At 37.7% G+C, this 72089-nt stretch overlaps 1 pseudogene; it reads right to left on the reverse strand.

Annotated features, from left to right (window-relative positions):
- Nucleotides 1-21083: 21083 nt before the first annotated feature.
- Nucleotides 21084-21832, reverse strand: LOC149204835 (26S proteasome non-ATPase regulatory subunit 8 homolog A pseudogene; annotated as a pseudogene).
- Between the last annotated feature and the right edge of the window lie 50257 nt (nucleotides 21833-72089).

Consider the following 72089-nt stretch of genomic DNA (forward strand, 5'->3'; position numbering starts at 1 on the left):
ACCTGGTTGTGTCCTTTGATTGGAACCAACTAGGCAGACCCCGGTTGCCGGCCAGTATACCATTCAGAATCATAGTCCAAATATACAGAATGGTAATGGCTGGCACTATCATTGATGAAGGGGCATCTGTGAGTATCCTTTCCTTTGTTGCTTGGAAAGCACTGGGTTCCCCGGCGCTTTTGCCTGAGATAAGAAATCTCTCGGGTTTCGATAAAGGAACCAGTCGACCATTAGGGATCCTCCCCAATGTACCCATAACATTGAAAGGGAAGGCCGTTCAAATGAACGTGATGGTCGTCCAAGGACCCTTGGATTATAACCTACTCCTTAGACGAGACTATATATATTGCATGGGAGCAATAGTCTCCTCACTCTTTAGAGTAATGTGTTTTCCACATGAAGGAAGAATGGTCAAGCTCGTAGACCAACTTTCATTTCTGGGATCACGCATCGCAAATAGTCACATACCAACCCTGAATGGTCTATTCAATCAAGAAATGTCTCCACCGCCAGTCCTTCTTCCCGATGAGTGCGAGTGATTTGGAAAGATGGGACTGGAACCCAGGGGGCATGCATCCTGGTCTGCTTTGGGCAGAGAAAACCTTAGGTATAAGGTAGAATTTCCGCGAGAGAATATGACTAGTCCGTACCCCGTCCATGGTTGGAAGAGGGGTTGTTCTGGAATAGGATTCTTTTGTCAAAGTTACGTGTTTGGCACCAGTCATTCACCCTTGTCTATTTCGGTAGATATTGCCGAGGAATTGTTTTGTTTGAAAGATTAACGAGACAATCTTTGGGTAACCTGAAAGAGGTTCCTCTCCCGGTGAAACGAAAGTTTCGATGGCAGAAAAGTAGAGGTAACCTTGAGACTCTATTTTATACCTGGGGGCATGCAAACCTTTTGGAGTGCAAGCAAGGGGCGACTATTTATTTTTTAAATTTTTAGGTCCTCCCTTTAAACCTGTAGGTCTAACCCTTTAAACTCGTAGGATTAGCCGTTTCCAAACTTGCATAAAGAAAGGAGCGGAGCAAAGCTTAGTGAGATGAAGCTCCATAAAAAATAGAGATCTCACAGGGGACATTTCTTATCTTATGACTGGTAAATCGAGCAGTTTTAGCATAAAGTTCATGCTCGTTAAAAAATAAACGCAAAATCCGAGCAGTTTTAACGCGGTCTTCATGCTCGTTAAAAAATAAATATAAGCAGTGAGCAATGTTTCCTCCAGACTTTAAGCTCATTTTTAAATAAAAAATGAACCTATCCCGGTAAATAACCACTGTGATCGTAAATTTATCAGCCATAAAAGCCTTGGTCGTGTTTGCACCTGCCACCTCCACTTTCATTTGGCCGATCGTTCACCTCCATATGATTGTTTACCCATTTTGAGGAACAACTGCGAAGAGTGATTTCACCTAGCCATCCTTGTGACACTGTCGTGATTGGAAAATTCCAACCTGTACCTGGAATCAGTTGCTATCCCTGTTTATCACTCGTTCCTCAAAAGACGAGTCTTCTTTAAGCTCTTTTCAACTGACTCGTAAAATATGAAAAGTTTGCCGAGTTTTTGCCTTCCAGCTCGTTAAAAGGACCGGAAGAGCTATCCCTCCTCTAGATTTTAATCTTTTTGGACCTGAGGGATTATTGCACAAAAAGGTCGAGCGCTTGTTTTATTCGGCTCGTTAAAGTTATCGAAAACTCATCCCTTCTGTATTGTTTTACACTTTTTCGGACTTGAGGGATTAGATGACGAAAAAGGAATTTTGGAGTTAACTTTATGTACCTTTTCAGACTCTCTAAAAATGAAAAGGACCGAGTTTTCCTTGTCGTTAGACGCGTTAAAATGATTAAATAGCGACAAACTTGTCTTTAGACAAGAACGAGTTTCCCTATCGCTAGGCTCGTTAAAACATAGCGATAGGCTTGCCCGAAGGACAGGTTATAGAACAAGCATATGTTATCCTCCTCAAGCTTGACAAAAATAAAGAGGTACTGGTCAGAAATGACTGGGGAAAAATTGGGAGAACCTCAAAGCTTTAATGGTAGCAAAGTCACTCTTGAACATGACACTTTTCCTCCGTACCACATCGGGTTGGGTTGTTTCATTCACCGGTCTCATCACCATGGTCTCGCCAAACCATCCACATTTGGGGTAATGCTATCGATCCATCGCATCAGTGTCGTTATATGTTCAAGAGATGTTGTTCAGAAAGAGTCAACCGTGTCCCATCCACTGCCATACATTATCCTTCATCCATTCATGACCGCCACCCTGAATCATATGTCACAAATTGTTTTCACCTCCATTAAAATCATTAGCTCTGTTCCGTGTCACTGATGTGGGATTCATTAAGGCCCTCCTTTGACGGATCGCTTGTTGTCAACTTCAGCTCATTATCCAAGAAGTTGATCTAGGAACAACCTCCTCAGTACTTTGAAGCTTGCCCCTAGTTCAACTTGCAAGTTACTTAAAATCCCGTATGGAGTGTATGATCGTCCATCAAATGCTTTTAACGTCGTTGACGATCTCGACAAGGGTGGTGAGCCTAAATTCTTCCAGCAACTCATCGACATAATACACGTAGATGCCCCCTCATCAATAATTGTTCGATGAACAGTTTTGTTGAGGGATTTCACTTGAATAAGGAAAGCTAGTTGAGCTGGTAACTGAGGGTCATATCCTTTATGATCAAAGGCCACAAGATTGGAATCCCTTGGGCCAATCCCACCTATTGCTGATAATAAAGCTTTTTCTTGGGAGAGGTAATTTTGCGGTACCTCAAGCGTTGACATAGCGGACGGCGATTGGGCCAGGTCCTCTACTATATTATAATTCTGTGCTACTTTGGCACGAGGATTAAATGTCGATTTGTGTAGTCCTCCCTTTGGCGAATTTATCATTGGTTCAGGAATGATGGGTGGCACAACTTCGGTCAAAGTTGTTGTCGAACTACTAGGTTGTTCATTAGCCTTGTTGTTCGACAGCTTTGGATTCCTGTAATCCTTATTCCTCGTCAAAGCATCATTTTGCTGCTTTGATACAGACAACATAAGCACTTGGGATCGGGAAGAATTTTGATTAGCAACCAGTTCGGTTCTCGGGTTTGGAAACGGATCAGTCAACACAGCTGAGGTTTTCGAACTCTTAAAGAATCTTTTAAGCTCAGCTTTGTATGGACAATCTGTTGTCCCGTAGGGGGTTTACTTTTTCTCCCTTTATTTTTCTTCTTGCCCCCTGGTTGCTTCAGTTGTTTGCCCTTGTCGTCCGACACGACACTTACTTCCGAGGCAAGAAGTTCCTCATTTGCATTTTGACCGGAAATCGTACGGGCCTTTTTAGATATAGCCTTTGTCGATTTCATGTCTGTTGCGCCAATCACACCATCGCCGGCATGAGAGTCACTATTTGATTTAGGAGGAGGAGGAATTGAAAATTCCGGTCTAGGGGCATCAGGTATTTTATCATAGAGCGTGCCGGACTGAGTATATACTAAGTCTAGATATTGTGCACGAGCAATAACTTGCTCCTCTGTTACGACTCCCCCCTTGGCCACATCTTTCGTTATGGCAGGAAGTAACGACTTTATAAACCATTCAGCTAACAGCTGATCTGGAACGTAAGTCTTTACCATCCTGCGACGACAACGCCACTCATGTATATGATCAGATATATGTGTGGCCGGCGTCTGCTTGAAGTTGGTTAAGATTTCCATTCCAGTTTCATACCTTATCGGTAATTGAAAATGGGTTAAGAAAGTAGTGGCTGGGGAACTAAAATTGTCGAAAGAGGCTCTAGGTAATTCAATATACCATTTAGCCGCTGGACCTGTCAATGTCCTCTGAAAAAGGCGAAGCCTTATCGAATCATCGTTCAGGGTGTTCGACGAGCACCACAGATGAAAAGTCATCACGTGATTCGACGGGTCTTCACCTGGATTTCCATTGAATTTAGGAATGTCCGATGGAAGTTTATGCGGAATCGCTGGCCACCAAGGGGCATAAGCAATTGGATCATTCGTCAGCCGGTTTAGATCTGGTAATTCTAGAGTTGCTACAAAGGGCAACTGTTGATTCAGGTTAGGCGGAGCATACCCAGGATAAGATGGAATCGCCTGAGCAGTGGGTCTTTGTATACCAGCATAATGTATTTGATGCTGGCAACTTTGACAAGTTTGATGGGCATAACCGTTATATGGTTGCCCATTACTTGCAAAGACTTGTTGCTCGGGTCCTTGATATGATTGCTGGAATTGCGGTTGTTGAGTTTGAACCAGCTCTAGTTGTTGGACCATTTGCTGTTGTCCAATACTGGATGATTGACCAAGATGAGGAGTCATAGTACTTGTTTGAGCTTGAGTCGCTCCAGATAAGGAGGCACTAACCGGAGGTTGTGATTGAGTTGTCGAGACAAGAGGCTGTTGTATGGCAACCTGAGAAACTTGGGGTTGACATACAACATGTAGCGCTTGTACTTGCGACGCAATCAACATACCAGGTATAGTGGCAACATTCGACACAGGGTGGATTGGTTGCATTGAATATGCAACCCTTGGTTGCTGAGGCAGTATTGGTACCCATCCGCTGGATGTAATTCCAGTTTGACCTGAACTTTGTTGTAAACTCCCATATGGTTGTTCTTCGGGGGGGAACAATGAAAAAGCATACTGCCCTCCATATGGTGGAAATCCAGTGCTTAAAGGGTAGATTTGCCTTTGAAGACACATTGGATCAAGTTGTTCAGTTTCAACATAAGAAATACCAGATGATAATCCGGATGAAGAAATAGGAACTAACCATGTCGTCGAAACAGTCTCTGATTGGACTCCAGCTTGTTGTTGACAATTTGCTGGGACAGATGGTATACCAGCGAACATCGTTGGAGTAGCAGCAGGAGGCTTTGCCGCTGCTGTGTCGGATGACACAGTCCTGGATGTCGACGGTTGCTCAGACATATTTAGTCTATCCAAAAGATTTCCTAGCGATTCTACAAGAACTTTGTGATGAAGATAGACAAACTTCGAAGATCAACGCAGGAATAAAGGGTGATTGTTCCGTTTAAAATAAATTGTTAACGACGCTTTAGACACAACTTACTTTTTCAGTTTTAAAGAGTCGAGAAAAAGCTAAAGATGACTCTAGTCTCCTTCGATGTTTTAACGAGCCAGAAGTGACAAATGCTCGGATGGACTTTTTCTGTTATAGAGTCTGAAAAAGGCCAAAAGAAACTGCTCTGGAGTTCTAGGCAGAGGGTGTGCCAAACTTTTCGCAAAACCACAGAATACGTTTTACGGTACGGGTGGTCGATCTTCGTGAATGCTGTGTTCACTGCATTGCAATCAGTAGGGCGGCTGACACGGCTTCCTAGGGATAAAGGCTTTGTTCCTATAGGGGTCTCCCAATATATACGTGACGGTACGTGGGAGCACAAGTCCGTATTGATACTTATCGCTTCACCGTGGAGGAATCACCCAACCACTCAAAGCTAAGATATCACGTTTAACGACGCCGGAACACGTCTCTAGCTTAGACCTCTATGTGTTTGCGTTATGTTTCAAAGCGTTGTTATGTAAATTCAATTTATTTTAAGTTGATCTTGTTTAGCAGTTTTCCTTTATGGATCACCACGAGATGTATGGTACAACTTCCTAAATGCAGTCTAAGATGATAAGAAAGCTTTTCAATCTTTCAACTTATGAAAATCTTAACTACTGAGGGAAAAGAAAGACATCATCTTTTCACACAGATCATAGAGCACACACTAATGCACTTTTTCCTAAATCAACATGCAAACTATCAAAATGCACATGCACAATGCAGGTATTTCTTTTCTCTTTCTTAATGTTGGTGTACTACAAAAAGAAAGCTGTTGTATAACTTTGAATTCAATTTCAAGTGAAAGCAAACAAGCTTTTGTCCAAAATCAAAAGACACCTTAAGATTTACTTGTTTCAACACTAGAAATACATAAATTCAAACCATATGACGAAAGCAAAAGCTCAATCAGCTATGAACAGCAAACAAACTAACTCTTAAGATCATAACGACACTTATCACAGGTCTAGATCTAAGAGGCCACAGCAAGACTAGTTCACTTTCGTTATGGGAAACTATAAATGATGCAAGAAATACACAAAGAACAAATATAGTTTCTTTATACAACCGAGGCGGAATAGTGGTAAAGAAAGGTGGTTTCAAATAGGTACATTGACTGATAATCAGGCTGCAAAAACAGGGATGAAAACAGGGCAATAGAAAGCAGAGAACCCCAGTTGCACAAGGCCACACTGGTTCAACGCAGGTAGAACACTGTCAGTTTGACATTCAGCGCAGGTAGCCCCTTCGGGACCTGCGATGAAATGCAGACTGCCTTCACAGTGCCTGCAATGAAGAGAGAAACTCTCGTTTCTCTTGGTTTCCGGGTTACAGATTGCTCAAAAATAAACAGTTTTTGGCCAAATCAAAGCTACCAATCAAGTACACACTAAAGGATGAAAAGGAGGATGAAAAGCTATCACTAAGAGCTGTTCAGAGTCCTTGTGAATCAGCTCTTCAAATCATAAACATGCCCAGAAACCGAGCTAGAGTAGCTGCCCTCTACTTTGCATTTGAAAGATTCAAATACAGTTCGATTCGGTACTTCCTGTGTTTAGGAAATGAATAGCAAAAACACAAACAACCAACAAGATACGATCCCCAGCGGAGTCGCCAATTTGTTGTTGGGAAAAGTATCCAATACGGAATGACCCTATCCCACTCTAAGGGTGATAGTTCCTTAGCAACAATCAAAGCAAAGCTATCTGAGATTACTTCTTTATGAGATGTAAAAGAGGGGAGAAAGAGATCCACTAACCGATGTCTTTCGCTAATGATTGATCCAATCTTCTCTCTTTGCTGCTTGCCCTCAGTTCCTTGCTCTTTCACTGGCCCAGCTACACCAAGATCCTACAAAATGGCAAGAGAGGGAAACTACAAGAAGCATACACTCATAATTGATTCAAGGATTATAATAAATCAAATACACAAGTATAACAATACAATTGAGACACATGCATATAGAAGAACCTCAAATGCTTTATTAATGGAAGAAGTAAGGTTCAGGAAGTGATACAACCATAAGAGGCCCAATCCAGCATCACCTTCCCAGCAGAAAGAAATCTCCTCTTCACCTCCTTCAAAGCAAATCACCCAATAGTTCTAAACTCAAACCAACAACAATTCTTTACATTCACCAGATTCCAGCCTCCCTAGACCTCATGAGAGAGATCTATATATAGGAGTTTTGGAGAAAGGATGAGTCAGCTTGAGGCTGGCATGAAGCTGACTAGTGTCCTTTCTCACTTCAGTTATTCTTCAGTTCTTGAGTCCACTTGGAGGTTCTTGCTTCAACTTGGAGATCTAGAACCTCTTACTCATCACCAGTCGAATTCCCTGATCCAAGTGTCATTTTGGAAGCTTCCTGGGCATTGACACCTTGAGGAATGACTGTGCCACATGTCCAAACTTGCCCAGCGCAGGTAGCCTTATTTGCAGTTGACATTCAACGCAGGTAGACAGTGGAGCAGTTGACATTCAGCGCAGATGCTCAGTGGAGCAGTTGACATGATCCAAAATTGCCTTGTTTTTGAGTGTTTTCAGGTGGAGAACTTTTATTCAGTGCTGTGGTTTGCTGACCTTGTTCCTCTAGGGGTAGGAACAACATGTTTAGGGACTTTGGATCCCTTAGATTATGGACATTTCATGCTTCATGCTGTAAGGCACAAAAATGTCTATAACATCTTACTTTTCAAATTTGACTTCCAGAAGGCTTCCAAAATATGCTTGTAAAATGGCACTATGCTTATAGCCAAATGCACTATGCTTATACCTGTAGCTGTCTTTTTCACTTTTTGTTTGTTAGATCTTGGTTTTATGAAGTAATTTCGATATTTTAAAGACTTGATGATGTAATTATTGAATTAATTAGCATGGTATGATGTTTTTGTTCTTAATTAAGCCTCATAAAGTTGGCAAAATGCAAATCAAAGTCTAAAAGAAGAGTTTGTGTTTAACCTTCTTACTCTCACTTGTTGGTTGAGAGATTCTTGGGAACTATTCCACCACTTACGAATTCGACCCCTAAAGGTGGGGAAATGGTTTTTTTGAATCTATATATATGATTTCTCATTCAGTGAGAAGTGTTGGACCTTTGTGGAGAGACTTGTATGCTATGTTTTCATATAGCTAATCAAGGAGCAGTTGCAGCTATTTTTGAGCAATACTTGTTTAGTGAGCTGTGGTGTTATGTTCCTTTCATATCAATTTCTTAATGATGAAATAATCTCTCTTTACATGCTTTTATTTCTTCTTATGGTTTTCCTTACAGTCATATAGGCAGAATTCTTAGATTCAAAGCTTTGTTTATGTGGAAAATCATGCTTTTGTTTCTCTTCTTCTAATATGAATGAATTCATGCTAATACATGATCATTATGATTTATTAAACTCAGAGACCTATACTACATTGGCTAAATCTTAAGTTCACCGCAACACATTATTACTAGCTTCTCTTTATGCATATTACTGCACACTTAATACCTTGACATAATTGCCTACTCTCATCCTTAGTCTAGCAAACCTAAAAACCCTAAATTTCCGAATACTCGAACAAGACTTATACATCTAGTCTAAAATCCACTTCTTCTCAATTATTCATTGACAAATCCTTAGACAGATCCTTCTCTGGTTCAATAGGGCTAGCTCTTGAACTAAAAGTGGTTGGAGGTTACCTCTTTCGATTTCCTCCTCAGCCTAGGACATTGTAGGGGATAAAATTTTTGGCCTCATTGTCGGGGAAACAAGTGAAATATCTTCCCTGGGAAAGAATGACAAAGATCAGACCTGATTGCAAATGGTGAACAGTGATTAGACACATAACGGTTGTGCATTTTTCACTTGGCGACTTCACATAGTTCAAACTGATTTAAGGACTCCCCTGGTGAAGAATCCAAAGGTTATGTGTTTTTTTTATTACTTGGTGACTCCATTGTCAAAGGAAACTAGATTACAGAACATTTATGTTGAATCCAATCAACTAGATTTGAATACTGGATGATCAAACTTGCCAGCAGGAATATGGAAGGATCATACACAAAATTCAGGTACTCAAAATGGAATTGTATTCAAGATGTAATTTACTTTCTTGTAAAATAATTCTTCTCCTTTCCTGAAACCATCCTGAATTATTCTAGAGTTTTTTGTATGAAAAAGAAGATCAAAGTCCTGTATTTGATTATGCCTATTTGAAGAGTGTAAATACCTAATTTCCTTATGATGTTGATCAAGATCATGATCTCTTACTTGAAACTTGTGCATATTCGTTTCGAGTTGATGAAACTAAAGAGACTAAAACTGATCCTACAACTAGTGTACATAGCCTTACACCTTCTACAGTCCTATATATATATATATATAAGCCTCTGATTTTACCTCCTACATTCCATGATTTTCCTGAAACTCATTACCTGTATCTGCCAAGGTTTGATGGTGATTGTAACAGCATTACTGCTGAGAGACATATGTAGAATTTTGAGACTTTCCTCAACCTTTTTGAAGTTGATGAAGACGATGTCAGTATTAGGTTATTTTCTCTTTCATTGCAAGGCAAAGTCAAGAGTTGGTTCAAAATCCCGCATGTTGTGAGCATCTTAGATTTCCCGTAGTTCATCAAAGTTTTCCTTGACAAGTGGGTGTTCAAAGAGAACCCTTTCTTGATTCTAGAAGAGTATCACCAACTAAAAAGACAGCCAAGGGATACAGTACAATAGTTTTCTTCCAAATTTAACCAAGTCTATAGTTTGATGCCTGCTAATACAAGACCTCCTCATGGCTTAGCTCTCTTGCATTATCCAAAAGCCTTTGATCCAAAAAGGGAGTTTTAGCTAAGAGAAAGGAGCCTTGCAACACTTGAAAAGATGCGGAATAGTGCAGTAGATGTAGAGGCTAATATGTTGATCAAAAGGGCAGAGTTGAAGGAAGAAGAGAGGGAAAACATAAATGTAGAGCACTCGAAATCATTAGAGGTAAAGCTTGACATTTTGGTAAGTCCAGTGTAAGATATGATGCAGAAACTCATCACAAGGAATGACTATGATGTTCAGGACCATGGCTCGTTGATTGAAGAAAAGCAAGTGGGTGATCCAAAATATTTTCTTTCTTATCCCAGATGTCATAGATCTGATAATGATTGTTTTATAGATTAGCTTGCAGAGGAGAGATCTATTGGTCTCACATGTATGCTTGATGATATTCTTTATATTGATGATTTGCCTAAGTTTTATCAGTATTATGATGATTATGATCTCCAAACAGAAGCAAATCTTGCAAACCAATCAACAGTTGATTTGTGGGAGGAGGAAGTTTAGATTTATCAGCTCGAATACAATGATCAACCAATGCATATCACTTATGGTAGTGAGGAGGAAAGTGTACAAAACTTTGATGTAAGTGAAGGATCTTTGGCTATTTCTTTTGTTTCATTTCAATTCATCAGAGACAACTTTTATCCAATTAGAAATTAGTAGTCATTAAGTTTTGATGTTGACAATGAAGAGGGAAATGAAATCCTTGATCAAGACTTCTCAGATCTAGATTTGCAGCCCCCGTATGCCATTGAATGTCAGGTTGCAGATGAATACTTGGAAAATTAGATATTTTATCAAATGATGCAGGAAAATTATTTACCATTATGCTTTGAAACATTTCAATTTTTGAAGGGAAATTTTCATAGTATATATGCAATTAAGAATGAGCAGCTTATTAAAATTATGAGGTCTCATTGGAACCAATATGTAATAGGTGTTTTAGATGATATTTGTAGTCAAAGTTTTTCTCCTTGAGCTGGAAATGAGCTTCAAAAAAGAGGTGATAAAAATGTGATTGGGCAGCTGGCTTCATTGTTTTGTTCAGTAGGTGTCTCAGTACAAACCTCATCCAAAAATTTGTAGTCATATCAAGAAGGTAACGATAAAGATGAAAGTTCACGTTCATGTTACGAAGACTGCTTAGAGCAGAGCAATAATATACTATATGGGATGGAAATCAATATGTATTCCTAAAAAAATCTCTTGTGGCATTCTTGAGGTCAGCTAGAGGGCTCATACTTTGCAATTTCATTAAGATTCAATATGTTTACAAGTTTTCATGGGTGTTGTCTCTCAACAGTTCTCTCTTCATGCTCATAAGGAAGCACCTATGAAGAATTCAACTAGTAGATAAAATGCTTACATGGTTGCATTAACTATTCCATTTCACTTGATCAGGTGATGTATGGATCAGTTAGAGTAGGTGTGATGAATACGCTCAAATATAAGCATATTTTTCACTAGTATCTTCAAGTAAAGTTTGCAGTTAGTCTACAGTTCAGTTTGTCAATCGATTTGCAATATTGGGTTTGGTGTTTTGAATGGTTTTTGACTCCATGCACAATGGATAAGGCTACTTGGTCTACAATGTTCTTGACACATCCAAGGAGCTGCCATCCCCGGCTGGAGCCAATGTTAGTGTCAGCCTTTGCATCTTGTCACCAGTGATCAAATAGGCTCTTATCATGTCTTGTTAAGGTCCCACGGTAAATTTTTTATCATTCCATTAGGTCATCATGCAAAAATTTGGTCACTAGATGTAGTCTCAGGTTTGTCTCCAATCCTTTTAAAGAAGTTTGATTCCTTGCAGCTCATATCACCTTTGTGCTGAGTGTACTTCAGTGATGAGTTGTCTTCATCATCATATTCATTTTTATCATGATTTCATTCAGCCAAGGTTCCCATTAGGTTTTAGGGTTTCCAAGGAATCCATTAGGTTTTAGGGTTCCGAAATCATCATTTTAGAATATTTCATCATCAACTTCAGGTTGCATTACATCAAATGCAAGTAAGTGGCCATGTGTTTACCATATTTGTCTCTCAGTTTTGCTCGAAAGCTCATTTCCCTCTCCTAGGTTTTTGAGGGCATTTTTCTTCGTTTCATGACCTCCATGGTAAAACTATCAACAAAACTTGTATCCTGATTCTCATACACCTTCCGCTATCCTTAATATTCCTTACTAAGACTTCCAATCATTCCTATCCCTCAAAATCACCATTTTCCCACAAACCCTAGCATATTGCTACAATTTTACACTTTCCTAGGCTAGGCCTATGTTTTGCCCTTTTGGACCCCTTCCTCGCACTCAATCCTTGAAATTTCACTTTCCCCTACTTCCTAGCATCCCCTCCTACCTCCCAAAATTTTTCTAAGTATTTAGAAGCCCCCTATCCCCTTTATTTCCCTTCATTCTTATAAATTGCCCAAAACCCTTCTTTTTCCCACACTAAACTGTAATTTTCTCTCCCGTTGAACTAGGGTTTGCTGTGGGATCAGAGACATATGAGTAGAGGAGGAAGAAGGGAGGTCATATCAGCAAGTATGAGGCCATTTCATCTCATAAACATCATTTCTCCATCATTTTTCAAGAAATCATTCGAAGGGACAAATCATTTGCCACACATAGGGCCAATTTTTCTTCAAAGAATGGTTCTGAGCAAATGGAGATGAATTTCACAAAAGTGAAAGAGGTTTTTGTTAATAATACACCGGAAGAAAAATATCCTTCAATTTTTACACATATATCATAGATTGGGAGATATGCAACTTTCATGGATACCTATGTAAGAAAATCTACAATTTTCAAGTTAAAGTTTTTGTTTTAGTCATTGTTTTGTGCCATGGATTACGAGAAATTGAAAATTAATTTCCAAAACATTAGAGATTTTTTCTTTTCACAACATCCTTATCTCCAAAAACCTGTCTCGGTTTTCCAAAATGTCTTATTGTTAGAGAGATATAACTTCATCTTTGAGCCCTAGTTTCGCAGAAAAACCCCGAATTTTGACCGTGCCATAAGCACAGAGCCTTGGTGCTACACTTTCATCTCAAAGCTCCAAATGATAAAAAATTTATATACCTGGATACATATTGCCCTAAGGATCTCAGATATCCACCTTTTGAAGCATGTCAACAAATTGGTTAGGAGAAAAAGCCAAAAAAGAGGTGAAAATGTCACTTTCTGCCACTATTCTGAAGCAGACGCTACGCTTATAGAGTCACCTCGGGAGAATCAATTTTTGAAGGACTTCCATTGCTCTATTCAGAAAAATCATGTTTTACTGGAAACTAGACAGAAAATTCTAGTTGACCATTCTCTTAGTTTTCAAATTTGATTTCCAGAAGGCTTCCAAAATCTGCTTTCAAGCTTTCACTACGTTTATAGCCAAATGCGTTGCACTTATAGCCAAATGTGTTGCGCTTATAGCCAAATTCACCACGCTTATACCTGTAGTTGTCTTTTTCACTTAATTTTCACCAGATCTTTGTTTATGATGTAATTTTTATATTTTAAAGGCTTGGTGATGTAATTATTGAAGTAATTAGCATGATAGGTTGTTTTTCTACTTAATTAAGCCTCATAAAGGTGGAATAACTCAAATCAAAGTCTAAAAGAAGAGTTTGTGTTTAACCTTCATACGCTCTCTTGTTGGTTGAGAGATTCTTGGGAACTATTCCATCACTTAGGGATTTGACCCCTGAAGGTGAGGAAATGGTTTTTTTGAGTCTATATGTATGATTCCTCATTCAGTGAGAAGGGTTGGACTTTTGTGGAGAGACTTGTACGTTATGTTTTCATATAGCTAATCAAGGAGCAGTTACAGCTATTTTTCAGGAATACTTGTCCAGTGAGTTTGTGGTGTTATTTTCCTTTAATATCAGTTTCTTATTGATGAAATCATCTCTCTTTACATGATTTTCTTTCTTCATATGGTTTTCCTTACAGTCATATAGGTAGAATTCTTAGATCCAAAGCTGTATTTATGTGGAAAATCATGCTTATGTTTCTCTTCTTCCAAGATTAATGAATTCATGCTAATACATGCACATTATGATTTCTTAAACTCTCAGACCTATACTACATTGACTAAATCTTAAGTTCACCACAACACATTGTTATATAGCTCCTCTTTATGCCTGTTACTACACACTTGATACCTTGACCTAATTGCCCACTCTCATCCTTAGTCTAGCAAACCTAAAAGCCCTAAATTTTCAAATACTCAAACAAGACTAATACATCTAGCCTAAAAACCATTTCTTTTCAGTTTTTCATTTACAAATCCTTAGAGAGATCCCTCTCTAGTTCAGTAGGGCTAGCTACTGAACTGAAAGTCTTTTGAGGTTACCTCTTTCGATTTCCTCCTCAACCTATGACATGGTAGGGGATAACATTTTTGGCATCGTTGCCAGAAAAATGAGTGCTATATCTTCCCTGGGAAAGAATGATAAAGATCAGATCTGATTGTTGATGGTGAACAGTGATCAGACACAAAAAGGTTGTGAATCTTTCACTTGGTGACTCCACATAGTTCAAATTGATTTAAACAAACCACTGGCGAATAATCCAAAGGTTTTGAGTTTTTTTTATTACCTGGTGACTACGTTGTCAAAGGAATCTAGATTATAGAACATTCATGTTGAATCCAATCAACTAGATTTGAATATTCCACTGGATGATCAACCTTGCTAGCAGGAATATGGAAGGATCATATGCAAAAGTCAAGTACTCAAAATGGAATAGCATTCAATATGTAATTTACTTTCTTGTAAGCACTTCTTCTCCTTTCTTGAAACCGTCCTTAGAGTTTTCTAAAGTTTTTTGTATGAAAAAGGTGATCAAAGTCTTGTATTTGATTTTTCCTATTTAAAGATTGTAAATACCGAATTTCCCTTTCATGTTGATCAAGATCACGACCTCTTACCTGAAACTTGTGCATATCCTTTTTGAGTTAATGAGCCTAAAGAGACTAAAACTAATCCTACAGATAGTGTACATAGTATTACACCTTCTACAATCCCAGATAGATATAAGCCTATGATTTTACCTCCTATATTCCATGCCTTCCTAAAATAGAACCCTTTCTTGATTCTAGAAGAGTATAACCAATTGAAAAGACAGCTAGGGGAGATTGATCACTCTAGTGTATTCTCCAAGTGACCCTCAAGACTCCTCTTATACTTTTACTGTTGACATATCAACGGCTAAGATTAAGTCCCTAATCAATGGCTAAGATTAGATCTGGCTTGATCCATGTCTTTTCGACCATTCTAACATAGATTCATATTAATATACATTAATATTTTATTTTTCCTAAGTTTAGACTTAGGTACTTTATTAAAAATATTAATTATTTTAATATCTCCTTATCTCTTTAGAATCTACCCAAACCCTTTCTGGGTATTGGAGACCTCATGTGCCCCAACCTCTCCACCAAATTTCATGGCTAGAGCACATCTGATGCTACCCCAAATCAACACTCCCTCTTAACGAGGATTGTGCTCTAGCAATACTCCTTACTTAGTATTACTCTGATCATCTGGCATAGGTACCTGTGTTGATGCTAGGCCTTCCTGCCCAACATCCTCTACACTATTGTATCCTATACTGCAACCCATGGTTCTGGCGCTGGCCTGCTGCATTTGTACAACAACTCCCTCTCCATCTGTGTTGATGCTAGTCCTTTCTCCCAGCACTGCATCCGTACTGCACCTCCTCTCATCATGTTGCATCATGTTTTCCACTGTTGCACTTTAAATTAGTTATTGAGAAGTAAGTAACTAATCTCCCAATCTGTTCTCCATGTTGGGCTAGAGACACCTATTGACACTGAAGCTCCCTCTGCCACTGACAAGTGCTCCATTTTTTACCTCTGCGCTGTTGTAGCAACTTCCTGCATCTTGCACCGTTGCACACCTCTCTATGCCATCCTGCACTAGTGGAACACTCCTATGCCTCTCACACTATTGCAGCCTGCTAGCCTCACGCTATCTCGTGACTCTTGCACTGTAGCTCTCTCTACCGTCCATCCGCATCCGTCTCTACCTGACTCAGCCAGTCCTGCTACTCCTCTTTGGGGCTCCCATAGCAAGGTCTAATCCAAGAGGCTGCACACCTCAAGGATCTTGCCCCTCATCGCCTCTAGTCTGCTTGACTATAGCTTGATGTCTAACCACTTTCACTCAATTGGTGTGTGTGCACTCATGGAACAGTCATCGTCTATCAAAACTTCCTTCTCTGCCTGTGATGGCGCTCCCTTAGCCTCTGAAGGCTCTCCCTTACTCTTCTTCCTTATACACTGGGTTGCATAATGACCTAACTCCCCACAGTGGAAGCACTTGATCTTGGAGAGATCCTTCTTCTTCCACTTTTCCTGCTTTCCCTTAGATGCTAGGGCCACGTATTCCTCCTCCTGCTTGACTTTGATCCCCTTGCTGCTGCTACCTGTCTTCGATTTCTGTTTGATCTCTTCCTAGCGAAGAGCTGCCCACATCTCATCCCAATGTGGAAGTGTCCCTCTGCCCAGTATACTCTAGACAAATACTTCCTAGTCTTCTGAGACATCATTCAAGGCTATCCTTACCATCAGCTCCTAATCCTGTGTCGCACTTATGACAGTCAACTGATCTCGGATCTCATTCAGTCATTTGAGGAAGGTGTCAATCGGTTCTCCCTTCTTCATCTGATACGACCTCAACTGATTCTCAAGTAGCATTGTTCTCTACATAGAAGTATGCTTATAGAGCTTCTTGAGAGCCTCCCACATCTAAAATGTTATTTCCTTCTCAACTATGTGTGGTACTACATGATCCTTGACCCCGTCAAGGATAATTCTCTTGGCCCTTGCCATCACCTCCTCGTACTTGTCATTATCATTAGGGTCGACTGGGATAGCTATTATCTTCAAGGCGAAGTTCTTGACACGATTCTTGTCAAGTATGGATAAGATTCTGGCCTTCTAGACTACGAAGTTCGATGCTCCGTCCAATCTATCCTAATCTCTTACTCCGTGTAGTGCCATGATGCTCCTCTACTTCCCTCCTGGGAGTTCTTTGTTCAACTTCGCTAAGTCTCTACTTCTCGTCTAGAATTTCTCTTCTGGACTCCCTCCGAGTCCTAATTTCCCTCCTAGAAATCCTTATGTTGCTGTCGAGATGCCCCCTACTTTGATCATCTTGTTCAACTGCACCATTGATCTGGAATCCTCAGCTAGAAACCCTCGGTAGAAACTCCTCTAGCCTTGCTTCGTCAGGTACTGTTATGACTACATTACCTCACCAGCTCCACTCCGTAATATTCCCACAGCCTTCTAAACCCCAGCAACCTGAAGGTGAGAGCTCCTTGGCTCTGTGCAATCTGGGCACTAGCAATCCGACCTCCTCAGCCAATTGGATCAACCTTCCCAGCTACTGTGTTGCTCTACGTGAGGCTCCCTTTTCCTCCTTAGCTTGTACATTGCCTCTTCTCGGTTCACCCTTGATGACACCCTTCCCATGTTTTTGCTTTGCTAGAAACAACTACTGCCACCTCGAAACAATTTTTTTATGCTGCTATCCTCTCGGATGATTTCCTTTAGTCCTCCTAGGGTCTGCAATCACGCTTTGATAGCATGTTGAAGTTTCTAAATTTACTTAGTTAGAAACCCTCCATGCACTTTATCTGATTTATTCCTACCTACTTGTTATTTTCCTTAACGAGATCTAAATACTAAAAATAAACACTAGTGCATACTCAACATACTACACATCAACAACTAAAAGAAACATAAATAAACACACCATATGAAACCATTGTTTTTGGACTAATGTCCCTGGAAAAATCCAATGTGGGAAAACCAGTGCAGATATCTGAGGGTTTTCTTATTAAGAAATATCAAAGTAGAATATGGGCGCCGAAACTAGCCTACCCAATAGAGAATTTCCTTAGCAGTAATACCTCTCAGTTTCTGACAAATCTCTTGGCTGAAACACTGGATATTCCTTCTGGCATCTATTCAGTGCCAATCTACCCTAGAAACCCCAACATCAGCCTCTCTCTGGACTACATCCGCCCCTCTCTACCTCACGCTAGCTCTGCGTCACCCTGGATGGGTCCACCTTACCCTTGGGAGGCCCTGCATTAGCCCTCTGGCCCTTTCCGTCAGCAACACTAGCCTATCTGAGGCTCTGCGCAGTTCCAGGTTACCTCTATGTGGCCCTGCGTGAGCCCTAGCTAACTCTGCGTCACTCTCCTTGGCTACTACACTGCTCTCCCAGCACTATCTCTACCTCTTTGTCTTTCTGTACTCAAATTCCCATCAACTACATCTCTCGATCACTAATTCTATCTCTCTTAGAAAACCTCACTCTAGAGAATAGAATGACTGATCACTCTGGTGTATTCACTAAGTGACCCTCAAGCCTCCTCTTATACTTTTCCTATTGACTTATCAACAGTCGAGATTAAGTCCCTAATCAATGGTTAAGATCAGATCTGGTTTGATCCATGTCTTTTGGACCATTCTAACATAGATTCATATTAATACACATTAATATTTTTTTTCCGTAAGTTTAGACTTAGGGACTCCATTAAAAATATTAATTATTTTAATATCTCCTGATCTGTTTGGAATCTGCCAAAACTCTTTCTGGGTATTGGAGATCTCATATGCCCCAACCTCTCCACCAAATTTTGTGGCTAGAGAACATCTGATGCTACCCCAAATCAATAGTAGCATCCATCCAAGACCAAGATCAATGCCTCAAGAACAAGCACAAGAAGTCTACAAACGAGGCAATAAGGAGAAGATCATGTTGGCTACAAATAAATATGAATTAAAAACATAAATACAAGTTATGTCGGCTTGCTATAAAGACACATCGGTTCATGAGGTTATTTCGGCTCACATATGAACCCTCACCATTATATATACCCACAAAGGGTTAGCTCAAAGGAACAGAACTTCGCACTTCTATATCTCTAAAGTTTCAGGTAATGAAACTGTAGAAAGAAGTCGTTGTAGCTGTAGTCTTAAGGATATGAAGTCGTAGTCATAAGGTAGCCACAGTGAGACAGAGCCGCAGGAATAGAAGAGAAGTCGCAGTCAAGGCTTTGGATGAGACAGGGAGCTGCAAAATGGTTTGGATGCACCTTGTTTTGGGTTTTAGGTGTAGTCATGATTGCAGATACATGGTAGAATCTCAGTTCAATGATTATCCTCAATTCAAAAATGTCACCATAGCCCTGGTAAGCCGTAGTGATATTATGATCAGTCTCAGATCCATAACAATGAATGAGCATGACAAATTTGGCGTGATCACAATCTCAACTTATCGCAGTACAGTCAAGGTATATGTACAGGATCTCAATTTATTAGATATCGTAATGATCCTAGATCTCTATCTCGACAAAATTATTCTTTGTAGTCATCACAATGTTTAGATATTTTTAAGGCAACATGCTTCGAGGAACAGTGATCAAAGTAATTATATATCATGATCACATATCAGTGATCTCATTGACTCAGAGGATCTCAGTGCAGCAAGTGATCTTGGTGATACTATTGTAAAGGAATCTAAGTTGCAGCAGTGATGAAGATCATGGTGTTGTAGCAGTAATAAAGATTAGAGTGTTGCAGTAGTGATGAAGGGCATGGCATTGCAATAGTGATGAAGATCACAATGGTGATGACCTCTATGGTGCAGCGAAGAGAATGATCTCAGTAGTGACATGAAGAGGATTTATGGCTTGGTCTTGGAGAGGCAGATTGTGACAAGGGTCATGGTCTTGGTATTCTTCAATGGAATCTCGATAAGAATAATTTACGCATGGGTTTTTCCTCTCTAAGAAGGAGAGGTTTTGGCCCATGGAGAAAGCCAAATCATTTGTGTTCTTGTCTCTTTTATTTTGATAGCAATTTGATGAAGTTAAGATACACATGCTAATAATGAAGTAAACATCAAGCTAAGATAAATTGTTTAAATAGTTCACAATTTTTTATCATGTAACAAGGAATCATCTTAACTTTGCTTACCCTAGATTCTTTAACAGAATAAGCTCAATTATGAGCATCTTTTTTAGTACTCTCTTCCAATAAAGTTTGTAGTTAGTCTACAGTTCAGTTTGTTAGTCGGTTTGCAATATTGAGTTTGGTCCTTTGAATGGTTTTTGACTCCATTCCCAATGGACAAGGCTACTTGGTCTATGGTGTTCTTGACACCTCCATGGAGCTGCCATCTCCAGTTAGACACCTAATCCTCTAAGGGTTGGTGTGGAAGCTAAACAGCCAAAGAGATTCCAAGGGGCCACTTGGAATATGAAACCAAGGGTCACTCCTATGTATTATAAATACGTATCATTGTGAATAAGAAAATAAATATAATGTTTATCTTTCATATTTCCTCTACCATGTATGTGTTTAACATGGTATCAGAGTGGAAAATATCCTACCCTTCTCATATTTGAGCCACTTGTTTTATGGCCTTTCTGTGTAGGTCAGTTCTACCATCAATTCTACATTTCATAAATATTTTCTCAGCTAAATTCTAGTTGCAATTTATGCTCACATTTTCACGTAATAACACTCTTCCTTCAATGTTAGTCCTTCCTACATTTCATTTATTTACCTCTTAGTTTTTGTGCCTACTCGAATAGTATGTCGGTGGCCATTTCTTTGTTAGTGTGTCAAGCCTGAAACCTCCTCAGTGTTGTCCTCGATAGTTGCTCTGTTGGTGGAATGAGCATGGTAGTTTCATATGTGTTTTATACCACTCCAATTACACTCCCGGGTCATTACGTTAATTCTCTTTGTTTACACTCTCCGATTATTCACCACGCTCTAGTTTTTGTTAATATATATTTTTCTCCTTGGCACTGAGATTTGACTATTATTTTTATTATACCGAACAGAGTTATTAATGGCTTTTGTTTCTTCCTGTGTTGGTTTTTCTCTTGGCCATTCTTCCAGTAGACAATTGGCAAGGGTGGAAGTACTAATTGCAATGGATTATTTGGGTTTGACTCGACGACCCACATTTACGAGCATTCTATTAGATATTATTTGATGGGAAAAGAATATTCAATCAAGTTATATTTGCAGCATTTATCAAGTTATCACTGGATTTTTCCTTTGTGAACACCCTCTACCAGACTATTTGGCTTCTCCTTTCTTTTTTGATATGATATGGTGTGATGAATGATTATAAACTCAAAATATTTTGCAAATTATTGCAGATGCAAGGCTCATGAGAAAACGCGCTGGTTTGAAGATCCTCATGGACTTTGAATGCGAGCAAGACAAAGATATTCGGGCAGAGACTAAAGAAGGGAAGAGAGTAAAGATTTGATTAGCATCATGTAGCGATAAATAATCATATGCCTTCTCACTGCAACCTGTGATTTCATCTCTGATAGTTTTTGCAAGAAGGTCCATGAAATAAACATAAGTTTCCTGCGAGACTGCCTACCAAGCACTGAGAACACGATTATAGGAATTTTTCATGTACGATTGCTCTAATTGAAAACATGATTAATGCATATATTCTCAAGTGCCTCAGGTGAAAGGAGCTCCAACTTTGTGTGAAATTCTGCAATTCTATTTTGCACCAAAAGCCACAGTAAATTGAGCCCCAGGATTAGATATTCCTGAGCAGATGGTGGAATAAGATCTCTTGTATTTGTGTAATATAGCTTCAGCTGCAAGAAGTCCCTCTCAAAGGCATCTTGATCTTTATTTTTTACACTGAGAACAACAACATGCTCAAAAATATCCCTTGCTAGCGTGAGTTCATCAATCATTGCAAATGATTCACACTACACTGGAGGGAGGGTTGGAAATTCTGTCAACATAACCTTCAGTTGAGACAGTAAAGTTGAACATGTTGACAGACCATTTCTGGTATAAATAGATTTGAAGAAAATGAATACTTGAGATACAACCGAGAGTGTATCTTCCATGGCTTTCCTTTCTTTAAAACAATGATAATCTACTATTTCAACACATTCAAACCCTGCAACTAGTTACTAAGAAGACTTTCGCTGCAAGTTAAAGCCAAAGGGAAAAACTGAATAAGAAATAGGTTCAACAAGAAAATAGTTACAAAAAGGTTAGCTCTGAGCCTTGTGATGTTGAATCCTTAGTTGAGATATCTTTCCAGTCTCTGATGTTCCGAAGATTTCTTAGAGGAAGAGGAGTGGAAGAGTATTGCGAGCAGGGGTAGCATAGAGAGCTAGAGAAATAAACCCATGGCTTTGAGCATCTATCGAAGGCAATAATGCTAAAGGTGGGCATCTTTTATAAACAAAAATAATACAGAAAAATTCAAGCCTTCAACCATCCTTGAAGGCCTTGATAGGCTCAATAGTGAGGGATTATTTTTAAGTAAGGAAAATTGATGAGTTCCCACAAATTATTGACGAAGGATAAAATCAAGAAATTGATGAATACTTTTCTGATGTGAGGTATAGGCTGGTTATATCTGTAGTGGGTAATGTTGGTCACTCTATTTAATCTTATATGTTGGTTATGAAGTAACTCTTATGCTTATGTAGTGGATTACAGTCATTGTTTCTAGTTGGTTGGAGGATTAAGTCTTTGCATTTAAGTCTTGGTACGTACATTGAATAGAGATATTGCACATTGGTTATTTGGTGCACATTCACAAAGGATATTGCAGTAACATTGAATTGTGAGTGGCTTTTGCTTCTTCCTCATTGGTTAATAGTTGTGATCGGTTTCTTTAAAGTGTAAGTTTGATAATGAAGAAAATGACCAGAATTGATAATGCATTAGAGTTGTTAAATACTCTGATACATTTTGGTGTTGATGGGATCGTAAAAATCAGTAAGGACACTCTTTCTAAGATTAAATTATGTTTACAAAATGCACAAGAAAACATGTAATTTTTGCGGTTGGAGTCCCAGTTCCCGTGAGATGAAATTCAACATATTTCATTTGAGGTTTTACCTTCTGGGATTTGTCATTCTAAATTTTCTTCTTCTCAAAACAATCCTCTGTTCAAGGTTGAAACAAACACCCATCAACAACCATCAAGTGATAAAATCAGTAAGGTTGAGGAAGATTCACATTTAGTGCCTAATGCAACAACATATTTGAATGCAAAAGTAGAAATTTACCCTGCACTTCCCAAGTTGGTCATCAGACCTTGGGAAGAGCTTGTCCATAAAAAGAAAAAAATAGGTCTTGGTTTTGATGAGGAGGTTTCCTTTCATATTCCATATTACTCAAATCCCATCCGGTTTCAGAGTGTTGGATTTCTTCATGACAATTCACCTTTAGCTGTTCCAGATTTTGCTCCTCTTCCATAGCAACAACAACATGTTGTGAAATGCCAACACTGTGACCGAGTTGGCCATATGAAAGATCAATTTTTTTATATTCATCCATGTAAGCACTATCATTAAACTAGTCATTCTTCAAACAGACGCTTCAAAAACAAGCCTATTGCAAGAACAAAGATTCATCTTGGATGGATCACTTCTTGGCAATGGGCATCAACAGCCAAGAAGATATTTCAATTATATGTCCCAACTTGTTCTAGAGTATTGAACAGTCTTGTAGTTGAGTTTTCTCCATCATCTCGCCTTGTATCTGCAAAAGGGGGGAAATGATGGTCATCTACAAGCTTCAAAGCCACATGAAGAGAGCCTGAGCCACAACTTGCCATACCATATTCAAATTTGTAGCTAGAGACAAAGATGCCCTAGAGCATGCCTTAATTAGATGATGCCTCTTCAAAGAATTGGCAACACTTCCTCTAACAGAATACTTTAGCTTCTTATCAGTTTTGGAAGATTTCTAGGAATTGCATTAAGCATTTCAAAGTTGGTGGTAATCCTTAAACCATCACAGGTTGAGACCTCCCTTTTCAAGTTGAGGTTCTCCCTTTTATGCAAGGTGAGACGTCCCTTTCATGGTTGAAGGTTTCTCTCTCCAAAAAATTAGGAACACTTCCTCTAGAAGAAGACTTCAACTTCTTGCCAGATATGGAAGAGTTTTGGGAACTGCACTAAGCATTCCAGTATTGGTGGTCATCCTTAAACCACCTCCCTTGATGCCAACATTTCATAGAGCACATTCAACCTAGTGTTGCCATGCATTTTTGCACGTTTTGTATTGAACCTCTGTTCTTAGAATCATACATAACCCTTCAGATTAAGGGGGGGAATGTTGGACACCTAATCCTCTAAGGGTTGGCGTGGAAGCTGAACAACCAAAGGGATTCTAAGGGACGACTTGGAATATGAAACCAAGGGTCACTCCTATGTATTATAAATATGTATCATTGTGAATAAGAAAAGAAATCTAATGTTTATCTTTCATATTTCCTTGCAATGTGTGTGTTTAACAAAGCCAATGCTAGTGTCAGTCATTGCCTCCTATCACTAGTGATCAAATGGGCCCTTATCATGTCTTGTTAGGGTCCCATAGCCAAATTTTTGTCATTCCATTAGGTCATCATGCAAAAATTTGTCACTGGATGTAGTCTCATGTTTGTCTCCAATCCTTTTAAATAAATTTTATTCCTTGCTTCCTCATATCACCTTTGTGTTGAGTGTGCTTCAGTCATTAGTTTTCTTCATCATCATATTCATTTTTATCATGATTTCATTCAGCCAAGGTTCCCATTAGGTTTTATGGTTTTCGAGGGGTCCATCAGGTTTTAGGGTTCCCAAGTCATTATTTAATAATATTTCATCATCAACTTCAGGTTTCATTACATAAAATCCAAGTAAGTGGCCATGTGTTTACCATATTTGTTTGTCAGTTTTTCTTGGAAAGTTAATTTCCCTCTACTAGGGTTTTGAGCGCATTTTTCTTTGTTTCATGACCTCGGTGGTAAAAATATCAACAAAACTTGTATCTTGATGCTCATACACCTTCCCCTATCCTTAATATACCTTCTTAAACACTTTTGATCGCTCCTATCCCTCAAAATCACCATTTTCCCACAAACCCTAGCCTATTGCTACAATTTTACACTTTTCTAGGCTAGGCCTGTGTTTCGCCCTTTTGGACCCCTTCCCCTCACTCAATCCTTGAAATTACATTTTCCCCTACTTCCTAACATCCCTCCCTACCTCAAAAAATTTTCCTAAGAATTTAGAAGCCCCCTATTCCCTTTATTTCCCTTCATTCTTATAAATTGCCCTAATCCCTTGTTTTCCCTACACTAAACCCTAATTTTCTCTCCCATTGAGCTAGGGTTTTCTATGGGATCAAATATATCTGAGCAGAGGAGGCATAAGGGAGGTCATATCAGAAATTATGAGGCCATTTCAGCTCATAAAAATCATTTCTCGACCATTTTTCAAGAAATCATTCCATGGGACAAATCATTTGTCACACATAGGGCCAATTTTTTTTCAAAGGATGGTTTTGAGCAAATGGACATGCATTTCAGAAAAGTGAAAGAGGTTTTTGTTAATAATACACCAAGGAAAAAGCATCCTTCAGGGTTTCATATATTGGGAGATATACAACTTTCATGGATACCTATGTTAGAAAATAAAAAAAAATTCCAGTTAAAGTTTATGTTTTAGTCATTATTTTTTGGCACAAAATATGATAAAAAGAAACTTAATTTCCAGACAAATGAGATATTTTTTGTTTCACAACATCCTTATCTACAAAATCCTCTCTCCGTTTTCTAAAATGCCTTATGGTTAGAGAGATATAACTTCATCTTTGAGCCCTATTTTTGCAGAAAAACCTAGATTTTTTATAAGCGCAGTGACTTGGCTCTACGCTTTCATATTAGAGCTCCAAATGCTAAAAAATTTATATTCTTGGATAGATATTTCCCAAATGATCTCAGATATCCACTTTCTGAAGCATGTCAACAAACTGGTTAGGAGAAAAAGTCACTTTTTGCCACTATTCTGAAGCAGGCACTTCACTTATAAAGCCACTTCGATAGTATCAATTTTTGAAGGCCTTCTCATGGTCCATTTCTAAAAATTAAAGCTATTTAGGAAACTATACCAAAAATTGTAGCTGACCATTCTCTTACTTTTCAAATTTTACTTCTAAAACGTTTCCAAAATCTTCTTGCAAGATGGCACTTCTCTTATAGCCAAATGTGCTACGCTTATACCTGTAGATATCATTTTCACTTCATTTTCTCCATGTCTTCGTTTTATGATGTAATTTTGATATTTTAAAGACTTGATGATGTAATTATTGACTTTATTAGCATGATATGTTGTTTTTGTGCTTAATTAAGCCTCATGAAGGTGGAAAAACGCAAATCAAAGCCTAAAAGAAGAGTTTGTGTTTAACCTTCTTACTCTCTCTTGTTGGTTGAGAGATTCTTGGGAACTATTACACCACTTAGGGATTCGACCCTTGAAGGTGGGTAAATGGTTTTTTTGAGTCTATAATATGATTTCTATTCAGTGAGAAGGGTTGGACTTTTGTGGAGACACTTGGAGACTTTTCAGGAATACTTGTTCAGTGAGTCTGTAGTGTTATTTTCCTTTCATATTAGTTTCTTATTGATGAAATCATCTCTCTTTACATGCTTTGATTTATTCTTATGGTAGTCCTTACAGTGATATAGGCAGAATTCTTAGATTCAAAGCTATGTTTATGTGGAAAATCATGCTAATACATGCTCATGCTAATACATGCTCATTATGATTTCGTAAATTCTTAGACCTATACTACATTGACTATATCTAAAGCTCATCGCAACATAATGTTATCTAGATCCTCTTTATGCTTGTTACTGCACACTTGGTACCTTGACCTAATTGCATGTTCTCATCCTTAGTCCAAAAAGCCTAAAAACCATAAATTTTAAAATATTCAAATAAGACTTATAAATCTAGCCTAAAATCCATTTCATTTCAATTATTCATTGAAAAATCATTAGAGAGATCCCTCTCTGGTTCAGTAGGGCTAGCTATTGAACTGAAAGTGGTTTGAGGTTACCTCTTTGAATTTCCTCCTTAGCCTAGGACATTGTAGGGGATAAAAAATTTGGTGTCGTTGCCGGGGAAATGAGTGATATATCTTCCCTAGGAAAGAACAACAAAGATGAAATATCATTGCTGATGGTGAATAATGATCAGACACAAAAAGGTTGTGCATCTTTCACCTGGCAACTCTACATAGTTCAGATTGATTTACAGACTCCACTGGTGAATAATCCAAAGGTTCTGAGTTTTTTTTTATTACCTAGAAACTCTGTTGTCAAAGGAATCTAGATTACAGAACGTTTATGTCGAATCTAATCAAATAGATTTGAATCTTCCACAGGATGATCAACCTTTCCAGTAGGAATACGAAAGGATCACACGCAAAAGTCAGGTACTCAAAATGGAATTGCATTCAAGATGTAAGTTAATTTCTTGTAAAATACTTCTTCTCCTTTCCTGAAACCATCTTGAACATTTTCCAGAGTTTGTTGTATGAAAAAGATGATCATTGTACTGTATTTGATTCTGCCTATTTGAAGAGTGAAAATACTGAATTTTCCTTTGATGTTGATCAAGATCACGACCTCTTACCTAAAACTTGTGCATATCCTTTTCGAGTTGATGAGTCTAAAGAGACTAAAACTGATCCTACAACTAGTGTACATAGTCTTACACTTGCTACAGTCCCAGATAGATATAAGCCTCTAATTTTACCTCCTATATTCCATGCTTTCCCTTAAAATCATTACCTATATCTGCCAAGGTTTGATGGTGAATGTAACAAAATCACTGTTAAGAGACATATGCAGAATTTTGAGAATTTCCTCAACCTTTTTGAAGTTGATGAAGAGGATGTCAGTATTAGGTTTTTTTCTCTTTCTTTTCAAGGAAAAGTAGAGATTTGGTTCAGAAACCTACATGCTACGAGCATCTTAGATTTCCCACAGTTCGTTAAAATTTTCCTCGACAAGTGGGTGGTAAAAGAGAACCATTTCTTGATTCTAGAAGAGTATAACCAACTGAAAAGACAACAACAGGAAATACTACAATAGTTTTCTGCTAGATTTAACCAAGTCATTAGTTCGATGCCTGCTAATATAAGACCTCCTCCTGGCTCAGCTCTCTTGCATTATCTGAAAGCCTTTGATCTAGAAATGGAGTTTCAGTTGAGAGAAAGGAACCTTGCAACACTTGAAAAGATGCAAAATAGTACAGTAGACGTAGAGGATAATCTATTGATCAGAAGGGCAGAGTTGAAGGCACAAGAGAGGGAGAACATAGATCCAAATCACTCGACATCATTAGAGGTAAAGCTCGACATTTTGGTAAGTGAAGTGGAAGAGATGATGCATAAAATCATCACAAGGAATGAGTATGATGTTCAGGACCATGGCTCGTTGATTGAAGAAAAACAAGTGGGTGATCCAAAAATTTTTATTTCTTATCCCAATTGTCATAGATATGATAATGATTGTTTTATAGATCAAATAGAGGAGAGATCTGTTGATCCGACATGTATGCTTGATGATGTTCTTTATATTGATGATTTTCCTAGTTTTGATCAGTATGATGATGATTATGTTCTCCAAACATAAGAAAATATTGTAGACCAATCAGCAGCTAATTTGTGGGAGGAGGAAGTTTAGTTTCAGTAGCTTGAATACAGTGATTAGTCGATGCATATCAGCTATCGTAGTGAGGAGGAAAGTGCAGAAAATTTGGAAGTAAGCGAAGGATCTTAACCTATTTGTTTTGCTTCATTTCAGTTCATGAAAGACAACTTTTATGCAATTAGAAATCAACAGCCATTAAGTTTTGATATTAACAGTCAAGAGGGAAATGAAATCCTTGATCAAGACTCCTCAGATCTAGATTTTCAGCCCTTGAATGCCATTGAATGTTAGGTTGCAGATGAAGACTTGGAAATCGAGATATATGATCAAATGATGTAGGAAATTTCTTTACCATTATGCTATGAAACATTTCAATTTTTGAAGGGAAATTTTCATAGTATATCTGCAATTAAGAATGAGTAGCTTATAGAAAATTATGAGTTCTCATTGGAACCAATATTTAATAGGTTGCAAAAGTCTTCCCAATTTTTTCATGATCCAATAGCTGGTGTTTTAGATGACATTTGTAGTCAAAGTTTTTCTCCATTGGCTGGGAATGAGATTCAAAGCAAAGGTGATAAAAATGTGATTGGGAAACTGGCTTCATTGTCTTGTTCAGAAAGAGTCTTAGTACTAAGCACATCTGAAAATTTGCAGTGATATTAGGGAAGTAAAGATAAAGATGAAAGTTCACATTCATGTTATGAAGACAGCCTAGAGCAAAGAAGTACTGTATTAGATGGGTTGGAAATCAATATGTGTTCCTATGAAGATCCTTTTGCAACATTCTTGAGGTCAACTGGAGGGATCATACTTTGGAATTTCATTAAGATTCAATATGTTTACAAGTTTTCATGGGAGTTGCCTTTCAGTAGTTCTCTCTTCTTGCTCATAAGCAAGCACCTGTGGAGAATTCAACTAGCAGACAAAATGCTTACATGGTTGCATTGGTTGTTCCATTTCACTTGATCAGGTGATGTATGAATCAGTTAGAGTAGGTGTGATGAATAAGCTCAATTCTGAGCATCTTTTTCAGTAGTATCTTCCAGTAAAGTTTGTTGTTAGTCTACCGTTCAGTTTTTCAGTCAGTTTGCAATATTGAGTTTGGTATTTTGAATGGTTTTTTCTCCATGCCCAATGGATAAGGCTACTTAGTCTACAGTTTTCTGACACCTCCAAGGAGCTTCCATCCCCAACAGGAGCCAATGTTAGTGTCAGTCTTTGCATCCTATCACCAGTGATCAAATGGGCTCTCATAATGTCTTGTTAGGGCCCCACAGTCAAATTCTTGTCATTCCATTAGGTCATCATGAAAAAATTTGGTCACTAGATGTAGTCTTAGGTTTGTCTCCAACCCTTTTAAAGAATTTTTATTCCTTGCTGGCTCATATGTTATGAAAGCAGCTCACAAAAAGATAGAAAAGATATTTGAATGCCTTAGAATTCAACCTCTTCGAGGGGACAACCTCCTTTAGATTACACAAATGAATAATTCTTTGATGATTCAAATGACAAAACCTCCTTTCTATATATAAGAGTCTAAGGGGTCATAATATAACCAAGCCAACCCAACAATAATAATATAAAGGCACAAAAATAACAATAGAGAGATTCTATGGGGCACAGTAATAACAATATGGGGACAATAGGGGCACAACAATATTAATAAGGGATACAACTACAATATTAATGGGGGCATCACTAGTATTATAGGGACCTAACATGCCCCTCTCCTTCAAAAAAGTGTTGTCCTCAATGCTTGAGTAGTTCTGGATGCTTCTGTATAAAATTCTCATCCTCCCATGTGGAATCTTCAGCGGATAAGTTCTTCCAATTGATGAGATACTCTGAAATGGATCGCTTTCATAGTTGTCGAGTTCTTGTTTCTATGACTTCTTCCAGTTCCAACATAATATTTTCTTCCTCGTCAAGTTTTGGTAATATTGTTTGAACTGGGAGCTTGTTGCCTATAACCTTCTTTAAACATGAAACATGCAAAACTAGGTGCACTCAAGAAGCTGCAGGAAGCTCCAATTTTTTTCCCATAGTACCAATCTTTTTCAACACCTTGTATGGACCATAATACTTTGGTGACAATTTGTTATCCTTCTTAGCTTGCTTGAGGGACATTTGTTTATATGGTTGTAGTCGTATGAATACCTAATCACCTACATCAAAACTTCTTTCACTGCGATGTTGATTTGCCTGTTGTTTCATTCTATTCTGCGCCAACACGAGGTTATCCTTTAAGAGTTGGAGAACTTGTTGTTGATGCTCGATGTGATGTTCCACTGCTTGAACCTTAGAATTTTCTCTTAAATATGATGTGATGGATGGTGGCTGATATCCATAAAGTGCCATAAATGGGGCCATTTTTGTTGTAGTATGGAAGGAAGTGTTATACCACCATTCAGCCAGAGGCAACCATTTGACCCATTGTGTCTGTTTATCGGATACAAATAAACGAAGATATCCTTCCAAACATTTTTTTACTATCTCCATTTTCCCATGAGATTGCGGATGATAAGATGAGCTATGAGCTAACTGAGTACCAAGATAAGAAAATAATTATGTCCAAAAATTTCCTGTAAAAATGGGATCTATGTCACCTACAATAATCTTTGGGTTTCCATGTAGCTTTTGAATTGTTTCCATAAATGTTGTAGAAACTATATTGGCTTTAAATGGATGTGATAATGCACAAAAGCATGCATACTTGGTAAGTCTGTCAACTACCACCATGATGACACTCTTTCCTTGAGACTTGGGTAAACCTGTGATAAAATCTTTTGAAAACTCCTCCCAACGTTGGCTAGGAATGGATAAAGGTTGTAATAGACCTAGTGTCTTAGTTGCTTCAGCGTTATTTTGTTGGAATACCAAACATTCCACCACAAACTTTTGAATATCCGATTTAAGGTCATCCCAAAAAAATTCCTTCTTAACCCTGTGGTAAGTTTTTAAAAATCCTGAGTGCCCTCCTAAGGGAGAAGTGTGCAATTCTAGAAGAATCTTTTGTTTGAGTTGGGAATTCTTACAGAGGTATAAGCGATCTTTGTACCATAACGAATCATTTTTCCAGCTAAATGTATCAGATGTACTATAATCTTGTTGTAATTTTCGAATAAGTTCCCACACTTCTTCGTCATTCTTCCATTCCTCCCTTGCTTCATTTATCCAATCTGGCTGGATAATAGAAATGGCGCACAACAATGCTTCCACATCCTCATCCTTTCTTGAGGGTGCATCTGCTACAACATTCTGCTTCCCTTTTTTGTATATAATTTCAAAGTCATAACCCAACATCTTTGTGACCCATTTTTGTTGTTATTCAGAGGATAATCTTTGTTCTAAAAAGTATTTAAGGCTATCATGATCTGTTTTTACCTTGAAGTGTCTTCCCATTAGGTAGGGTCACCATTTCTTAAGTGTATGTAGTATTGCCAACATTTCCTTCTCATAAATAGATTTTTTGTAAATACTTTCCCTTGATTGGACGACTTTAGAAAGAAATGGGTCTTTCATATTGCATTAAAACAACACCAATTCCATTTCTGAAAGCATCACATTCCACAATAAAGGTTTTTGCGATGTCTGGTGTAGCTAAGACCGGTGCTTGGCACATTGCCTCTTTAAGATATTCGAAGGCCTTTGTCGCTTCTGGAGTCCATGAAAATGCATCTTTCTTCAACAATGTTGTTAGAGGTGTTGATATTTTCCCATAATTCTTAACAAACTTGCGATAATACCTTGTCAACCTGAGAAATCCTCGCAAATTATTTATGGATGTGAGGATTTCCCATTCCTTAATGGCTTTAATTTTGCTAGGATATTCCTTAACTCCTTCATGAGATACAATATGACCCAGATATTCCACCTCCTGTACTCCAAAGAAACATTTGGATCTTTTTTCATATAATTGTTTCTCCTCCAATAGTTGTAGCACTCTGTCAACATGTTCAACATGATCCTTCGAAGACTTGCTGTAGATTAGTATCTCATCAAAAAACACTAACACAAATTTTCTAAGGAAGGGTTTGAAAATGGAATTCATCAAACCTTGAAATGTAGAAGGTGCATTAGTAAGGCCAAAAGGCATGACCAAGAAATCATAGTGATCCTCATGAGTCCTAAATGTTGTTTTCGGAATGTCTTGAGTCTTCATTCCGATTTGATGATATCCTGAATGGATATCTAACTTGGTGAAGTAAACTAATCCATGCAATTCATCCAATAATTCATCAATGACAAGAATGGGAAACTTATCTTTAATAGTGAGCTTATTGAGCTCCCTATAATCCGGACACATGCACCATGATCCATCCTTCTTGTGCACTAATACTACTGGAGCAGAGAAAGAACTTTGGCTAGGTTAAATTATACCAGCCTCAAGCATTTCTGCAACCATATGTTCAATTTCACTCTTTTGGTCATAGAGATATTTGTACGGCCTGATTTTTGGAGGAACACTTCTTGGAATCAAATGAATAGCATGATCATGATCACGAATAGATGGAAGACCTTTGGGAGTCTCAAATACCTTGGAATGATTGTCCAAGACTTTTTGAAGATCTGGAGAAATAGATGATTTCAATGTGGAAACAACTAGCGAACATAATTATGCAATTACACCTCGTTGTTCCTTTTTTAGAAGCTTTATCATACCATTAGAGATTATTATCTTTCCTGGTTTCCCTGCAATACCCCTTAATTCAACTTCCTTTCCTTCCGCATAAAATTTCATGAAAAGTTCTTGAAAGCTAAAAGCTATTGTACCCAAGGATTGTAGCCATTGGACTCCTAGTACAACATCAGCACCTCCCATTGGAATGGAAATCATTGGGATTTCAATACATATTCTCCCATGGGTAGCTTGATATTATGGCACTTTCTAGAGCAATTTATTGTTCCTCCATTTGCAACCATCACTTGAAAACTCTGGTGCTGGATATAGGAAGCAATTCAATTCTTTTGCTATCTTACAATGAATAAAATTGTGGGTACTTTTTGAATCAATCAACACTATTACCTTTTTCTTCTTTATTTGTCCTCCTATATTGATGGTTTGAGGAGTGGTAATTCTAGCCAATGCATTACAAGATATGGTCGGATTCATTTCTTCTTTATCTAGGCTTTGATCCTAGAGCATATCCTCTTCTTTTGACCTTTCTTGCTCCTTTTCTTCTTCCTCTTCACAATCTACGTAGAATAATTTCTTCTCAGCACATTTATGACCTTTAGTGTATTTGCTATCACAATTGTAAAAAAGCCCTTTTTCTCTTTTTTCTTCCAATTGTTGTGGTTTCAACCTTATAGGTTGTGGAAGGCTAGGGGAAACAACACTTCCATCTTTATAGTTGTGAGTGGTATTCTTCCTGGTTGCCATAATTTTGCTTTCCATTTTTCTTACTAACCTGAATGCCTTCTCTAATGAATCAGGTTCCCAAAGGTGAACATCATGTTGGATATTATCATTTAAAGTCCCTATGAAAACATCAATCCTATGCTCCTATGGAATATTTTTTACCCTTATGTTCAATTTTTGGAACTCCTAAATGTGCTCCATTCTTGAACCCTTTTGTTTGAGACTTATCAATTGGCTAAAAAAAGTGTTGCTTTTTGTATCCTCATAATGTGCTGTCAATTCTTCTGTAAAAATTTCCCAAGTGATAATTTGTTTACGAGAGCAAAGCCATTGATACCATACAAAATGATTTGGTTCCAAATATAAAGTTGCAATATGTACCTTTTGTGTGTTTTGCACATTATTGAGATCGAAAAATTGCTCCATCTATAATATCCATGTTGCAGGATCCTTGCCATCAAACTTCCTCATATCTATTTTTGGAATATGCTGGGTCTTCTATCCAACATTAGAGTCTATGGAATCATGATTAACATTTCTTTTGTTCTCATCATGAGTTTCTTTTACTACCCTTTCACCATTAGTGACCATTTCCTGTAGCAACTTATTCAATTTTATATTCAATTCTTCCATCTTATCATCCATGCCATCCATTTTAGCGTCCATGCCATTCATCATAGCTTCCATGCCTTTATTTAAACCATCCATCTTAGATTCTATTACATTTTGTGTAAGTGATACTTGTTTCACTTGGTCTTGTAATTTTGATATATCATGTTGCATTTCTTCCTCTTCTTCATGAGTCATGGTAGAGCTTTCAGGTTTCTTACTATGTGTTTGCATTTTCTTTCATCGAGGCATCAATTACCAATAATAATGCTTTACTATGCCCTTTGAATTCCTTCAAACTAATTTTTCAAACCAAGCTTATGCAAAAATTTAAAAAAACTACACACCTTTTTTCACTTTGTAGGAGCTTGATATTGAATCTGATGTATCTCTGTAATTTCGGATCATCCAGTTCTGAAATTACGACCTATAGTAGCCCTTTGTGTCCTCTTTCCAATGCCACCAGTCTGATCCAAATTGGATTCTCCAGGGAAGAGTTATGATAAATCTCCCACAGTGACCTGATTATAGACTAGTTCAGTAGAGCAAACTTGTACGACGTGCCAAAAGTCACTGTTTCGACCTTTGGCTCTGAAAAATATATACAAGAGACTACAGTCCATCCTCTTTCTGTACCTTCTTAAGAAATTTCAATCCGATGCTCAGAGAGAAAGTTATGAAGATTTTCCCCAGGTCACCTGTTTGGAATGTAATTCAGGAGTCTGCAAAAAGACAAACTTCCTCAGATCATATCTCCACAAATATAGTGCGAAAAGCTCTGAAATTCGGACCCAAGGTTCAATGTGATTTCATCTCAAATGGGATTTTTTTTTTTTGCTTTTGAAATGTCGTAGAAAAAAATTTATAGTGAAAATGCCACGATGACTTGTTTGGAGCATCGAAACCCTAAAATCCAAAGCTTTGATACCAAATGTTATGAAACTAGCTCACAAAAGGATAGAAAAGATAGTTGAATGCCTTAGAATTCAGCCTCTTTGAGGGGGCAACCTCCTTTACACTACACAAATGAATAATTCTTTGATGATTCAAATGAAAAAACCTCCTTTCTATATATATGAGTCTAAGGGGTCACAATATAACCAAGCCGACCTAACAATAATAATAAAAAGGCACAAAAATAACAATAGAGAGATTCTATGGGGCACAGTAATAACAATATGGGGACAATAGGGGCACAAAAATATTAATAAGGGATACAACTATAATATTAATGGGGGCATCACTAGTATTATAGGGACCTAACATCATATCACCTTTGTGCTGAGTGTACTTTAGTCATGAGTTGTCTTCGTCATCATATTCTTTTTTATCATGATTTCATTTAGTCAAGGTTCCCATTAGGACTTAAGGTTTCCAAGGTCTCCATTAGGTTTTATGGTTCCCAAATCATCATTTCATAAGATTTCAGCATCAACTTCATGTTGCATTACATCAAATCCAAGTAAGTGGCCATGTGCTTACCATATTTGTCTCTCAATTTTGCTTGGAAATCTCATTTCCCTCTCCTAGGATTTTGAGGGTCTTTTTCTTGGTTTCATGACCTCCATGGTAAAAATATCAACAAAACTTATATCCTGGTGCTCATACACCTTCCCCTAACCTTAATATACCTTCTTAAACACTTATGATCACTCTTATCCCTCAAAATCACCATTTTCCCATAAACCCTAGCCTATTGCTACAATTTTACACATTTCACACTAGGTCTGTGTTTCACCCTTTTGGATCCCTTCCCCTCAGTCAATCCTTGAAATTCAACTTTTCCCTACTTCCCAGCATCCCTACCTACCTCCCAAAATTTTCCTAAAAATTTAGAAGCCCCCTATCCCCTTTATTTCCCTTCATTCTTATAAATTTCCAAATCCCTTGTTTTGCATACACTAAACCCTAATTTTCTCTCCCATTGAGTTAGGGTGTTCTATGGGATTAGAGATATTTGAGTAGAGGAGGCATAAGAGAGGTCATATCAGAGATTATGAGGCCATTTCAGCTCATAAACATCATTTCTCCATCATTTTTCAAGAAATCATTCCAAGGGACAAATCATTTGCTGCACATAGGGCCAGTTTTTCTTCAAAGGATGGTTCTGAGCAAATGGAGATGAATGTCACAAAATTGAAAGAGGTCTTTGTTAATATTACACCATGGAAGAGAACCTCCTTCAGGTTCTACAGAGGTATCATAGATTGAGAGATATGTAACTTTCACAGAGACCTATGTCAGAAAATAAATAAAAAATCAAGTTAAAGTTTCTGGTTTAGTCATTATTGTGTGCCACGGATTACAAGAAAATGAAAATTAATTTCCAGAAAAGGAGAGAGTTTTTTTCACAACATCCTTATCTACAAAATTTTCTCTCAGTTTTCCAAAACGTCTTATGGTTAGAGATATATCACTTCATCTTTGGGCCCTATTTTCGCAGAAAAACCTAGAATTTTGAACCTGCCATGAGTGCAATGCTTGGCACTACACTTTCATCTCAAAGCTCCAAATGATAAAAATTTTATATTTTGGCATGTTTTCTATTTTTAGGTATGGAGTTTAATAGGTTCAATTTCTATTGGTTATAATTAGGGTTCAAACAAGAATTTGACACTACTAGAGTCAACATTCTAATATGAATTACACTATCTTCTATAGAAGGCCCCTCATCATCTCCAAACTCAATGTTCTTCTTGAGATCTTTCTTCTCCAAGTCACTAAAGAGATCTCTATTCCCCGTCATATTGAATGAGGCACCGCTTTCGAGATACCGTATGCTTCACATTACTGTGCTTTCCATGCATGTAATGAGAATAAAATGAAGCTCGAATTTTGAAGCTAGATATTCACCTACTGCAACAACTGCAGGCTCCTTATTTCTTGCCTTCTTCTATGGAAATTTTGTGACATAGTGCTCAAATTCATGACAGTGAAAGCAATTGATGTTGGACAAGTATTTCGTCTTTCCCTCCTCGCTTTGGGACTTCTTTCCCTTGGTATTGGTTCAATTTATATTGGTTAGAATTAGGGTTCAGACAAGCATTTGACACTTTTAAAGTCCACATTCTAATATGAATTACACTATCTTCTATAGAAGGCCCCTCTGGTGAGCCCTACCAATCATAGTCACTATTGAAAATATGCAAATGCATATGGAAATTTTTCTAACTATCCACTATGTCCACCTATATCAACCCCTTATAGACGATAAGATTAAAAACCTGTTACTCTAAACACCCATTACTCTAAGTTGTTGATGCCTTCAGATAAGTTGTGTGCTAGGCATTGTTCTCTTATAGTTTCCGTGACCAAATCCTATATCCAAGAGAGAAGAAAGATATGATGAACTTTTACAATTGTTATATCTATGTTTGCTACATTGTTTCATGGCTTTTGAGAAATTTATCACGCAAGAGTTATGTTGGTGTACTTACTATTTTACAAAACCAATGTATGAGATATGTTTGGTATAATAAACTAAACTATCATCGAAATCTTTATGTGAAGGACTCTACAACACTGATAGCATCGAGATCCCTCTAAGAATTGATTATTACACTCAATGTAGTCCCTATGGTTCACAGTGCGTCTGCTTGCTATAAGACCAAGATCTTCAAATAAACTATGCACAAAATAAGAACTACCTCAAACATTTTCAAATGCAAAGGTGGGAAATGGATGACATCACAATTTAGCATTTGAAATATAATATTAACAAAGTAGGAACCAGGGAAAGGGCATGTAATAATAATGGAATTGTGAGTTTGAACAAAAGAAAAAAGAAAATAAACATTATTGTAATATTACACTCACAATGCAACATCAAAACCTGAGTCTACAGTAACTCTGTTCTAGAGGATTTGGCAGAAAAACCATTACTAAAATTGAGACTCTTGAGGGGCATTAACAACAGTAGGTGTATATGGAAATCCTTGCATTGTAGGTCCATCACCATATATAGGTCCTTTAGAATAAGTCTCATAACCATTATGTCCAGATTGAAACCCATAAGAAGAAGCATAAGAGGAGGAAGAGTTCTGATAGAGAAAACACTAATAGAATCCGTTGAATATGTTGATCCATCAGCCATGCAAGGAATTACCCTAGGAATAAAAGAAATAAACAAAGGGATAACATGCAATAAAATTAATTGCACCTGGATCGATTACCTCTAGCTACTAAATAGTTTTCAAGTGACTTCTCCAGCCTCTCCTATCTCCACTTCTCTCTCATCTACTCTTTCCATTCCCATGTTGGTGTAGGAGGGCATGGGATTGTTTAGAGACATCTATATTTACTTGGATCTTTTCCAACAACCAAGTGTACTACATGCAATAGGTTCTCTAGCATCGAGAGGGCGAGATGCTTTGTTAAGAGACAACTCAACCCCACGGTAAAATTTCTATGTTTAATCTAAGGGCTCTCAATCTCGATTTTCCAAGGGGAAATAGGTCATCACCAAGGGTGACATGGGTCCCACTATCAATAATTTATATCTATCTTGGTGTATACATATAATTACCCACATTAGTGGCATCATTATCTATTTTCTTAATTACTTCTTTGCCCCTCCTATTCTAGATGATGTGTCTGAACATTACATGCATTGAATGGGAGTTTAATATATTGAATCAAGCATTGAAATTCAACTATGATGCATTTTAATTTATTTTAAATAGATTTTAATTTAGAGATTAATAATTTCAATATATAAAATCGACATATACTATATGGAATCATGCCACAATTTTCCTTCATTATATGTAAACAAATAAACATACGAATATGTGCTAAATTTATAAAGGAAATTCCTGCATTCATGAAATAAATTTGGTTTTATGTTTGAAAAGCATAAACACATGTTGGCAGAAATAAACACAAAGGTAGTAAGGCGAGGATGTGTATTCCTTGGAAACTGACTGTATTACAAAACTAATCCAAAACGTGGAAAAATTGCACGCAAATTTCCACTAAATTCCTTGCAACAATGAATAACATCCATTTCCTTCTTTTAATCCTCGGCCTTACAAAAAAATAACTTGGACTGATGTCCTCTACATAAAGAGTTAATAAATCAGAGATCACTAAATAGATGTATCTGATATTGAGCATGAGCATTAATTCTCATTCTTGGTAAAAGGAAAATATATATGAGTTAGTTTGGTCAAAGTTTATAAACTATATATCTTCCCTAAATAGAAAAAGTATGCTTCACCCTTTCCTTTGACACAAGAGTTATCATGACATAAACAAGGCCCGTTAGTCAACAAATCCCAGTAAAGGCATGATTCTTCAAACTGATAGGATCTGCAAGAAGCGACTTGTTACCTTTGCAACCCGTCTTGTTATCTCTTTAAAATTATTTTTCCATAATTTACTCAAACTTACACAAATCTTATGTAGTGATTCATTATTAATGTTGTTCTCCCACCTTTTTGTCACTAACTCAATGTGGTCGACTTGGTTATAGTGTCTTAGTGTGGCCTAAGTCATATCATTTAACCAATCTCCTAAGGATAAACAACCTTTATATTTGTGACCCTAGTTAATTTATAATATTATATTATAAATTTAAATTGTTTTAATTAAGATACTTTATTCCTATGTCATTATGTTTTTAAAACACTTTAATTTACATGAATGATTGTGTATTATGCAAATGACACTTTATGACTATGTTATAGTATGTATTATTATATATTATATAAAAGAAAAGCTTTTTCTTTTGAGTAAATATTTGTGTTACTTTCTAAACAAAAGATTACATGAAAGTGTTGAAGGTTTTAGATTGACCACTCATTGAGGAAACCTGACCATATCAAAAAATGTACCCATTTAAGAGAGACAAAAGACAAAAAATTCCCGAAAGATTCAAAATGCGCTATACATATGCTAATTTTTGGGCCTTCAAGGCCATGAGAAAATAAAAATAAACATGAAACTAAAAAACCAAAGACATGATAACATCGAGGAGACTAGGAAAAGGAGTTGGAATATGTTGTTGCAACCTAGATTAGCTCCTTGTTGCTTCCGGGTGAGCAGCGAGTAGTAGGGAAGTTGCGAAGGAGCTTCTCGATGCACTTGATTTGGTGTTCTAGGTCCTTCATGTGTCTTTGTAGGAGTTCCAAGGAGAGGAGGAGGTCCTCTATGTTCTCATGCCAATCTAGTAGAATCTTGCCAAGTAGGAATTATGTATGGTGGTACAAGTCTAATGTATGCATATACTAATTAAAATACCCATGTGTGTGCCTTGTACTATGGGCCTAATCTACCAAATTTTTCATTACCTCTATTATGTCTAAAAGAAGGTTCCTTCCCTTTCAGCACGAGTGAGTTCTTGAAAGTGAGCTACTACTTCCTCCACTTTGATTTTTGTTTGTGTACTACTTGTATTGTCTTGCTCTTGCAGATAGTATGTTTCACTTCTTCAGACACAGGCTCTTTGATGTGGCATGGTAGCTACATGAGGAGGAGAGAAAGGCCAAAGAACATGTGTGACAGAAGAGATGAAAATGGATAGGAGTAATAAAGGTCTAAGGAAAGCGCAAATAGGTTTGTGCCTTGAATAAACGTAAGTAATCAAACAAGGACCAGATTGGCTGAGAGTGTTTGCAAAGGATAAATCTAGTGAGAAAAAGCTTAATGAAGAACTGAGAGCCAAGAGAGAGTGCAACTTCCATAGATGTGTGTTGGCTTAGCGACTAGCAGATAAGAGTAAGAAGCCAAGCCTCTACTAGGAATTAAAGTCAAGACAAGAACGCCAATGGAATAAGAAGCAAGAAATAACTAGGAGGTGAAAAGGATTAATTTTCCATGGAAAACGACCTTCCATTTGTCGATATATTGATTCACTACTACATGATTCTTATGATAGTTTCTAGAAGTTGGAGAGGTCATTTTTGAGTAGATGTTTTTGCAAAATGATTTGAGTTGCTAGTCAAACTTAAGAAGGGAAAGCGCCAGCGTCGTGAAGCAAAGCTTGCTAACGAGCTAGTACTCCCTTCCTTCAGTTTCACCCGGAAATCTAGGAGAGTTGAACCACCGCAAGCATGGCTCAGAGGAATGGGCAAGAATAAATTTACCATCAAAATCTTGGCTGGCTCGCTTCGGGGAAAAGTGATTTTTCAGACGACTCGAATTTGCTACTTAAAATGCCATGTCTTGCCTAATATTCATCTGGCTAGGGTTGCTGCCAGTAGTGGTTCAGTGAATTACCAAGACTATAGCATTGAATTCCATACTTGGTGGTAGCAAATTTCGATCAGTTGCATGAGGCGAGGATGTCAAGCAATCAAACATTGAGATTATTTTCCAAATAAAGTGGATTCGATAGGGGTGTGAAGAAGTCACGTGGTGCTACATTTACATGGTGTTGGACATCGTGTGTGTAGTATTCTGCATGCCAAGGTCAATTTGCGTGGATAAACAATTAAGGGGGCATGCTTCCACGTCCCTCGATCGAATGACTAAATGATACGACAATAACCGACCCTCCACCCTCTAAAGTGCAAAAACCCATCTAAAAATATAAAACATTCTTTTGAATCAAACATATTAAAATGATCTCTTATTCCACAAATAATTAATATGTTAAAAAAAATCGTATATCAATTTAATTTAATATGTAATTCAATAAATATAAGTGTTATTATTATTCAATATTTTATTGACCTATTTTGAATTTTGATTAACTTGTACTTTAGAAATTATTAAATCTTACATATATCCTCAACTAACTAACTCGACGTATAAATATATATATAATCCACCCATAAGACCAATTTTCAATTTTTTTTTAATGTTTAGTAATGGGTCCACCATTAGTACCAAGCAGCCAATTAACATTATATAATTTTCATTTTTAATAATCGCTCCACCACTGGGACATATTTTTTATTATGTTTAGTAATGGGTCCACCAATAGGACCAACCATGCCGTGTAAATCTCTTGCTTCACCCAAATATACGGAGGGGTTTGACTCCGTAATGAGAATAAATACTCACTCATCAACTACCTATTACTTCATCAAATCCAAATGTTTTGGTTTCCGCGGCTTCTGATTATTTCTATTTTGGTTTCAGCTGGGATCCGCGGCTTCTGATTATTTCTTCTCCTTTGCCTGTTACAACCAACAAAGGTCTGACGCGATCGTATCAAATCCAAATATTTTGGTTTCAGCTGGGATCCACGGCTTCTGATTATTTCTTCTCCTTTGCCTGTTACAACCAACAAACGTCTGACGCGATCTTAGGATTTCAATGGAAGGAATCAACATCTCACTTCTCCACACAAATCAGATGGCCCCTTCTAAAAGGAAAGCAACTAGTAATCCAGTTCCAGCTTCAGCTTCAGCCTCAGAGAGAAGCTCTGCCCACAGCTCCAAAAGAATGAAGATGACAACAGCAAAATCCGACGTAGAAGAAAAAGAAGAGGCGGGGAAACCATTGATTGGCTATTGCATCAGGCAAAGCCCGCCATTGCTTCAAGAATGGCAGGACATTCTGCATCTACTGCTACTGCAGGATACTCAGGCATATATTCATCACCTGCAGCCCCTCCATTCTCTACAGAATTTTCACAGAACCCACAAGCTGTCAGACCCACACCCGTTCAAAGCAACACGTATTCATCACCTGCAGCCCCTCCATTTCTTACTCCACAAATTTCACAGAATCCAGAAATGGTCAGGCCAAATACTTTTACACCCACAAATCAACTAGCAGGAGGCACTACTCCCACACCCACACTCACAACGCAGTACTCTTCAAATCCTCGCACTCCCATTCCCACAGGCAGTAGACCCACGACCACGACCACACCCACACCAATTCCTAATACTTACTTTCCTGGTGCCGAATCCCAAATGAATGGATATGGCCAATTTCAGAACAATGGTATGTTTAATTCGAGAAGAATGACGCAGCCAATGTCCCGTCCTCAATCCCAAATCAGCACTCGCGATTGCCAGGGAAAATCGCAACAAGCAACTCTACAGAATATTCTAGTTCCCAACACAGTGCGTAGCAAGGTAATACGAACATCGGGCTGCCTGCACTGCCAATATTGCTGGGCTTAAAGTGGGAGTGAGAGTATCTACTCTTATGAACAACCATCCTAAACACAATGCTGCTAGTATTAATTATGGTAACAGGAGATCTAAAATGGATCAGCAACAAGCACCTCCGCAGTTAAATCATTTAACTTCCCAAGCTTCTAATTATCCTCAAGAACTCGAAGGAACCTGCAAGGCACAAACGCTGCCTATCGAGAATGGTGCTACGGATTCAAATAACGGAAATCGGATGAGCTCCGGGTATAATTAAGCAAATAAAAGATCCAGCTGATCAGTATCCGAGGGAAATAAGAATTGACGGGCACGATCCAAATCAGCTACTCCCCAGTTACTGCAACGGAGGCCAATCGTCGCCCATTGTTTTACAAAGTACTCAAAGCATGGGCGAGACACACATGGCGGGGCTGCCAGTGATGAAGAATCAAATACCAGAGAAAAACTGTCGTGGAATGCAAGACGAGAATAATGAAAATGGTGGAAAGCCAGTTGCTGCACTTAACAAAACCCATCGTCATGAAGAAGAGGAGAATCCAGTTCCAGAAAACGGGAAAGCCATCAAAGAGTTTGGGAATACTGAAATTGAAACTCAGACGGAGAAGCAGCAGGATATTAAAGAGTGTGAGAATATGGATACTCAAGCAGAGAAGCAGCGGAATGTTATAATTGAAGGAATACAAATAGAAGCAGAAGCTACAGGCAGACATATCAGTGATACGAATATTGCTGAAGCAGATACAGTGGATATAGAAGCTACGGAGGCCCCTGAAAAGTTGACCGTTGCGCCAGATGCAGTCGATATGAGGTTTGATGCATGATGATCACTCCCCTGTGTTATTGATTTCGTATGATGAATGCTAATATTTGTCCTCATCAGTAGCTAAGTTAGTAGCATTTATATATAGATATATTTTTTTTTATAGATAGTTGTTAAAATCATTATAGATTTAGTATACGGATAGATTTATTTTTACCATGGGTATTTGGGGTCATCAAATTTTGCTATTGAATTTTATATATATAGATGGTTTTTATTCATCACGGTTATGGTTTGGTTTTTTTTTTTTTTAGACTTATCATTTTTGAAAAAAATATAATCTGTAATTTTTTATCGTTTAAATTGTATTTTTAAATGTTATAGAAATTACTTAACATGTGTATTGAGTCATTTTATGAGTACAATCAAATTTGTTTTTTCATTATTGATTTCACCTATTAAAAATCTTAATTGCAATTTAAGAAATAAGTTTGAATTGTCCTATTGCATCGAGTGTTGCTATAAAAGTAAAATGACTCTGCATGGAAATAGATGTGGAAGAAATGGAACTTGAGCTACTTGTTGCTAGAGGAGCTCGAGTGATGCTTATATAAAAATATTTAGCTGGAGGCTTCCTATTTCAACTTAAGGTGGATGACGATCTATTGATTTATTTTTTATTTTTTAATTGACAGCCCAAATTGATTCCTAAGGGGATATGCACATATGCTGTTCTTGAATTCTTATCCACGACTACAGTGTGTTTGACGGTTTTTTAGATTGCATTGAATTTTAATAAATTTAAAATATTTGATGTTAAACGCCCACTAATTTCCTAGGGCTTTTCAAAACATACCTAAGTTTAGAAAAACTGCCTTATATCTTGGTTGTAAATGATAGAAACTCTTCAACACTTCTGTTTCTTTTATCAAAATCTATGATTCTTAAGGGTTAAGTAAAATGAAAGTTAATAATAATACTTTTGAACATGCAATATAGTTAATAATAATAGTTTTCTATTGTTGTATATTTCTCAATGGTAGATACAAATGAAGCCTTCGACTATATCAACCACATTAATATTTTTAAAGTTCAATGTGGATATAGAATAAAAATCAATGCCAATTGTGTGTGGGGGCGGCAAGGGGGACCACATATTTCAAGATGCAAAGCTCTTTCAATTTTTGTACACTAAAAGAGTTTGCATCTCAAAATATTTGATCTCTCTCTGTGGTTTAGATGGGTCTATATTGGTTTACAAGATATTAGAAAAACAAAAAATCAACTCCAATTGTGTGTGGGAGGAGGGGCCAAGGGGGACCACATCTCTCAAGCTGCAAATCTACTTCAATTTTTGTACAATGAAAAAGTTTTCACCTCAAAAGATTTGATCCCTTTGTGGTTTAGATGGGTCTATATTGGTTTATATATATATATATATATATATATATATATATATATATATATATAAGTTCTCAAATTTATTCTTAATAAACTGATGCATAAAAAGTTAGGACATTCAATTTTGTTATAATAAGAAATTTAAAATCTTGGTTGCAAAGAGAAAAGAATTGAATGTCCAATATTACTAATTTTTTTCAAAAACATGTGTTGGCAAGTAGAAATGTCATTCATTTTTTTAATCCTCTAGTGATGCACAATGAATTCAAAATGCTTGAACCCAAAATTATTATTACAAAGGATTTAAAATTATTTCCCCCTAGAAATCAATGAAAATTAACACTTGTTAAATGTTACAACGCACAAGTTATGGAGTGGAGATGGAATGAAAACTTGAAAACAAACCACCCTACTAATGACAATGACAATCAATTTGTTTATCACCATTGTTTACACAAAAGGACACTTGGAGGGGAAAGGAATGACAACTATAATATATTGTAGCCATTGAATCTAATATAATAAAGGAATTGATTGTGAAACACTAAATGAGACATTGAACAAGGGAATAATGGATTAGAACATACTCCACTTATTTATCCAATGCATATCCCTTTTTTCCATGCCACTCTTCTTTGAAAAGAAAGATCCTAGTATGTGGAATGATAGAGTTTTGTTTACCGCTTGCCATTTGTTTACCTACCATCAGGAGCAGACCCTTTAGGAAACATTGAACACACCACACCTGCTGAGGAAGTCACCATACGAGAATTAGAGGATAAGAAAAAATCAGGGCAAAGACTCACACTCATCGAGAGGGAAATTCTGTTAGCACACAAATCACAGAAGAAACACTTCCCTGGATCCTCTATACAAGGAGAAAGTAACACAGTGACTTAGCTATCTTTCTTTAATCTTCTCTTTGAAACAAGTGACACTGAACAAGGAATAGAGGAACCTATCAAAATGGCTGAGGAAGGGGATGGATCAGTAGCAAATCAAGGTCGAAGAGACGAGGAAGAGTCAACCTTTAAATTTCCTATTCAAGAACCACAAGAAGATGATGAAATAAAAATGAAAAACATACCTCCATCTGTGCTACAAAACTTTTATAGCATGGCTTCAGAAGACCCATATTCATTCTTGTTTGATTTTGACATTGTATGTCGAACATATGGTTACACAGATGATGCCCATAGGCTTAGACTCTTCCCAGCAACATTAAAAGCATCAGCATTAAGATGGTTCATGGGGCTTGGTGAACATGCGATAATTGATTGGGATGGCATGAGAAGAATATTCCTAAAGAAATACCAACCTTATTGTAGATCGAAAGATTCCAAAGATGATATCTTTAGGATGAACCAACAAGAGGATGAAAATTTAGAGGAATACTTAGAACGGTTTGTTTACAACTTACAAAAATCAAAACACCGAACCATGCCTCTTGATTTTATTCGAACAATATTCTTGAAAGGCATTCGAGAGGAATACTTAGATGATCTTAACTTGATGGGCAAAGGTGATATTTCCACTTTACCTTTTGAAGAAATTGCTGAGTTATGTGAAAAGTATTCTAGGAGCAAAGCCAAAATTGGAAAAAGAACCATATCATCCAAAGCCACAAAATCTGCTTCAGCAAGTGTCACAAGGGCTGAAATAGGGAACCTATTAGAAGAATTCAAAACAGATCTGTTAAGTACCTTAGGAACCCAAATTGACACTCTAAAAGCTAAGAAGAGACAAGAAGAGGAAGATCAGATGATGGCTATCTTTTGCCCAAAATGCCGGAAGAAACATGCCTTAAAAGACTGCCCATTAGAAAACATTCAAGTTTGTGCCTTTTGTACTGAAAATCATGATATATTTCATTGCTCTAAAGTAAAGGTTTTGCAGAATTGTAATGTGGAAAATGTGTATTAAATGGGCGCAAAGAGACCATGGCAGCCAAAACCAGCACCTCAAGGTATGTTCCCAAATCAGAATTTGTAATTTCCTGTACATAATCAGATGTATGCTCAGAATTCATGGAATGTACCCATGCCATGGCAGCACCAAAATTACCCCCAACAACAATGGAGACCATCTCAACAATACTCTCAATAATATCATTCATATCCTCAATCATACCAACCATACTCGTAGCCATATCAACAATATCATCAGCCATACTCGCCATATCCTCAACCATATCAGCAATATCCTCAGCAGCAAGTTGTTTACCCACATCATCCTCAACCCACTCAACAAGCATTGCTTGCTCCTCCACCAATAAATCCAACACAACTACAACTTCCATCTAACTCACAACCTCCCAGACCTACTCAAATCCCTGCTCAACCTGTACCAAATCCAAATAACTGAGTAGAGAGGCCAGCCTACAATGTAGATGAGGGAACCTCATATCCCACATTACCCTTGCAAAATATCAATTTGAGTCTGGTAAGGTACTTCACAAAGAATCTCCAACAGCTGATAAACAAGAAGAAAACGAAAAAATGAAAATGAAACTACAAATCAAAGAAAACAAAACGATGACACCAAAAATAAACAAATGCAACCATTGCATCCACCACCTTTTCCAGACCGATTGGTCCAAACAAAAATTCCAATGTCTATACCACAGTTTGATGTTTTAGATGAGCTCAAGAATGTCTATATTAAAATTCCACTACTACAAGCCATAAAAGACATTCCCATTTATACTAAAGCAATCAAAGAACTGTGCCTTAAGAAGCCCGCTAGGAAAAGGGTTGATCCACAAAGCATTCATGTTATTGGACATTTAGCTAGCCTTATGACAAACACCATCTCAATGGAAAAGTATGTTGATCCTGGTATTCCCAGAGTCACTACAATCATTAACAACATACATATTCCAAACACCTTAATAGATCTTGGGGCCGCAATAAATGTCATGACTCTTGAAACCATGAAAGCACTCCAGCTCACAAATTTGCAACACATAACAATTTTTCTAGAACTCGCTGATAGATCTAAAGTGATTCCTGAAGGGATTTTGGAGGACATAATCGTTTCATGGACTCTTGGGAGTATCCAGTGGACTTTTTAGTTCTTCAACCCAAATCCAATTTAGGAGGGTGCCCTATCATCCTTGGTAGACCATGGTTAGCAACTGCTGATGCATTCATAGGATGTCGATCGGGTAATATGATCATTTCATGAGGAACTGAAAGAAAACAACTCACTCTTTACCCATCAGCACAATCACCAGCAGTAGCACACAATTTATGGCTTGACGATAAATACAATGATAAAGAAGAAGTACAATCTGTTTTTAGCATCAACCAAATCTATGATTTTCAAGAACATAATAATGATGATTTGGTAGAATTGTTCCTTTCTCAACCTGATATTTCTGAAAATTTGAGGAATGACCAATATTATGCTACAGATGAACTTTTAGCCCAAAATTTTCAGGAAACATGCACCATTCAATCTTTACAAACAACATTCCATGATATTTTTCCCATTCAATCCATCACAAACACACAGAGTCAGACCATAGAGATTAGTCCAGGAAAAACTCTGAATATTGGCACTCACCTAGACTCATCTCAGCAAGAGAAATTGATTCAATTATTGAGAAAATACCAGAAAGCATTTTCTTGGGACTACACCGATATGCACGAGATTCACCCTGAAACATGCACTCACCATATTTATACTGATAGTACTATCAAACTAGTGAGACAACCGCAGAGACGAATGAACCCCATGCTCCAGGATATTGTTAGAGAGGAATTACAAAAACTGTTGAAAGTTAATTTTATCTATCCTATCTTAGAGAGTCAGTGGGTATCCCCATTGGTAGTAGTGCCCAAGAAAAATGGTAAGTGGCGGATTTGTGTCGATTACATACAATTGAACAAAGCAATGCTCAAAGATTATTTCCCACTACCATTTATTAACCAAGTGCTAGACACATTAGCTGGGAAATCATCATTCTATTTTCTTGATGGTTTCAGTGGCTACAACTAGATCAGGATAGCCTTAGAGGACCAGGACAAAACCACTTTTACTTGTCCCCGGGGCACTTATGCTTATAATGTTTTGCCATTTGGACTTTGCAATGCTCCAGCTACATTTCAGAGAGCTGTATTAGCTATTTTTGCTGATTTAGTTCATGATTGCGTTGAGGTTTACATGGATGATTTTTCAGTGTATGGCGATTCATTTGAGCATTCATTAGAGAATCTTGAAAAAGTTTTGAAGAGATCTATTGAAGCTAATCTGTCCCTGAGCAATGAAAAGTGCTTTATGATGTTAAATGAGGGGATAGTATTAGGCCACTATATTTCTTTTCAAGGCATTAAAGTTGATCCATCGAAAATCCAGATCATTTTCAATTTTCCAATTCCAAAGACTCAAAAAGAGGTGAGAAGTTTCCTTGGGTATGCAAGCTTTTACAGAAGGTTTATTGAACATTTTAGTAAAATAGCTTAACCTTTGTTTAAGCTTCTAGACAAATATGTACTTTTCAGCTGGAATGATAATTTCCAGAAAGCATTTTAAACACTCAAAAAGAAGTTGTCAACCACACCAGTCTTAAAAGGACCTAACTCGAACCTACCATTTCACATCTTTACAGATGCATCTGATACTGTAGTAGGTGCCTCATTGGGCCAAAAAGAGGAGTCTTGTCATTATGCCATCTATTTCATTAGCAAAAATCTAACACCTGGAGAATTAAACTACAGTCACAGAAAAAGAGATGCTTGCCATCATATATGCTCTGAATAAATTCCGACATTATATAACTGATTATGAAGTTTTTGTACATACTGACGATTCTGCCATTAGGCATTTAATGAATAAACTAGTAACTAATGGCAGAGTTACCAGATGGTTATTATTGTTACAGGAATTTAACATCACAGTGTTAGATAGACCAGGTAAGGAGAATCAGGTGGCAGATTTTCTTTCTAGACTGCAAAATCAAGGTGAGGTTGTTCCGGTTGAAGATTCTTTTCTAGATGAAAATCTATTTGCAATTTCAATAGTGAATCCTTGGTATGCTGACTTGGCCAATTATTTGTCTACAGGAAGAACACCTCCATACTTTACTCCAAAGGAAAAGAAGAGGCTAGTCAAACAAAGTGCTCGATACTCATGGATTAATGGCGATTTATTTTACACTGGTTATGATATGATTATTAGACGATGTGTAAGAAATGATGAGATAGTTGATATTTTAAAATCTTGCCATGATGAACCGTGTGGTGGGCATTTTGCAGCTAAGTGAACAGCATTCAATATTCTTAGTCTTGGATACTACTGGCCATCCATTTTTAAGGATTCCAAGAAGTATGTGAAGAGTGTGATAGCTGCCAAAGAATGGGCAGGCCAACACCTACATATGAGATGCCACTTCAGCCCCAAGTGCACCTAGAGCCATTTGAAAAATGGGCTCTAGATTTCATAAGACCCATTAATCCAACCTCCAATGGTAAGAAGTACATCTTAGTATCTACCGATTACGTAACAAAATGGGCTGAAGCAAAAGCACTAGTTAGAGCAACTGAACAAACAGTGGAAAACTTCCTTTTTGAAGAGATTTTTGTAAGGTATGGAGTACCAAGGGAGATAGTCATTGATCAAGGTACTCAGTTTACTTCAAACTTAGTTAAGGACATCATAGAAAATAATCAAATCAAGCACAGAAGAAGTACACCTTACCATCCACAGGGCAATGGCCAGGTGGAATCCACAAATAAAACTTTGGAAGGAATTATCACTAAAACTGTGGCAATGAATAGAAAGAATTGGGAAGAGAAGCTCAAAGATGCACTCTAGGCTTATAGAATCATGTGGAAGAATACTACAGGATTTACACCATATCAGTTGGTGTATGGCAAAGAGGTAATGCTTCCTATTGAGTTTCAAATACATACTTTTAAGATGGCTGCAGATTTGGGAATTGATCTGAATGAAGCACAACAACAAAGAATTCAGCAGTTGAACCAGCTGGATGAAATGAGGCAGCAAGCAGAGGAAACAACAATCCTCATGCAAAAACAAAGGAAGCAGTGGCATGATGCACATATCAAGAAGAAGCAGTTCAAGGAAGGAGACTGGGATTTACTCTTTGATTCTAAATTCAGAGATCATAAAGCCAAGTTTACCACACATTGGATGGGCCCATACGAAATCATTAAAGTTTATGACAATGGATCAGTCAAGCTCATAACTATTGATGGAGAAGGCCACTCCTTTACTGTCAATGGTCATCGCTTGAAACTTTACAATAAGCCCATCAGCAAGCAAAATTTTCTTCAAACTGTATCTCAACAGAGAGAGGTTGAGATATTGCAGCCTTCAGTTGTAGTATCTCTGCCTTAGTTCATTTCATTTCAATTCAGATATTCAAAAGAAATTAAAAAAAAAAACAAACAAACAATAATAATAATAATAATAATGGGTTAGATGTGAAAAGCAGACTCTGGCACACTCTAACCCAGAATTCTTACTTGAAAACCAATTCGTTGGCTGGTAAGAATTCCTTTTCTTTTTGTTTCCTGTTTGATTCATCAATTGAATAATGACTTGAGGACAAGTCAACGCTTTAGTGGGGGAGAAGCATCAACATTTTGTTTTCTTCTCTCATCTCCTCATTGTAAATTCTCAAAGATTTCTTATCTCATCTCCTCACTATAAATTTCCAAAGAGTTTGTTTCAGCACTCCAAATTTCAATAAAGAAGTTGTTTTTGTCTTTCTTCTAATCAGAGGGACCTGTTTAAAAACACTATGCAGTGGGACCTGTTCTGTCCAGAAGACCATGTTACTAGCACCAACAGTAGTGGGACCTGTTCAACATACATAAAAGGGACCTGTTAAAAGACTGTTATCTCAAGTTATTTTAGCAAAGCTTCAACAAAGTTTCAACATAGATTCAAAGGTTGCTTGTCACCGAGGCTTCGTCAAACACCAAAGATCGAGGAACCTGCACACATATAATTCTTTTCCATATTTTAAAGAAGTTGCAAAAACATTTTCCAGATCTCAGAGGGACCTGTTGCATTCAAATCCATCTTAGAGGGACCTATCATGAACAACAAAGATTAGTCAAGAAAGACTAGTCCTACCTAGCATGCCAATTCAATGCTTGATCAACCAATAAAAGTGTAATGTATTCTTTATTTTTAACATTTAAATTCTTAGATTAATTTTTAATGTTAAATGTGATGACTATGACTGCTACGATCAATTTCAAAAACATCTACATACCTATCACCCCTTATCATATTCTTAATCCCTATCATCTCCCAACACTCTAACCTATCCCATATTCATACGATTTTTAAAATCCCCATACTCTCCATACGATTTCTCAATCCCCTCTCATATCACCCTTCCAGCCTTTGTTATTAACTCTTTATCGGCCAATCAAACCCTACTGCCGGTCCAACATCTCTATTCGGCCAGGTACCAATGAACGAGGGACATGTGGTGAATTGTTTGAAAGCCAAATGTTATACGGTTTTGTTCATTATGTTTGAATCGACCGAATTATAACATAACCACCCGATGAAGTCGAATGATGCAAACGACTATCTGAAATCATGCTCCAGTACTCCATATATCCTTCCAGCGTTCTCATGATGGTATTCATACGACCCGGTACAGCTACTCCTCTGTCATAAAATATGAATATGCTATGAATTGAGTCAGGTCAGTTATTAAAAAAAATTCATTTCATTCTCAGTGTTCTATATTAGCAATTCGACTTCTGTGATTTCAACAGCAAAGACTGAGAGTAGCAGGTGCTACGAAAGGAAAACACAGTCATTTGGGTTTACAAGTTTCGACCTCCACCATAATTACAACACAGTCATCTGGGAATCGCTTAAGTCACTGAAGGAGCTAGTTTCGAAGAACATAGGGTGCCACCAGGTCAGCAATGTGGAGCCAAAGACAAAGGTAACAAACCAAAATACCTTTGTTGAATTTGTAGGCATAAACGAAGACGGTTAGAGCAAAATTTCTTTGTCAAAATGACTAATAGGGTAGAGCCAAGCACATTCGACAGTTCTCAGTACCACGATGACTGCATTGCAATTCTAAAAGAAAAAAAATGGCTACCCTTCTTGGAGAAGTTTCATGGAAGCAATGAGGAAGTCACTAAACAATTTGCCTTTACATTCAATGGGAAGAAAGCCTTGATAGGTAATTTTTCATTCATAGTTTCAGAAGACACCATAGCACAGTCCTTAGGGATCAGCCCAGAAGGGGAGAAATACTTCAAAACAAAATAGTTCAGAGAAAAATCATGGACCCAATTCATGTCCAGATCCAATTCATGTCCAGATCGAGGGTCTCATCCGATAACTAGAAGAAAAGTGTCCTTAGGAGCTGGCTGATGCATCCATGGGACGAAATGGTTTATATCATCCAAAAATTTGTAACTTGTGAGGGCCGCTACAGCATTGTTTATTTACACCACATCAAACTACTGTTACATTTGAAAGGGCAGTGCACTATTAGCTTACCATAATTCCTCTTGCAGAGCCTAACCAAAATGTCGAAAACCATCCAAAAGCAAAAAGGTAACGAGGACAAGAGCTTATATCATTTCGGGCTAACTAAAATTCTTATTGAGTATGAATTACAAAGAAGAGGAAGAACGTGGAAGGAATTCTTGGCTGCCAACCAAATCAAAGATGAAGAGGATGAGCAAGAACAACAAGAACAATCGAGATTTATGCACAACATTGATGAAGAGATTCCTGTGCACAAATCAAGCAATGTACCTCCACCCATTAGTAGTGTGAGGACGAGGAAAATGAGAAAAGAGGATGCCCAGAAAGCAGAGCAAGATAAAATTTTTACTACCTATACAAGAAGATCCAGGAGAGCACAAAAAACTCAGCTACAAGAAGACCAACTAGAATCGAATGCACCTGCACCAGTGGACATTGAGAGCAGTGCTCACTCACAACCTAGACCAAAAGCTGAGATGGAGGTTGAGAGCAACAATAGGCAAGAAAAAAAGTCACCACCTGCCATTAAGAAACAAAGGAAGCTGGAAAAGCAAATTGAGAAGTTAAAGGAAGAACTAATGGAGGCCAACATGCTGGAAAAAGTCATCAAGAAAGAGAATGAAATGCTAAGAGCACAGAGTAAAGAGACTCAATAGAAAAATGAGAAGTTGAGGGAGAAAATCAAGGAACTCGAGGCTGAACAAACTAACATTTGCAAGTGGGCAACCAAATGGTATAACCAAAAGAAAGCCCTCAAGGAGAAGTACAAGAGTTTAAAGAAGGAGCTCCAAGTCAGAAAGATGCCCAAGCTAAGAAGAACATGGATGCATTGTTGAAAGCAGCAGAGGTGCAGGCAGGGACAAAGTTTAGAGGCAGCACATCAGGATTAGCATGAGGACATGCTAATTCATTAAGCTTGGGGGAGATGTTGGTACCATTCCATGACCTTCTTTTTGCTCTTGAAACACATCATTTGTCTACCTTTTTCCTCCATAGATCCCTTATATTCCTTGAAATTGATTAGTTAACAATATTATAGTTGTTAGTTTGCATTAAAGTTAGTTTATGAGTTTTTATATTAGAAATTAGGAGTTTTTAATAAAAAGGTTACCGAAAGTTACAACATCCTGTAAATGGTTCATCATCTGACACGTGGAATGACAAGCAAGCTAAAGCAAGGAATAGGAATGAAAACTAGAATGTACAAGCATGGAGAAACATCGATCCTATAGTGAATCCAACACTCCTTGTTATGTGGTCAACGCTGGTCAAAGCCCCAGCTTTTGGTGACAAACGCAGCAACAACCATATGTTTTCCCAAACCGGTTTCGTTTTGTTTCTTTTTGGAAATCGGTTTAGAATGGAAATGACCCAAAAATCATTCCATAGTGAAAGCGGAAACAACTGCATAGTGAATGTACATTCAGTCCAAATGAAAACCATGTATTATTTGTTTTTAAAAACACGGATAGAGTTACAATTACATGGTTGTTGATCTCTGTATATTGTTTTGAAAACAGAGATTTTGTATGATCTTCAAAACTTAATACCAGAACTCGATTACAGTCACGGTTTCATTATAACATTGTTCATGCGTTAATACCTTAGTTGCTTGAGCGTATTCCAGTATACCGTTGAAATGCAGAAGGGCCCTGCGTGGACGGGTATACTGTCATTTTCCATTTCATTAGCATCTTTTGAATATTGAATAGCATGCATAGTGATTAGAGTTATGCTTATGATTTCATTGATTCAATTAGCAATCCTTATGAATGGTGTTTATGGTGATAGCTTAAAGGATTTATCGTTAAGATCATTGAACTGTATCTCGTAAGAGATCTGATCCATCGTTATATTTTTAAAGCATCTTCATAGAATTTGTTTGCAAGTATTTAAATTTGTAGTATGCTTTTGATCTTTCATGAATGTTGAGTGTTAAATGTTGAGTGTTAACTAGACAGAGCTTTTACGCACAGCATCCTTGTAAGGGGATTAAAATCTCGGTCTAGCAATACACAGTGTCTTTAGGATAGTTAGATGAGTTGAGTGACCTGAGTGTTAAAGTGATAGGGAACATATCTTAACCTTCCGTAAAGAAGTACTGTAACCTACCACAATGAACACTTAGTTAGGAATCCTTTATGTCTATATATTTTAGACGCATGCCTCGAAGTTTACTTACCCTGGTCGATAATAAATTTAGCCTAATCTAGCACCCTAGGTTTGTCACTACACCATTCATGCCAAGTAAGATGGGAAACCCAAAATAGATTTGGTCTTCTCACATGGTTCGTGTGCATGGGTGAGCTTATCAATTTTTTCTCACTAGACATCTCAAAAGAGTGAAGTTTCCTAAGCTATCCCTTGTAAAAGTGTTCCCTTTTCCTTCTTGATCACTCCAATCCTCTTATTTTTTTTGGTGGTTCCTTTCCTAAGGACTACATTTTGGCATCTACCTTCTTTTCTTGCTACTTTTCTTTGCAACCATATTTTTTTGGTATGTTGAAGGATGGAATTTCATTTAATTCATCTTTCTCATTCCAAGGAAGGTGAGAAACCCAAAATTCACTTGGTTTCCTCAAATATTTTTCATGTGTGGTTGGGTTTGACAATTTTGGCTGCCACGTAATCTAAAAAAAGTTAAGTGTTGAGAAATGATTCTCCTTATTTGACATTTGTTTTTCATTTCTTACTCATATCTCCCTTATGTTCCCATTCCCTCTTCCTTGTTGTCTGTTTAAATATTTCTCTTATCATTTTTCTTGTTTTTTGTCCAACATTTCTTTTGGAAATATATCTTATTTCCTTGACACTTTTAGTAACACCCATACATTTTTTATATGTTCAAGGACGCCATCTTGTTTACTAATTTCCACTCATACTTAGAGAGGTGGGAAACCTCAAAATTCATTTGTTATTTTCACATGTTTCTTTTGAAAAGGTAAGATATCCAATTTTTCCTCCGAAGTTGTCTAAAAAATCTTGTGTTGGTCATTATTTTTTATTCCTACACAAATTTCCCTTCTACAGTTATTTTATCCTTGATTCTCACTAAAATATTCCCCTTATCATTTTACTTACTCTTTGCGTAGTGATTTTTTTGGGCATATGCCTGCTTACGTTAAAATTTCTTTACTACCCAAGTTTCCAATACATTAAATGATGGTGATTTGTTTAATCCATGCCAAAGATTGTGGGAAACCCTAAAATTCATTTGGTCTCACTAGTAGAAAAGGAGAAATTAGTGAGTAAATGTAACTAAAAAAAGTTAGCCACTGTAACCTTTTTAAGTGAAATACTATAAAAAATGAGCAATCTTAAGTGACCCAATTAAAAATGACTAACATAAAGGACAAGTTTTGAATGGGTTAAAAATATATGACTAGCGAATAAGTAATATAATTAAAAATGAATAACATGAATGGCTAATTTAGTCTAGGAACAAAAATAGGACTACCTAATAGGTACTACAATAATAAGAATTAATTGTTTACGTTAGTCATTTTAATTATGCCACTTGAATAATCTAAGCTTACAAGTGATAAGGAATTCAAAGGTTGTTATAGATGGATTGAAAGTTTTTTTTTAAGGTTTGGTGGTAATACATCTTCATCATGTCCAATATATGACCCCAATTGGGGCGAGGAATTGAATTGGTCACCTCACATCAAGGAGTGCCTTAACAGGACACTTGATAACCGTTTATCCATGACCCCATGGACTCAAAAATTATATGTTTTGGGTAGGAATACATCATCATCATGTCCAATATATCACCCCAATTGGGGCAGGGAATTGAACTGGTGACTTCACATCAAGGAGTTATTTAATAAAGCACTTAGTCACCATCTATCCAAGACCCATGGACAAATTGACTAAAATATTATACTTCCTTAAACACTTATTTATTGGATCAGTGGATGATAAGAATTATGGAGTTGATTACAATCTTCATGGTTATATGTTTTTATCACATTCATAGGGAATAAAATTCAAATGATGAAATACTATGCAAAATGAGAGTGGGCTTACGACTAGGTTAAATACATTATGAAGAATACCTACAAGGAGAAGTGTTGGTTAAATAGTAGAGGACACATTTCCTTTACTTAAATATTTAACTGTCAAAATTAGCAACTAGGGAAAAAATACACCTTGGAAAGCTCATATGATGGAGATGATATTTTTATTGGATTCCTCTTTCCGAGATGTGCAAAATTGATCTGAATATCATCTCATTATGACAAGCAAAAATGGAATAATGAATTTATTTCATCTATGGACAATTTTCCAAGGTCAGTGAGAAGTCTAATGTAGGCTCCTAAAGCCCAAAAGTTATGTCTCTTCACCCGCAACGTTGTGTATAAATAGAAGAGGCAATTTCCTCATTTTGACACACTATCAACACATATTTCTCTCTCTTCTTCTCATTGGTTCGTACAACAAACAGGAGCATATATCTTCTTCATGCGTTAACTTGGGTTTACTAAGAATTATAGGTAGAAAATCACAAATATTTTTTGGGCCAATTGTAGGGATGTTGAACAGCGTTGACCGAGGGTCAAACCTTATCCTTTGACTACGTTTTTCAGGCATAGAAATCAAGGAAATTGCAGCAGTTTGACTTGTGTTGAACACAGGTCCTTTGACCGCAACATTGACCTATGTTGACCGTGTTTGACCAAATATTTGACTATTTTGGGTTGTTTCAAACTGCCTTTAGAGGTCGAGTTTGTTGGATCTGACCAAGCTCTTTTGGAGGAGATTCTCTACTGGTTTGACTAGCATTGAACATCTGGTTAGGACATCATGTTCACTGAAGTTTGACTGGACTATTTTGACAGTGTTTGGGAAAGTAAATTTTGTGTGGTGTACTCTATGCCTCTCCTAAGATTTTGAAGGCTAATAAGAATATTTGATCAAAGGGTTTTCGCTGCATTGGGGTTTTTCCCTGACATCTACCAAATATTGCGTCCTCTTGTCTTAGTTTGTCTTCTGCTTAATTTTTACGTTATATGTGTAGTTACGATAAATGTTTATATGATTTCTAATCTGGAAATTGATATTGGGCTAATAAGAAAAACATAAGTAAATTTGTCTAAAGAATAGAACATACCATTTATATTTAAAATTAACATGGTATCGGAGCCAATGTGAAGATAGAGCCCAAGCAAGAGTGAGAAAATAAATCACTGAGATTTGTTGGACAAGGACAAGATTCAATGGCCTCCCCATCTTACTTCAAATTTGAGGACAAGTGCAATGATAAGTTTGATTATCATGCATGGGAGATGTCTCTTGAATTGACTTTGGAAGAGCATGATTTTATGGACTGTGTGCAGGGAAGGATTGTTGAACCTCCTTCAAATGCACCGACTGTCGCTAAGACAAAGTACAAGAAAGGTGAGGTCAAAGCTAAGAAGATCATCAGGGATTCTATTCATATGCATTTGGTTGCTTACATCTCTGATTTGGGTACATCTAAGGATATGTATGACAAGTTGGTTAACATGTTTAAAGCTAGCAATGCAAACCAAGTCCTCTTTCTCAAGAACAAGTTGAAGGAACTAAAGAAAGGAAGAGGAGAAGATATCCAATCCTACTTCCTGAGGATTACTGAAATAAAAAATAATCTTTTATCAATTGGATAAGTTATTTCTGATATGGAGCTCACTCTCATTTCCCTTGGAGGTCTCCCTCATGAATGGAATGTGTTCAAAACTATTATCCTCAACAATGACTAAATTCCAGGTTTTGATGAATTATTGACTAGGTGTACTCAAGAAGAGACAAGGATGATATAGAGAGACATGCCTTCAAACAAGGCTGATCCTAATGCATTCTCCACTCATGCTAAAAAGAAGAACAATGTTGGTTCAAAGAAACAAGGAAAAGGAAGATAAGGATTCAAAGATGGAAGAAATGCAAGATGTTTCATTGTGTAATAAGTTTGGCCACCATTCTAGGGAGTGTCCTAATAAAATGGATACACCTCAAGATGATGATAACAACAAAAACCACAATAATTTCAGGGGCAAAAACAATCAAAGGAATGACAAATCCAACAACAAAGGAAAAAGGAATGCTCCTCCTACTCAATATGGAAATGGTCGACCTCCCAAAAGATCAGGAAACACTAGGTATGATGAATTTAATGTTGTAGAAAACAAGCAAAAATAATTTTATCTTATATTTACCCTCTCTATTGCCTCTCTTCCTGATATGTTGGGTAATTGGTTGATTGATAGTGGTGCCTAAATACACTTCACTCGGTATAAAGAAGCTCTTTCCAATTTGATAGAAAAGGATACAAATCTGGAAATCATTCTTGGAGACAATGCCACTTATCTCGTGAAAGGTACTAGGAATGTTACTCTTCAATTGAATCAAGGTAACATCATGCATCTACAAGATGTCCTTTATGTACCTAATCTAAAGAAGACCCTGGTATCTATCTTGGCAATGGAGGACAAAGGATTCAGGGTGGCATTCATTGATGGAAAAGTACGTGTTTGGAAAATAAATTTCAAAGATTAATTGACTCTCTGATTCAGGGTTGACATCCTATATCAAGTTGGAGGAAGTCCACTAGAAGCTATTTGTTACGAAAAATCTATTCAATCTGAATTATGGCACTAGATGTCTTCTCATATTCCTTATAAGGCTCTACCCGATGCAAGAAATATGGTGACAAGGATGCCCGAATTTAAAGGAGAACATGAAGGTTTTTGTTAGGGTTGTGCTGAAGGAAAAAATCTAAAGGGACTATTCCCCTCATGTGATAGCAAGACTACCAACATTTTGCAATTGGTTCATTTTGATCTATCTGATATGTTTCCCATGACATCTTTGGGAGGATATTTGTATTATGTTATCTTTTTTAATGACTTTTCTCACAAAACTTGGATTTATTTCTTAAAGAAGAAGGATGAAACATTTCAATGGTTTCACTCTTTCAAAGCCTTGGTTGAAAATCAAATAGGGAATAAGATCAAAATATTGAGGATTGATAATGGAACCAAATATGAATCAAATGAGTTCAATGACTATTTTAGAGAATATGGCATTAATAGGGAGACTACTACTGCATATACTCCCGAGAAAAATGCAGTTGTTGAAAGAAAGAATCGTTCAATTATAGAAGCCACCCATGCCATGCTTCATGATCAAGGCCTTCAAAAATTCCTATGGGGAGAAGCTCCCAATACTATTGCGTATGTTCAAAATAGATGCCCTCATCAAGAATTGGACTCCAAAATTCCCGAAGAAGTTTTCATCGGTAAGAAACTTGATGTTTCTCATTTTAGAATTTTTGGTAGCCCCGTGTATTTTCATGCCCCAAAAGAAAAGAGAAGCAAATTGGATGCAGCTAGGAAGAAAGGAACATTTGTGGGCTACAATGAAACCTCAAGGCATATAGAATCTATGTGCTAGGTCAAAGAGAAGTGAAAATAAGTCATGATGTCACCTTTGATGGAGATGTTGCCCTGGGAATATTAGGGACCTTACTATTCCAGGGAAGGAAAAAGAGGAAGATACATGAAAGTGGGGAGAATCACATGATGAGTCAATTCTCGATGTTGAGGGACCAATGGATCCCATTGGTCTACCTGCCAATGAGCCCTCCTCCTCAAGAAGGATACCCTCATGGCTTAGGGACACTATCGAAGATGCTAAGAGACATATTTCACCAAGGGGGATATTTCATGAAAGTAATAAGCCAAATAGGTACCAAGGGTACTTAGCTACCATGAGCACCATTGTTCAAATTGAGCCTCACACATTCAAAGAAGTTCTGAAGCACCAAGTTTGGAAGGGTGCTATGAACGAAGAGTATGAGTCGATTATGAAAAATAATGTCTAGGATGTGGTACCTAGACCCAAGGCCAAATCTATTGTCACCTCGAAATGGCTCTACAAGGTCAAGCATGGAGTTGATGGAAGTGCTGAAAAGTTCAAGGCTAGGTTTCTTTCTCGAGGCTTCAATAAAAAATAAGGTGTGGACTATGATGAGATATTTCCACCAATTTCCCAATATACCACCATCCGTTCGATCATTGTCATCTCTTCCTCTCAAGGACAAAATTTTCATTAAATGGATGTCAAGACCACCTTCCTACATGGCTCGCTTAAGGAGGAAGTATATGTTGAACAACCCAAGCGGTTCGAAGTTCAATATTGGAAGACACATGTATGCAAGCTAAAGAAAGCCCTCTGTGAATTGAAGCAAGCTCCTCGAGCTTGGTATGAGAGGATGGATAACTATCTGATGAAGTTGGGTTTTACACGAAGCGAAGTTGATATGAACCTTTACTTCAAGGTTGAAAATGATAGACCTCTCATCTTGGTACTTTATGTGGACAATCTATTTATGATAGGTGCAAGCCCTCTCATTCATCAATGCAAGAGGGAGTTGGCTTCTAAATTCGAGATGAAGGACCTAGGATTGGTGCACTACTTCCTAGGCTTGGAGTTCTGGAAAAATCCAGGTGTAATTTTCCTTTCACAAGAAAAATAGATTGTTATGCTTCCAATGGATGATCAACCTTGCCAGTAGGAATATGGAAGGATCATAAGGAAAATCAGGTACTCAAAATGGAATTTCATTCAATATGTAATTTACTTACTTGTAAAATACTTCTTCTCCTTTCGTGAAACCGTCCTAAAACTTTTCCAGAGTTTGTTGTATGAAAAAGATGATCAAAGTCCTATATTTGATTATGCCTATTTGAAGAGTGTAAATAGTGAATTTCCCTTTGATTTTGATCAAGATCACGACCTCTTACCTAAAACTTGTTCATATCCTTTTTGAGTTGATGAGCCTAAAGAGACTAAAACTAATCCTACAACTAGTGTACATAGTCTTACACCTTCTATAGTCCTAGATAGATATAAGCCTCTGATTTTACCTCCTATATTCCATTATTTCCATGAAAATCATTACCTATAATTGCCAAGGTTTGATGGTGAATGTAACAACATCACTGCTGAGAGATGTATGCTGAATTTTGAGACTTTCCTCAACCTTTTTGAAGTTGATGAAGAGTCTGTTAGTATTAGGTTGTTTTCTGTTTCTTTGCAAGGGAAAGTCAAGAGTTGGTTCAAAAACCTATGAACTGTGAGCATCTCAAATTTCCAGTAGTTCGTCAAATTTTTCCTCGACAAGTGAGTGGTCAAAGAGAACCCTTTCTTGATTCTAGAAGAGTATAACTAGCTAAAAGGACAACCAAGGAAAACAGTGCAACAATTTTGAGGTAGATTTAACCAAGTATATCGTTCGATGCCTACTAATATAAGACCTCTTCCTCGCTCAACTCTCTTGAACTATCCCAAACCCTTTGATCCAGAAATGGATCTTCAGTTGAGAGAAAGGAACCTTGCAACACTTGAAAAGATGTAAAATAGTGCAAAAGATGTAGAATAAAATTTGTTGATCAGAAGCGTAGAGTTGAAGGCAAAAGAGAGGGAGAACATAGATGCAGAGAACTTGACATCATTAGGGGTAAAGCTCGACATTTTGATAAGTGAAGTGGAAGAGATGATGCAGAAAGTCATCTTGAGGAAGAAGTCTGATGTTCAGAACCATGGATCATTGATTGAAGAAGAAAAGTGGGTGATCCAAAATATTTTCTTTCTTATCCCAGTTGTCATAGATATGATAATGATTGTTTTATATATCAGCTTGTAGAGGAGAGATCTATTGATCTGACATGTATGCTTGATATTCTTTATATGGATGATTTACCTAAGTTTGATCAGTATGATGATGATTATGTTCTCCAAATAGAAGAAAATCTTGCAGACCAGTCAGCAACTGATTTGTGGGAGGAGGAACTTCAGTTTTAGTAGCTCAAATATAGTGATCATCCAATGCATATCAGCTATGGTAGTGAGGAGGAAAGTGCAGAAAATTTGGAAGTAAGTGAAGGATATTTGCCTATTTGTTTTGCTTCATTTCAGTTCATCAGCGACAACTTTTATGCAATCAGAAATCAACAATCATTAAGTTTTGATCTTGACAATCAAGAGGGCAATGAAATCCTTGATTAAGGCTCCTCAGATATAGATTTGCAGCCCCCTAATGCCATTGAATGTCAGGTTGCAGATGAAGACTTGGAAACTGAGATATGTGATCAAATGATGTAGGAAAATTCTTTACCATTATGCTTTGAAACATTTCAGTTTTTGAAAGGAAATTTTCATAGTATTTATGTAATTAAGAATGAGCAGGTTATTGAAAATTATGAGGTCTCAATGGAATCAATATGTAATAGGTTGCAGTAGTTTTCCCAAGTTTTTCATGATCCAATAGCTGGTGTTTTAGATGATATCTATAGTCAAAGTTTTTCTCCATTAGTTGGCAATGAGCTTTAAAATAGAGGTGATAAAAATGTGATTAGGCAGCTAGCTTCATTGTCTTGTTCAGTAGGAGTCTCAGTACAAAGATCATCAAAAAAATTGCAGTCATATCAGGAAAGTAAGGATAAAGATGAAAGTTCACATTCATGTTATGAAGACGTGTTATCGGGAAATCTAGTGTCTATTCAAAACTGCTAGTCCCACTAAGATGGGTAGCTATCTTAGAAGCAAACAAACTAAAGTTACTTGTTTTTCATTTACGAGTGAGAGATGAGAAAGAAGCAGAGAGTACCAACCTCAGTCTTCCCCTTGGCTCCTTGCTTGGTTCCTTTCCCCTTTGACAGAATCTCGCCACTACTTCCTTACTTGTCCAGATTCAAAGAGCACCTGTAAATTCACAACGACATAATACCATCAAATCACAGAGATCTTTCACTGTAAACAATATAGGATAAGATATATTGACCATATAAATGCATATAACAACACAATGTTCAGAGATACACAACAATATAGAGGAAAAATCAAATAGCTTTATTAGTAAAAGTCATACAAGAGAGGATTACAACCACTTGGTCTGACCCAGTGCCATCCTCCCAGCTTGAAAGCCCTCTTCACCTCACACAAAGCAAGATCACCCAACAATGTCTTCAAAGAGAAACCAGCAGAACCTCTTTGGAAATTACCCAATTCCAATCGTTGGATCTCTTGGAAGAGGGATCCATTTATAGATATTTGCAGGGGGTGAGTCAGCTTCTGGGATTTTGATTAGTGTCATCTCTCTTATAGTTCCTAGTTCCGCATGGATATTTTAGATCTCTTACTCATCCCTAGGCGAACTCAGAGAGGCAAGTGTCAAATGAGAAGTTTCTAGAAGATTCTCTGGGTTTCCACCTAGCAAACTGCTTGTGCCATTTGTCTACTCTCGCTTATCACACCCTATAGAAGGGATTTCCAGTATGCATCGCACTTTTTGCATGTGGCAGGTGAAACGCATCACACCTTTAGCACTGGGCAGTCTATATGGTCCTGTTTTGACCAATTCTGAGTAGTTTTTCATGGAGAACTTCTGGGAGATGATGTAATCAGCTGACCTTGCTCCTTTAGGGTATGAAAAACACTTTTAGGGACTTAGAAGCCCTTGGTTTATGGACATATGTGATTGGGTTTGCAGTGCCCGCATATGTCTATAACAGATTCCCCCTAAAGCATGAGATCGTAAATCTTTTTGATGTCGGGTGAAATGCTTTATCATGAGGATCCGAGGTTTTATGAACTGGAAGGTGACCTATAATAAGATACAATAAAATACATTATCTTCATAATACTTTCATGATCTAGCTAAGGTGGGAATTCCCATGCTTAGCTTGATAAATTCATTTTCATGTACATAGGACTGACAACTGTCTGTGTGCAGACTGATGATTTTGGTAGAGCCATCATCCCGTAGTTTGGATGATTATCTGTACATCAATGATCTACATTTGATGTCTTTATTTTCCTGATTATATCGCATCTTAGATGGATGAAACTAGATCCGGGGTCTTCAAAACTCATTCAATCTTCGTCCGAAAGTACAAGTCAATCCTTGTCAAAAGATGTTTTGATGTCGAACATGGAAGGACATCGCTTGATTACCAGCCAATGATGTAAGATGTTAATAGACGTGAGAGGAATCACCGATGATGATGATGACCCTCAAGGTACTGTAGTACAATTCATGTGGTGTGGATGCATGAGTTGATGTCAAACACCATGCAAAGTCTTTCGGTCGAAGGCCATTAGTGTAAACCTGTCACCGGAAGTGAGAAATTTTCCATTGAGGCATGCAAGCTTCAAATTACTGGAAGTGTTGTTCCTAGGTCGGCTTCTTGGATAATGAGATGATGTCGACAAGAAGTGACCCGTCATAGGAGGGCATTGATGGATCCCACGTCTACGATGCGGAACATAGCAAATGATTTTTTAGAGGTGAAAACGATTTGATGATATAAGGTTCAGGATGGCGGTCATGAAAGAATGAAGCGTGAAGGTATTGTAGCGGATGAGACACAAGCTAGGTAGATGAATTCTCTGAGTGACTTCTCTTGAACATATCGGTGACACCAAAATGGATTGGTAGCGTTAACCCCAAAAGTGGATGGTATGGTGGATTAATGGTGATATGACCGGTGAACGGAATAACCCAACCCGACTCAATCATGGTGATGGAGTGAAAGTGTCATGTTCAAGAGCGACCTGCTACCGATAAAGTTTCTTTAAGTTTTCTTCCTAATTTTCCCCAGTCATTTCTGACCAATACCTCTTTATTTTGGTCAAGCTTGAGGAGAATGACATATGCTTGTTCTATAATTTTCCCTTCGGGAAAACCCGCTGCTATGTTTAAACGAGGCTAGCAACAGTGAAACTCGCTCTTGTCTGAATGGACAAGTTTGTCGCTATTGTTTTAACGAGTTTAATGACAAGGATAACTCAGTCCTTTTCACTTTTAGAGAGTCTGAAAAGAGATGGAAAGAAGACTCCAATATTCCTTTTTCGTAACATAATCCCTTAAGTTCGAAAAAGTATAAAACAATGCGAAAGGGATGACTTTTCGATAGTTTTAACCAGCCGAACAAGACAAACACTCGATCTTTTTGCGTAATAATCCCTCAGGTCCAAAAAGATTAAAATCTAGAGGAGGGATAACACTTCCAATCACTTTAACGAGCTGGAGAGGCCAATCGATCGGAAATCTTTTCATATTTTACGAGTCAGACGAAAAGAGCTTAAAGGAGACTCGTTTTTTAAGGAACGAGTGATGTTTTTAGATAGCAGCTGGTTCCAGGTAAGGTTTGGAACTTTCCAATCATGGCAGTGTAAAAAGGCGGCTAATAGGATCACTCATTACAGCTATTCCTCAAAAGCGGTAAACAATCAAATGGAGGTGAATGATCCGCAACAACGGAGTGGAGGTGATGGTAAGAACATGACCAAGGATCAAAAGTTGATGATAATGCATTCACAATGGTTATTTACCGGAGGTGGGTTGATCTTTTAATGAGCTTAAACTCTGGTGGAACATATGCTCATTGCTAGGCTTAATGTTTAACAAGCTTGAACTTCGCGTAAAAATTCTCGTGGTAATGGTCCTTGATATTTGATTCACCATTGACACTATATTATTTTGACGGTCGTACTACCTGTTCAATCGCTCCATCAAACTGATTAGAAATGAGGACATATGCTTGAAAAATGAGTTAAAAACCAATATACTACTTAAATTACGTGAAAAGAAACTTAAAAATAGTTTTTTACCCCTCATTTTACCATTTCATTTGGAGTTGTGATTGTTGGAGCTCTGGAGGTGTTTTCCCCTTTGATTTTCACCAGCTGATTCTGGGAGATTCTGTGGATGATTTTCGGTGCCGTCTAGACCAGGTAGGATCTAAACCTGAGCTCTTCCATTGTGTTCTTTCCTTTTTGAATTCTGAGCATGTTTTACTGCTTTTATGGGCCCCTAGGGTTTGAACATTTTGTTCTGCCCCCATTGCACTTAGTGTATATCGAAAGGTGTGATGCATCTTAAGCTATCCACAAGCCAGAATGTATGCATCACACTATGTACTTAGCTAGGGTGCGATGGGCGCAAGGAAGAAAACTTTTGCACTGATTTTTCATGGAAATTTTTCCTGTTTTTTGCCAAATCAGGATCCTGACTCTTCTCTTGTTTGTTTTTCATAGATTCATTGGAGAAAAATGGTCGTTACATGGCATGAACATGAGCATGAAGAATAGGACATGGTTTCCCTACACGATCCGGGTATTGTAGCTGCATTGCGGAACTGTGACTTGCTCAAGTTCTTCTGCATTTCTAGCATGAGGCAACAAATCAAGTTGTTGCAATATTTCCTCGATGCATGGGATCCTACCAACCAACTGTTCCAGATAAGAGGAAAATCCATCCCCATGAATTTTGAGGACATCTACTTTTTGACCGGTTTATCGAGGCGTGCTGCCCCTCTCTCACTTTCAGGTTCTGCCCGTGGGGGTGAATCTGTGAGGGATTATATTCACTGATCCTGTAGGGAAGGATCTCAGCCGAGTAGGGACGGTAAGATCAACATCTGAGATGTCACCGGCCCGCCTCTTAGGACTATTTTATTCACCTTTGCTAGATTGGCTAGCAATGCAGCCCTTCACTTGGCCAACAGGTCCTATATGCAGTACGCCTTGGAATGCCTCGAACCCAAGGTATTCAACTGGTGTGATGCAGTACTTCCAGTTATCAAAGAACAACTCACCAAGGTGAAAAATGGAAGATCCAAGAACTTTGGCTATGGTTCTATTTTAACTGCTTTCGCCTTGGAGAAGATCCCACTGATGCAGCCACAGTACATTTCACTTGGCCTACCACCACCGACTGAGCCACGGATGCAGAGATGGGTCGACCTTATGGCTAGACATGCTGGTCAACCATAGGTTTCATTCTTTGATGCCTTCTTTGAGTGGTTCAACCATCAAAAAATGGTTTATGTCAAGTATCCATATGCTGGGATGGATTTTCGGGGTGACCCGGATTTGGTGTTGGCGGCTGGCGAGCAGTGTGGCGTCATAGGTAAAAATCTCTAACCACATCTCTGTTTATTGTTTTCATAATGTTCTCATGTTTTTTAAATGTTTATCAAGACTAATCAAAAGTCATTTGATTATGCAGATATTCGGCCAGTGTGACCAGCAGCGCGTCTGAGAGGAGCAGCTGTCGTTCCAGTAAGAGAGGCTGTAGGGAGGGCCATTCTTCGCAACCTGGATGTATCTAAGACCCTTGCACTATTGGAGGAGCAGATCGAGGGTCTCACTCTTGGTATTCCAGATGTGAGGACCGATGAGCTTCCTCTGAGATTACAGTGCCATACCACTGGCGTACCGAGCCAATGGACCAGGCTCTTATACATGATTACACAGGCGGTGACTAGTTATCACGAGCACCATTAGACTAGGGTGCTCCCTTGCATTTTGAGTTTTTGGGTCATATGATCGATTTTGTCCTAGACACAGAACACTATGTACAAACTATAAACAATTATATAATATTTTTGACTTTCGGAGCTTTATTTTGGTTAAGTTATATTATCCTGATGCAGTTTATTGATAAAATGCTTTTCTTTTAAAAATGTTGTAAGTGTCTATCTAACACATAATTTGCTAATGAATCGGTTAATGTGTTTAGGTTTCTGAAAATATGTTGATATTGAATAGAATCGAACTGCCTTTCCAAAATATTGACCCTTAGGAACATACAATAGATGGCTGGATTCCAAATAGAATAGATGCCTATAAGCTGTAGAATGACGAGCTGTGAGTCTAGCCTAACAACAAGTCGGCGTATGCCATGCGCGATGGCATCAGAGAGGAGTTATATCAATGCGCTATATTTAGTGATGTTGTTCGTTGATTGACCAATGCACACCCCTCTGAAACTCACTAACTCACCGCTTGGATCAAGGATGGCCCAAGCTGTAGAAGATAGGTTCCACGTACTACAACTCGCCCCGTTGGCATATCTAAAAAATGATTCAATTGGGTTTGGCATCTGAAACAAAATGAAAAAGTGGATTACCCAACCAAAATGATCACTCTTAACGAAAACAAAAATGTAACAAAATCATATGAAGAGGTTACCATGCTGAGTCAAGCATAGTAATGCTTAAGGTACAACCCGTTTCGAGGTTACGATAGTGGAATCCCATCATAATATACTAGTTTGTAGGCTCCTTTTGCTAATACACACTTAAAAATATAGGGACCCGTCCATAAAGACTGGAACTTACCTGCTCCCAATTTATCGGATTCCTGATCATAGAGAAAGACTAGGTCACCTTCTGAGAAAACGTGGGGTTTGACATTCTTGTCAAATTGCGCTTTGACTTGTTTCTTATGTGCTTTGTTAGCCAAGGCGGTGTCACGATGAGTTTCATCCAGTTGCATTAATTCTAAGAAACGAGCTTCTTCCTCTGAAGTTTCGGGGAGGAGGTCAACTGCGAGCTTGAGAGACGAAATCTCACATTGAACTAGTAAGATTGCTTCCAAGCCATACCCCAGTTGAAAGGGTGTAAACCCAGTCGCATTTCTCACCGATGTCCGGTATGCCCACAGGCCTAAGTACATGATTAGGTGCCAACTCCGTTTATGGACTCCAATCATCCTTTGCAGCATGCGTTTCAGGACTTTGTTGATCGCTTCAACTTGCTCGTTCACTTGCGGATAATACGGAGTAGAGCTGTCGTGGGACAATCCTAATTTTGCGGCCAATTCAACCATCATGTGATTGCAGAAATTTGATCCATGATCTATGATTATAGCTTGTGGGACACCGAACCTGGCAACTACATGATTAAAAAAGAAAAGAGCGGCCATTTCGCCGCTGTTGTTTAATGTAGGCAGTGCCTCAGCCCATTTCGTAAAATATTCAACTGTGACTATGATATACCCATGCCCCCTGGTTGAGGTGGGGTTACATTGCATGAAATATATGCCCCATTTGGCAAATGGCCCAGCAACTACTGGCTGTAGAGGTGCAGGTGGTATTCTAGTTTTGTGGTCGAAGATTTGACAAGCATCGCAACTTCTGTTTGCGGTTATGTAATCTTTGAACATTGTTGGCTAGAAGTATCCTACTCATACAATCTTTTGTGCTGTAGCATAACTAGATTGGTGCCCCCCACATGCGCCTGAATGATAATCATTTAGGAATTTTTCGACCTCCTCATGGGTGGGGCACCTTCGCAGAAAAGTATCGACACCACGACAATATAGTGTTCCATTGACGATCATGTAGTCTTTTGCTTGGTATCGAGTACATCATTGTTCTGAGCGAGAGGTATTAGACCTATATTTTTGGGTTTGGAGATAAATGATTATATCTCCATACCATGGATTGCTTGAAGATATCAGAAACAAAGATTCTTCCATGATTGTTGCTTTGGATGTTGGATCGTTGGACGATGATGGGAAATCACATAGTAACTCTGCAAATACTAAAGCTTTCTTTTATTTCGATTTTACAAATTCCAGATCAAACTCTTGCAAAATTGCTATCCATTTTGAATATTTTCCCCCAAGCAACTTTCTCGACAAGATGTAAGTCATGGGGTTGCAATCTGACAAAACGGTAGTTTTTCGAAAGAGAACATAGTGTCGAAATCTTTGTATTGCTTGAACAGTTGCGAGAGCTAGCTTTTCAACATATGAGTATTTGCTTTCTGTATCATTTAAGTTTCGACTTAAATAACAAATATGATGTTTGATTCCATTGTCTTCTTGAACTAAAACCATTGCGATGGTTGTATCTGCTGCAGCCAGATACAGGTTAAAGTCTCTTTGATAATAAGGAGCGTACATTAATGATGCTTTTATTAGGGATTCGTTTAGAGCATCAAAGGAAGCTTGCGCGACCTGATCCCAGTTGAAGGGTACTTCTTTTTTCAAGAGACGTGTATAACGTTTAGCAAGTTCGGCATAAGTTGGAATGAACCTCCTCAGAAAGTTTGATTTCCCTTGGAGTTTCTGAATCTGAAGCAAATTTGAAGGTGGAGGCAAATCGATGATTGCT

The sequence above is a fragment of the Pinus tabuliformis genome, chromosome 1_2 (assembly GCF_031772625.1).
Source record: "Pinus tabuliformis cultivar Carrire ecotype Pingquan chromosome 1_2, CPIR1, whole genome shotgun sequence".
Lineage (NCBI taxonomy): Eukaryota > Viridiplantae > Streptophyta > Pinopsida > Pinales > Pinaceae > Pinus > Pinus tabuliformis.